The 72,089-nt window shown below is 32.8% G+C and overlaps 4 protein-coding genes across 4 annotated transcripts; 3 read left to right on the forward strand and 1 right to left on the reverse strand.

Moving 5' to 3' along the window:
* Positions 1 to 7,387: 7,387 nt before the first annotated feature.
* Positions 7,388 to 9,623, forward strand: LOC101252109 (ferritin-like catalase Nec2). The gene is made up of 3 exons (XM_004246287.5): positions 7,388 to 7,859; positions 8,493 to 8,718; positions 9,128 to 9,623. Exons 1-3 carry the CDS (start codon positions 7,531 to 7,533, stop codon positions 9,503 to 9,505), a joined length of 933 nt encoding a protein of 310 aa, XP_004246335.2. The 5' UTR covers positions 7,388 to 7,530; the 3' UTR covers positions 9,506 to 9,623.
* Positions 9,624 to 22,135: 12,512 nt separating this feature from the next.
* Positions 22,136 to 30,666, reverse strand: LOC101251806 (tRNA (cytidine(32)/guanosine(34)-2'-O)-methyltransferase). The gene is made up of 12 exons (XM_004246286.5): positions 30,513 to 30,666; positions 30,268 to 30,355; positions 30,105 to 30,198; positions 29,526 to 29,575; positions 28,664 to 28,713; positions 27,878 to 27,986; positions 24,497 to 24,557; positions 24,358 to 24,410; positions 23,716 to 23,808; positions 23,483 to 23,546; positions 22,956 to 23,063; positions 22,136 to 22,741 (listed from the first exon to the last, which is right to left on the reverse strand). The coding sequence occupies exons 2-12, from the start codon at positions 30,292 to 30,294 to the stop codon at positions 22,500 to 22,502; spliced, it is 951 nt and encodes a 316-aa protein (XP_004246334.1). The 5' UTR covers positions 30,295 to 30,355; positions 30,513 to 30,666; the 3' UTR covers positions 22,136 to 22,499.
* Positions 30,667 to 46,524: 15,858 nt separating this feature from the next.
* On the forward strand, positions 46,525 to 47,112 carry LOC138338275 (uncharacterized). Its single transcript, XM_069289064.1, has 2 exons — positions 46,525 to 46,563; positions 46,669 to 47,112. The coding sequence occupies exons 1-2, from the start codon at positions 46,525 to 46,527 to the stop codon at positions 47,110 to 47,112; spliced, it is 483 nt and encodes a 160-aa protein (XP_069145165.1).
* Positions 47,113 to 64,491: 17,379 nt separating this feature from the next.
* Positions 64,492 to 66,665, forward strand: LOC138338276 (uncharacterized). Its single transcript, XM_069289065.1, has 4 exons — positions 64,492 to 65,029; positions 65,382 to 65,770; positions 65,821 to 66,087; positions 66,192 to 66,665. Exons 1-4 carry the CDS (start codon positions 64,492 to 64,494, stop codon positions 66,663 to 66,665), a joined length of 1,668 nt encoding a protein of 555 aa, XP_069145166.1.
* The last annotated feature ends 5,424 nt before the right edge of the window (positions 66,666 to 72,089 follow it).

Raw genomic sequence — 72,089 nt, forward strand, 5'->3', positions numbered from 1 at the left:
TGTGAGGTGTTCACGGATCATCGTAGTCTCCAGTATATATTCAATCAGAGGGATCTAAATTTGAGGTAGAAGAGATGGTTGGAGTTGCTTAAAGACTATGATATGACTATTCTTTATCACCCAGGCAAAGCAAATGTTGTAGCAGATGCCTTGAGTCGGAAGGCGGTAAGTATGGGTAGCCTAGCCATGTTACCGGTTGGCAAGCGTCCCCTAGCTAGGGATGTTCAATCCCTGGCCAATAGCTTTGTGAGACTTGATATTTCAGAATCTGGTAAGGTATTGGCTTATATGGAGGCTAGGTCATCCTTGTTGGAGCGAATTCGAGCTCAACAGTTTGATGATGGTGATTTATGTAAGATTAGGGACAAGGTTTTAAAAGGAGAAGTCAGGGCTGCAATTCTTGATAGTGAGGGAGTTTTGAGGATTAAGGGTCGTATATGTGTTCCTCGTACAGGTGATTTGACCAGATTGATCATGGAGGAGGCTCATAGTTCGAGGTACTCTATTCATCCGGGAGCTACTAAGATGTATCGTGACTTGAAGCAACACTATTGGTGGTGTCGTATGAAGAGGGACATAGTAGATTTTGTATCCCAGTGTCTGAATTGTCAGCAAGTAAAGTATGAACACCAAAAGCCTGGAGGTGTGACACAGAGGATGCCTATACCTGAGTGGAAGTGGGAGCGTATTGCTATGGATTTTGTGGTAGGATTGCCGTGTACTTTGGGTAAGTTTGATGCTATATGGGTCATTGTGGATCGACTGACTAAGTCTGCACACTTTGTACCAGTTCAGACGACCTATAATTCAGAGAAGTTAGCCAAAATCTATATTCGAGAGATAGTTCGTTTGCATGGGGTTCCTATTTCTATTATTTCATATCGTGGCACTCAATTTACATCTCATTTCTGGTGGTCTATGCAGAAGGAGTTGGGCACTCGGGTGGATCTTAGTACAGCCTTCCACCCTCAGACTGATGGTCAATCTGAGCGGACTATTCAGGTTCTCGAGGATATGTTGCGGGCATGTGTGATTGACTTTGGTGGTCAGTGGGACCAGTTCTTGCCTCTAGCGGAGTTTGCTTACAATAATAGTTATCACTCGAGCATTGGGATGGCACCATTTGAGGCTCTGTATGGTAGGAGATGTCGATCTCTAATTGGCTGGTTTGATGCATTTGAGGTTAGACCATGGGGTACAGATTTGTTGAGGGAGTACTCCTTGGACAAGGTCAAGTTGATCCAAGATAGACTTCTCATGGCTCAGAGCAGGCAAAAGAGTTACGCAGATAGGAAGGTTCGTGATTTGGAGTTTATGGTTGGAGAGAGGGTTCTACTTAAGGTTTCACCCATGAAGGGTGTGATGAGATTTGGAAAGAAGGTCAAGTTGAGTCCAAGGTACATTGGTCCTTTCGAGGTTGTGGAGCGTATTGGTGAGGTGGCATATCAGTTGGCTTTGCCACCTGGGTTGTCAGGTGTCCATCCTGTATTTCATATTTCAATGCTTAAGAAGTATCATCAGGGTGGTGATCACGTGATTCAATGGGATTCAGTGTTACTTGATCAGAATTTGACTTTTGAGGAAGAGCTGATCACCATTTTGGATAGGCAAATTCGGAAGCTAAGGTCCAAAGAGATTGCTTCAGTAAAGGTTCAGTGGAAGCATCGTCCAGTGGAGGAGGCTACATGGGAGACAGAGGCAGACATGAGGAGTAAATATCCTCATCTTTTTGAGCGTCCAGGTTAGCTCTTTTCTTTTTCCGTTCGAGGACGAACATTTGTTTAAGTGGTAGGTGATGTAACGACCCGCTAGGTCGTTTTGAGAACTAGGACTAGTTTGACTCCTTTTGAAAATTTAAAGGGGTATTTTTAAACTATTAGATAACTATGAGTACCCAATTGATGAAACTTTTATTAAATAAATAATTAGAAAGTAGGTTAGTGGAGTTTCACGGTTAATAATTTCTTATTTAGAAGAAAAGGAAAACGAAAAATAGGGAGGCGAAACCTTACCACAGGCGACCAGCAAGAGGGAGAAAAATCATAGTCATTGTTCAGGTAAAGATATGAGATATTCGTTCTTTTCAATTATATATATATTAATATATTGTTGGAGTGCTTGGGATTGTGTTATTATTTTATGCTATATTGATAATGGGTGATAAGAAATAATGGGTAAGTTGGTGATGATTACTAAATTATATTATATTGTTAGCAATTGGGTTAGTATATATATATATATATATATATATATATATATATATATATATATATATATATATATATAATAGTTCAATGGCTACAGGTTAATGTTTTCTGATATTTTGTCAAAAGAATTTATCATATATATTGTTAGTTTCAGAATGGTAGGAATAAGATTGAGCCAATCATTGTCAATGATTGCCAATGATTGGAATTGGATAAATATTTTAGGAAATTGGCACTTGTTTAAAAATGGGTTTCTGCAAAAAAAAATGTATACAATGATAATAGATTTTTTAATTGGAAATTAATGGTGGAAGTTTTTTTTTTTTTTTATGTTTTTATGTTTGGATTATATAGTGGGGGTGATAAAAATGGATGCCAATCATTGGGCAACCATATGCCAATGATTGGCATAGGAGATGCTTGAATTAGCAGTACAGAACAAAGGGGGAAAAATGGAAAAAGGGGAGGGGCGTTCCACTTCTGCCAATGGGTGGAAATTTGGTTCATATTTTATTCATATATTAAAATGCTAGTTTTTAATATATTGGGATTGGTAATTAATTATTAGGTGTTATTTTATATGATCTAACATTGAATTTTAGTCCATTTGAAGAGGTTAGAGTTAAGTTCTTGGCTTGAAATTTAGCAAGTATGAAAAATTTGGCATGCCAATATATATCAAGATTTGGAGTTTGTTGAAAAAAAATGAGTGAGTGTTAGCGTCTATGATAGACATATAATAATTTGAATGTCTACAAAAATTGCTTACTTACGAATATTGCAAAATTGGTAGATTGGGAACGTTCCGAAACCTTGCGAAAAGGAAAGGAAAAATCTTAAAAGTTTCGTGGCACAAGCTCGGCATCTAAGGTATGTTAAGACTTGTTAGACTTGTTGAAGGACGTTTTCCTAATTAAAGATTAAAAATAAAAATAGACAAAGGGGTAAGGGGAAAATATGGTGGTCTCGTATCAATGGTGTGACGGGCATTGGTACGAGTACCGGTGTTATAAAACGGAAATTTTCTATTATAAAATGTGGATTGAAATTTGAGAATGCCAAAGCATATGAGCATTAGCTGATATATTATTGACTTGAATTCCTTGTGTGATTGTGTTTTATTTATTTCACCCGTATAGTTGAGATAATTGAGGTGGTTATGTATTATATTCATATTGATTGATTGAGATGCATCATCATCCCCTCTATTGAAACAATATTGTTCACATGCATAAAGATGAGACTGAGTATAAGTTGGGTATGTGGAGATCGTCCGTGCTGGGGATGGTGAGATGTTAAGATTGTAATTTGGGCACGTGGAGACCGTCCGTGCGAAAATTGTTTGATATTATGATAGTGCGTTGAGATCGTCCGCACAGACACGTGGAGATCGTCCGTGTCGGTGTATGGACCTCGTGAGTCCCCCATGGGTCATGAACTCTCAATGTATTTCCGAGGAGTATCATGTATATACGGTTGAGTGAGTACTGGGTATTCTGAGACATATCATTACATGGCATCATATTACATTGCATTTCATCCCATCATTCATTCTTGATGACTATATGTTTCGTTTGGTGTTTGGAAAATATTAAATGTTGATGTCCTTTATTGATGAAACTTAAATAGTAAAGTGTAATATATATATATATATATATATATATATATATATATATATATATATATATATATATACATATACTTGTACAATCTAAGAATTTATTTTCTTATATAACTCCCGTCACTACTTCTTCGTTGTCGGTCAATGAGACATACTGGGTACACGTGATTTCGTACTCATACTACGCTTGTTGCACTCTTTATGGTGCAGATTCGATTCCGAGTAGAAGCACATCTCGTGGAGCAATTTGAGTCCGAGCTTGGAGTTGTGGTGAGCTGCTTGGTTGTTCCGTGGCCCACACCTCCCTCTATCTTTTATTTATTCTGTTATTAGTATTCAAACAGGATATCCCTTATGTTAGGTTTGTCATTTAGTTTCAGACTTGCATCGAATTTTAGAAGCTCTTGTACTTAAGACACCAATTCTTGGGGTGATATATTTTATCTTCCGCATTTCGTACTTATAAGGAACTCAATGTTGGAGATTCTTGCTAAGCGTTGGTCTTTTTTTACTCATTTGTTGGTTTAGTTGGGTTAATATGTTGGGTTGGCTTACCTATTGGTTGGGAACATAGGTGCCATCATGACTTGCAAAATTTGGGTTGTGACACTTTCTCTCTTTCTCGCTTTATACAAACACAGATCATATAATTGATCTTTGTATATGTATACCGAGACATAAACAAATTATACAACTACTTTCTTTTGTATATGTATAGCAAAATATACATATTTATATTTGTTATTAAGTACAATTAGACAAACTATAACTATAACATACAAATATAATTTTCATATTCGCTACGTAAAAGTTGGTCTCTAAAAAATAATTATTGGTCTTATAGAACCAAACCCTCTCATGTGTTGTTTGCATTCTTTTTGGAATATATGTTCTGTATTTCTTTGAATGGAAGGGACAACCAAATTGTACTGTCTACCCCAAAAAGGTATAGTTGAATTTATACGTGCAACTAAAATATATTGATTGTAGTCAGAATGATAAATAAATATTAGTGAAACTTACATAAATATATCATAATAAAAAAATATTTACTATTTATAGTAATAATATTTTTTTCACATGATTATTTTAATTCATTTATAATACAAGTTTAATATTATAAAAAATAATTTCTTATTCACATATCATACAGGATTTAACGATGGATAATATATTTATCACATATTTTAATACACTTATAATACAATATGTCAAATTTTTATCAAACAAACATAATATATATCAAAAAGCAATTATAATTCATATATATTGCATACATAATTTACTTTTAATTCATATTACATATTTAACATAGTATTGCTATAAATAATAATAAATTAAAAGTATCGTTAAAATCAGTAATTATTTATTTAAAATATATTAATTTATGTAACTTTTCCTAAATATTATATGTTTAGGCCTAATTCTTCTGTGGATTTCTTTGGGCTTTTAGTCTATTTTGGCTCCTGTTTGGACTTCTGGCCCATAATATTAGCTTTCATTAGAAAAATTGACGATTGAGTTTTTTTCTCTATGGTATATGAAACTTATATTTCAAATAACGGTATCATAAATAAATGGAATAATTATATATAATAGTAAACTAATAATTTAAAATAAATGGAGTAGCTATGGTTTGATTTAATTGTACTCCATAACAAACGTTAGTCAAAGTTTGTCAGTCGTCTCTCTCCCAAAAATTTCGCTCGCCACTCTCCCTCTGCTCACCTCTCTCGCTTTATATACAGAAGTGTATAAATTGCGTTTCTATTTTGTATAAAGTGAGAGAAAATTATATATACACATGCAAAAACATATATCTTCGTGTTATACACTTAATTATACAATTTACAAACATTTTACTTCAATTCAATCGTAGACATATGCAAATGTTATACAAATATTGCATCGAAAAAGGCCAACGAATTATACAATTGCGAATTATACAATTGTGCATTATACAATTGCAGTGAAATAGGATAGCGAATTATACGTTGCAGCGAAATAGGCCAGCGAATTATACAATTTAGGTCAGCGAATTATACAATTATATATGTATAGCTAATTATACAGTTTTATGTTTGCTAAGGAGGGCAATTTTACAAACTTTGCTATAACATACAAATATAAATTTTTTTCGTTTACTATACGTGAAAGTTGCCCTAAATAAACAACATGCACTAAGGCACCTCTCTTTCAATATTTCACTTCGATACATCCATCGTCAAAGCAAATAAAAAGGGGCTAAAAAGTGCATCTCTAGTACAAGCCCATCACAAATGAAAAGTGACAAGACTCTCTTACTAGGTCTTAGCTCCACCATACATGTATTTAATTGTCTTAATACATACATGATTGAAACATCTCTAGGCTCCAAAGATCATCTAGAACCTCTTTCGAAACTTTGTCGTTAACTTTTTTTCTACTGTTTGACTTATTTCTTTATAAGAATGACTATCATAATCAATCGTCCAAACATGAAATCAAAATGATTCTCAAAAATAGACATTCTCATCTCCACCAACTTCTCCCAAACGTTCATAGTACGACTCATTAACTTGAAATGAAAGTATTTCCTATAGTTAAATTCAAGGGATTTGGTGGGTTAGTTGAACCAATTTCATAGCCTTATTTTTGCAAACTTTTCTTCCTCTTCTATAAATGGCCATGGGACAAATGCATCATCTTAATGGGAAAATGGGGTGTCTTTATTCATCTTCAAGATGAAATTAGGTGTTAAATCTTTTTTCTTTTACCATTTATCAATTTATCATTTTAAATATTTTATAATGTGATTAAGAACACACATATTGCAAAAATAGAGAGAGAAAAAACTCCTACAAAAAAGAGTAATTACTTCGAATTGGTCTAAAAGGCATGACACATGTTGGTACACTACAAAACATTAGTGCGGACTCACGGAATTTTTTAAGTCTGATTAACAAAAAAAATTACACTATAGATTAAAATTATTTTTTATTACGTGTAAAAAAAATTTCTTCATATTTTGTAACTTTTTAATAAAAATTCTGACTTCCCTTTAAAATCCCCCCAACCCCTCCCCCTCCTCCCTCTTTTTTTTTTTTAACCCAAACTTGAGCCTCAAAAAATAATAGGACTGAACGAGAGTAGTAACATTTAAGTTTATGAGTTCTGAATTTGCTATTAAAATTATAGCTGATTTTAGTTATTAAATTCTTAGTTAAATATTTATACATATTCAATAAAATTTCTAATACATACATATATAAAGTCTAAATAAAAGTTGATGGATTCGTAAATGAATTTTCTACCCCCTTTACGTTTTGGATAGTAGTGATTATATTAAATTCCTTATATACCCAAAAAGGGAAAGGAAACCTAATTTCCAACTTGTAATTTGAAAAAAGTGTACAACTATGAGACCACAAAATTAGTGAAATACAATCTTTTTTAATTGGAATCAATTGAACAGTTAATATTATATATGCGTGTTACGTAATAAATTTGACCTGTAAAAATAATAAGCTTTCTAATAGATTTTTTCAATTATTTTAATGTTCAGATCAGTTTTTCACACGTCTTGACTAATTTTACAAAAAAATCTATCACTTTTTATCTGTAACACGTATCAAGTAACTCTTTCCACCGACCCTAAGAAAAAAGGCTTTTATAAATACTTTGTGGAATCAAAATTGGAGTATCTTATCAATACTCAAAGAAATGGCTTTTATTTCAACCTTTGTCATTTCCATGTTATTTAGTCAACTAGTTTTTGTGTGTCATTGCAATCCAACTTGTAAATTAGAATATCCAATAGGTGAAATCCCAGTGTACAAAGAAGATAGATACTATGTGCATTTTGCACAAAATTTGGAGTTTTTGGAAGCAGAATTTTTTCTATGGTCTTCCTATGGATATGGTCTTGATGTAATGGAACCATGGTTAACTAAGGGAGGAGCCCCTCCAATTGGTGCCCAAAAGGCAAATCTTGATCCATTCACACTTAATATTATCAAGGAATTTGGCAATGAAGAAATTGGTCACCTAAGGTACTCCTTCAATTTTAAAAATAATATATTTTCAATCGAAAAAGGAGAATTTTGTGTTCCAATAGAAGTAAAAGTGACGTGAATTATTCATGAATCAAAATTCCTATGCTTTAAGAAAAAGAAGATATCAATGAACTTCTATGAAATCATTTCACTAGATTGAACCAATTGTTTCGATAGTGGAAAATGAGTCAATCATATACAGTAATTTATTTGGATGGTTAACTGAATTTTCACTTTGTTGTGGAGGGTTTACTTTTTTCCTTTATTTTTCCTTCATCTATTTTTTTTTTAAGAAAAGAAAAATTCATATTTTTGCGAATTTTGTAAATCATTTATCCATTGTTTAGTTTACCTATCTAAACTATCACTCTCTTTGTATTAAAACACATCTCAAAATTGATTTAGCTTACACATGCTTGTTATAGACTGCGAATAAATATTTGACCAACTACACACCGCGAGGTGTGTTTTAAAACAAAATGAGTGATAATTAGTTAGGTAAAATAAAGTTTTGACTTAAAATAATTTTTATATAATTTCTACCGATATACAATAATATATATATATAATTTTCATAGTGTGGATGTTATTAACATTTTTCCTATACTAATTTGTTTTGTTTGTTTTTAGGGCAATTGACTCAGTAATGGGCAGCATTACTAGACCTTTACTAAATCTTACCTCTGAAAACTTTGAACAAGTATTTGATGAAGCATTTGGATACAAATTGGAGCCCCCATTTGATCCTTATAGGGATAGCTTGCATTACATGCTATCTTCTTATATTATACCATATATTGGAATGAATGGCTATGTTGGTATGAATCCCATCCTCAAAGGCTATGCCTCAAAACGTGTAAGTAAACGAAATCAAGATTTTAAGTTTATGTATATTGAATTTTCATAAAGATAGCTCATGTTTTTTTAAACCTGAACTAGTCGAGAGAGTGATGAATTTGCACCACTTTTTTTTCAATTGAAACCCTCAACTATTTCAAAATTTAAACAACTCAATTGAAAGCTCGTGACTGATTCAAGGAAAGGTTGATCAAAATAACAATGATATATTTTCATGTATATTTAGTAGTTATAATAATTTAACTTCAAACTTTCAATTTTACCCTTAGTGAAAATTTCTACTGACATAATTTAGTTCATAAGTTTCAAATATTTTTTTCTCTCTCTTACCTCCTTTTTCCATAAAAAATTTCAACATTCACATAAATTGAGACGGAATAACTTTTTTTATTTTTTAAAAATCACAGCTTGTGGCAGGACTATTGGGAACAGAAGGACAACAAGATGCAATTATTCGTATGTACCTTTATGAGAGAGCTAATGAAGTAGTATATCCTTATGGATATACTGTGGCTGATTTTACGTCTCGAATCTCAAATTTAAGAAATAAATTAGGAATGTGCGGTATCAAAGATGAAGGTATTATAGTTCCACGTGAACTCGGAGCTGAAAATCGAACGGAAACTAACGTAATATCTGCTAATTATTATTCCCTTGCGTACTCCAGAACTCCACCACAAATTCTCAGGATCGTGTATACAACAGGCGATGAACATATACCTGGTGGATTCTATCCCAATGGGGCTAATGGGAAAATTGCAAGAGATTTCCTCAGAAAAATATAATAATTAATTTCTTGAATATATATCGACTCATATATATTGTATATGGTTTGTAAGATAATATCAATATTATTAAATAAAAAGATTTGAGTAAAGAATTTACATATATTATAAGAATAAATAAGTTTCTCTAACGTGCTCAATGTTGAATGTCATATGTCGATTAATACTTTATATAAATATCACAAAGGACTTTTAGCGACTATGAATATAATAACATTAACTCAATTCCCGCTTAAAAGTATTTTTACGTTGATATAAAATTAAGACTAAAATTAAAAATCTATTGCTATAAGTCTTTTACCACAGCTTGCTCAACATATATATTGATGTTGTCTTTAGTGAAGTCATTTTGTGAATAGGTCTGTTGGTTGTTTAGTAGTCTTCACGTACATGATGTGTCTGAATAATGCCTTGTTGTACCATTTTCCTTACAAAATGACAAGTTAATACATATATGCTTTGTGTGTTCATGATAATAGGATTAGCAATTATTTGAATAGTTCTTTTTCTTTAATTTTTTTCATATATATATATATATATATATATATATATATATATATATATATATATATATATATATATATATATATATATATGAGACCACTTATTGACATACTCTTTCCGTCTAATTTACGTGATACATTTCGAATTTTGAGATTTAAACAAGTTTATTTTCGAAGGTAAATTTTTCATATATCTTTTAAATATTTTGAATTATCAATTATTCTGACTAATAATAATTTTTACATAGTTTACAAATATATGAATTTCATTTTAAAAATTTGAAGCTTGCATGAGCAAATTCTTGGTCAAACATAAACGTTTTGACTCTCGAAAAATAAAATATATCACATAAATTAGAACAGATGGAGTATATTAGTATAAGAATTCTTAGTTATCAACAAGGGTTGTAGTGGAATAGTAACGAGTAAGTACTCTTTTATCCTTAACGAGATCTCAAGTTCAAATTTAATTTCCTTGAGTACAGAATCACATTTATCAGGAAGCATTTTACTCCTCAATGTAAAAGCCAATCCAAATTTAATTGAAACATCGAGTCACATACTACGAAAGAAGTTTAAGTACAAGATATAAGCAAGCAGAAAATGGGCCAAAAAGCCCATAAGAATTTGCTGAAATGGACTCAAAGTCCAAAAGTCTCAAATTGTAGACGGTGAAAATTAGGAATATTACAGTAGTATTCTCAAGCTATAGCATTAGAGTTTGACTTTCAATATATAACATTTAATATCTCAAGTTAGAAAATATTATTAGAAGATAAAGGTTGATTTTAATAATTGAAAATATTTCTTTTTTTAAAAAAAGAAAAAAGAAAAAAAATGTTTCTGCATTTAATTGAAAGGTAGCACGATTTATGGTATTTAAATTAATTTCAATTAATAATAGATAATTAACAAATTTATCATATATTAAGGAACTCAAAAAAAATTAAGATTATTCAGTTTCCTTAAAACGATCAAATAGGTTGAAATCAAATTAAATTCTAATTTTATTCCTTTTTTTTCTCTATCACGTTTCACTCTCTTCAATTGTTTGCAGAAAGTAATCTCATTTTTTTTTTGAGTGATTGAAGTTATTTTACTTTGAAAAAATCGTGATTTGTTGTGATGGACAACAACGTATCCATATTAATTAAACATGGTGGAAGATGAGATCCATCAGGTTGGTATTTATTATAGTTTACTGATTTGTTTTTGGTAATTTTGTTCATAATACAGTTTGTGTTGTTTTAGTTTCATAACACGTTTTGGTAGGTACCATACTTGCAATAATATGGTACATTATAGACGTTTCAGTTTTATTAAAAGTGAAAACTTGAGTAATATTTGTTTTCTGAAAAAATAAAATAAATGAATAATGTTGAGTTAATTTACTAGTAAATAAAGCCAACGAAATTGAATTACAATATCTTAAATAAGGTGCAAGAAAAAATTATTTATAATTTTGGCGAATTGTATGAAATTTTTTTTAAGATTGTATGATACTTGTTTTTTTGTTTGATAATATAAATTTTGCTATTTGTAAATATGTGTGATAGTAATAGACTTTTTGGTAAATGAAAAAATAGAATGAAGTTGGTAAACTTGATGATTGATGTATGAATTGCGTATTAATAGGATATGAAATATAAAATGTTATTTTGTTGTGTGAATTATAATTTGAAAAGCACTGTTTGTAATGTCTTTGAAATTTGTTGTATAAAATGTGTATTCATTGGTTATGAAATATGCAATAATTGGGTATGAAATGTCACATATCATTTTGTTTGTATGAAATTCTGATTTGTGTTAATTGTTTTGTATATTTGTTGGTCATATAATTACAGTTCTTAGATGCAGGAAATTGCATGAAGCAGATTTTTGTTCTGCTTTTTATAGCCTGAAGAATTTCAAAGATGCATGTCATCCGTGTTAAATCTATCACTGCGAGAGTACATGAGATATACCAAGTTATATTTCAGAGACTAAATTGATGCCACCGGATCCAAAGAGATCAGTGGGAAGACCACTTGAACGCTAGAAGGGTTTTGCTGATGTGAAATTCAAAAGGTCAAAAATTACTTGTAGTAGATGTCGTCAAGTTGGACATAACCAGAAGACATGTTCAAATTATCCTATGCAAAAAAAAAAGATTTCTTGTTTTTTACTTTTTGCTACACAATTTTTATGTTGTTTTGTCTGTTAGACACATGTTTTGTTTTATGGAGTGCATTTGGTATCATTAATATTGAGTAATTGTGATTTCTTAATATTGTCCAATAATAATAACACTTGAAACACACTTTATACCAATTTTATTTAAGTTTTATTCCATACTAATTTTATCTATGTCAACTATTTTCATACAAGTATTAATCAAAATCCTTATATAGTTCATACAAAAATCATAGATAGTTCATACATATGGATCCATTATTTTTAACATATCAATGATATAATGAATCCCTAGTTAAAATTTGTTAAAAATAGTGAATTCATATGGTATGAACTATGTATATTGAAAGTATCCTGAAAACAAAATAATCAACAACTGAAAATGCATATTCATACATATATTTTCAAAAAAAGTATAAATTGAATGTATGATATTTTTCATACTAAAAAGATAATAAATAAAAAATGTGATGTCATGTTGATACAAGTAGTAATCAGACTTCATACATATTTCATCCAAATAAGGGTACATTGACAAACCATTGATATATAGTATCATAAAACTAAAATAATCAATAATTGAAGAAAGATTCATACATATTTTAATCATATTTGATACATATTTATCCATTAAATGGTGCATTTTGAAATGAAAGTGCTACTTTGAACTATTGAATGCAGATGGTATGATTTATCTATATATTACTAGTATCCAAAAATTTTATAAACCAATCTGTAATTCATATGAAGATGGAATAACTGGAAAAATACATATGATATTAAAAAATAATGAAATACTTAAACATAAACAAATAGTTTAAAAGTTATAAAAAACATGTAGTCCAAAAAAAGGTAGAAGGTGCAATAAACTATTTCTATTTTTTTCCCTTGATCTTAGTGTAGGATAATTGGTTGTGTCCGGAACATGTTCTTTTGGTGTGCGAGGTCTACCATATTTGCTAGAAACCTTACCAGTAACTTCACTATCACTTATTGCGCCCTCTTCATTCTTTGATTTTTCATAATGTCACAATATTGTGACATACCTTTATCGATGGTATATTGCATCTATATCAACAACAGACATATCAAAAACACCATTACTGATGTATTCAACAAAAAGAGATGTGTACATGCCACAATCAATGTAAAAAATTTAAAAGAAGAAATATTTTAATAACTAAATAATGTTGTCATTTTTGATGAAATCATTAGAGTATAGAAAACACATACTTGGAACTATCTTCTTGTTGAGGAACATCCATCATATGCTTGACATCAAATGGTTTGGATTGAGACTTGTGTTGATATTCAGGGAGATTGTTGGCATATAGATCAAGCCCTTTTACCATAAAATCATGTGCTCGTCAAAAGTAATGGTATCATTGTTGCAAGTTTATCAACAACTTCATTCACTTTCGAGAAAGATTGAAGTGGGATGGTGTAAGGCGTGAGAAGAGTGTGTAACCTCTGATTGGCTTGTGAGGGGGTGGGCTGTGATTGTGGTATGAGTGATTGGGTAACGGTAAACAAGGAACATGATAAATTTAAATTCGTAAAAATATGTAAACTGAATATTTAGTTTTAAAAAGATATTTGTAATATATCATTAATAAAGTAAAAATTTAAAGAGGTGGTTTTTAAAAAGGTAACTGTAATAATAAAATTAAAAAGTTAAACAAATTAATTAGTATTTAAATTAGATTATAATTGATTTTTAATTAAATTTAATTTTAATTGATATGATATAACTCGAAAATAATCTGCTATAAGTAAGAATTTTTTAAAAGTATGTTTATAAACTTGATATATATAGCCTTAAATATGCATGTGGTGTTATTTTTATTTAGAGTTATGGTTCGCCCAACACTATTTTCCGTAGGTATTCTTCCGTTATGCAACTTGTTATTGTTTTATATTTTTCTCAACGAAATAATATCAAAGTTAATGATTTGATTAGACGAGTGAAGATGGTTGAGTAATGGTGTGGGGGTGTGGCTGTAAAGGCCTTTGCCCGTCTCCGACATCTTTTGGGTTGGTGTAGTACTTTATCCGTAGATTGGAAGGATAACGCGGGTAACACATAATTAATCTCCAAACGAGCCCATAAATAGTACTTGTTCTGTCCCAATTTATGTGACTCTTTTCATTTTCTAATTGTCAAGCAATTTAAGTTTAACTGGGAATTTGCGCGTGAAATCTTCATTCTTTTCGAAATAAATTTTATATATTTTTAAACTACGTAAAAAGTACTATAAAACATAATAATTGATAATTCAAAATATTCACAAGATCTATAAAAATATTTAATGTCAGATAAATTTATTTAAATTTCGAAATTCAAAAAATATCACATAAAGAAAGAGATTATTGAGTTTATAAACTAATTTCTACCATTTGTTTGACATCATTTTCAACAATGAATAACAAGAGATGGACTTTGTAACACTTTCAATGGCGGCATTAACTATTTGTTTGAAGTATCATTTTCTTCTCCTAAGCATCGTAGGTTAACCATATTGTCTATTTAATTTGGACCATATAATAACTCTCTCCGCATAATTCATTGGGATAATTATATATATTAGCAAATTAATAATCTAAAATAAATGGAGTAGCTACTGTTTGATTTAATTGTGCTCCATAGCAAACGTTTGCCAAAGTTTGTTAGTCGTCTCTCTCCCAAAACTCTCGCTCGCCACTCTCCCATTCTCGCTCGTCACTCTCCCTCTACTCGCCTCTCCCGCTTTATACAACAGAAGTGTATAAATTGTGTTTCTGTTTTGTATAAAGTGAGAGAAAATTGTATATACTAATGCAAAAACGTATGTCTTCGTTCTATACACTTAATTATACAATTTGCAATCATTTTACTTCGATTGAATACAAATGCAAATTTTGTACAAATATTGCAGCGAATGGAATACAAATGCAAATTTTGTACAAATATTGCAGCGAAAAAGGCCAGCGAATTATACAATTGCAGTGAAATTTAATTTTCTCTCGTTTTTATACAACAGAAGTGTTAAATTGTGTCTTTGTTTTTGTATAAAGCGAGAGAAAAACATATATTTTCTTCCTATACACTTATAATTATACAATATACAAACATTTTACTTCGATTCAATTGTATGCAAAGCAAATTTTATACCCATATTGCAGCGAAATAGGCCAGTGACTTATACAATTGCAGCGAAATAGGGCAGCGAATTATACAATTTAGGCCAGCGAATCATATAATTGTATATGTATAGTGAGGCCTGCGAATTATACAATTTAGATCAGTGAATTATACAGTTGTATATGTATAGCGAATTGTACAGTTATATGTTTGTTATGGAGAGCAATTATGCAAACTTTGCTATAGCATACAAATATGAATTTTTTGTTTGCTATATGTGAAAGTTACCCTAATTCATTTGATATGTTTACATCCAACTAAAGTAACTATAACATTTATCTCCATAGCATTTGTAGCAAGATATAGCTAGCGTAATTAAAAGTTAACTATAAACCCACCCTAAATTGAGGGACATTCCTTCGCTAAAAAATTATATTTTATATATAAATCAAATTTTGATTTACTAAATATATATATATAAACAGAATAGACACCTCTTTTATCTTATCAATTTATGTTGGCCTCATAAATTTTTTAATTTTTTTACTTAGAAATTAGAAGTTAGAACCATTGACATCCTTTCGTGAGAATCATGAGTCCCATACTACAAACTTTACATAGTCGGTGGCTAAGAACTACTGTCTATTGCTTTATTCTTTTGCCACAATAAAGAGGATTTGTAGCTATCCTCATAGATTTAGCCACCAAAACATTGTATTGTAGCACAATATTTTATTTACTTGCCATGCAAACTTAAATTTCATAGCTATTTCTATAGCTTTGTGTTGTGGTAATTGTATTCATATTTAGTTCCAAATAATAAAATTTATGGTAACTAATATGTACATAGTTTTATTCCATCTTTATGAAGTATAGACACTATATTAGCAACCCTTCTTCTTTATTCAGATTTGAGATCGATAACATAAACAAGCTTGCTACGACGAAGTTGATTAAGTCAAAGATCAATCTAGTCTATTTGATATGATGAAGTTCCCCATTTTATCTTATCAAAATACCAAAAAAATCTTTAATAGTGTGGTCTTTTTATTGGACATAAAAGAAGAGATGACCAAAGTTTTGTTTAATGCAAGATATAAGAATAAGACTATTCTTTTTAGTCAAAGAAGGTAAGAAGAAAGGGGTAAAGAGTGATTCCCAAATATCCACGCCATGCCCCCACCACCACATTTCAAAACTCAAAATTCTTTAAATTTGTCTCTCTCTATTTCACACATTCGATTCAAAGAGGGCCATCCTTTATGATACCTCAAACAATGAAAAACATGAGAGGACTTAATCTATTTTATTTTTTTGATCTTACATAATTAATCTACTCTATATTTATAATTATTTGTACAATAACATATTCGGTATTTCTATCTTGTAAAGGTAAAAATATTGTTTTCCATATAAATTCTTAGTTCAAGTAAGTATATCAAAAATTAAATACACCAATAACATACCCAGTGTAATCTAATCAGTGAGATATATATGAGGAGGATAGAGTGTACGCAGTACGCCACCCATATCCTTACCTTGAAGAGGTAGAGAAGTTGTTTCTAAAAAAAAATCTGGCTCAAATACAACATATCAAAATTAAATATGAAAATAAAAAATAATATTGAAGAAGTCATACCGGAAATAATGAAGAAGAGATCGAGCAGTTTTAACAACGTCAAATAATATGATAATTAAAGCAACAGAAACAACATGTGATAATTGAATCGATAAATAAAATAGTAGGAGCATAATAATCACAGACAAATTAGACAATGCTCAATTACCTACAAATCTTCTACCCAATTTTCATTCTTCGTATCCTTCTATTCAAAATTATGTTCTTAATAAGCTATAAATACTCATATTTTGTCTAATCACTTTTTCTCAATATTTGTTCGACTTAACTATGTAACAATAAAAAAGGGAATGGAGAATCAAAGTGGCAAACAAAAGAGAGAAGGGAGTCATTGGGCAAGTCCAAACATTGGATTGAGAACACCTATTAAAGTTAAAGCTTAGGAGGGTATCACAATTTTTTTTTCCTACACCCCTTTACGTTTTTGGATAATAATGATCTTATTAATTTCCTTAAATTCCCAAAAAAGGAAAGGAAAAATATTATCCAACTTGTAATCCAATAACTACTTATCACAATGAGAAGGAAGAGAGCAACCATTAATGAACCATTTACATAATATTGAATTATTGATTATAAATTTTAGTTTTTAATTTTGAGCCGATGATTTATTTAAAATAATATTTTTTCACCTTCCAAGATATATAGAAATCTGTGTATACACTATTTTTCTCAGATCTCACTTATAAGTTTGTTATCGATCTTCTAATTTATGAGGAGACGATATCAAAAGTATTTTAATGTTGGAGTAATGATAAGAAGCCTTGAATTGATATTTAAATGAGGATTTCATCATGATCTTATATTTTGGTAAGTTACACAGTTTACTAATCGAATTGAGTGATAAAACCATGAATAGATCACTCATTCAGAATAAATACACAGAACGATAACTCCAAACATCATAAATACTATATAAGTGACATCATCACACTAATAAAACAATAACCTTTACTAATCAAATATACAACAACAACCAAAAAAAAAATGTAACAAATTTATGTTTGTAAATTTTTTTGAAAATTGTAAAAGTTATAAATCCCTTTTCATGACCTCTTCTTCATCCCCAAATGTTACATTTATTTTACTTTATACCATTCCCAGTAGGGGCCCAAAATCCCCCACTACACTTTCTTCTCCTTTTTTGACCATATTTTTATCTTTTCTCGATTCACTAAATCTCTAATATATAATAATTAACATTCATAAAGTTCTCCAAGTTTAGCTTATTAATTAATCTCTCCGTCCATGATTGTTTGACAGATATATTAAAAATAGATGTTTAAGATTAATTGTCAATTTAAATAATCAAGAGACAATTAGTCTTTTTCAAATTTACCCTTAATGATAATGTAGTTCAATTAGAAAGTTGGATAGACTTTTGATATTCGTGATAAAATTATATTAATCTAATTACACATTATATTAAATTTTTCTTAAGGGATTTGCATGACATTAACATAACAAACAATTATGGACGGAAAAGTATTACTAATTATCTAGAAACAAAGATTTCAGCAGCCAAATTCTAAAATCATTAAAAAAAAATAATTAGAGGTTCTTGATTGCAATATCCAAGATTAATTATTTGAAAATGATATTTCTTCAACTTTTGTTAAAAGTAAGTAGTTGTGTGGATATATATCCTATACTAACTCCATGATTGCCCTCCATGCACGTTTTATCAATCTTTGAGTAAATCAAAGTCATCATATCCTATATATATATTTATATATATTTGGTTTCTTGTACTACATGTTTCCTTTTGCATCTTTTAGTTTAACTTGGCTAAGCTTCCTTTCTATATTTTGTTAAACTAAACTTATACAAGGATAGAGATCTTGGTTTATTCGATATTAGGCCTTTGTATTATATTGTTCATGCTCTATATATTCAATTCTGTCATGCGAAGGGTGGGTGTAATCTTATATTAGTGTGGAATGATATTTTTTCTTCTTATATGACATTGGATAATAATCTCCACGTCATGATCAGTTTTTTAGATTGAGTGATATCCAGAAATATTTATTTATTTTACATGATACGAGAGAAATCAAAAGATACATGACATTTATTTGTATATAGATCTTTCTGACTTAAATAATATTGGGTCTAATTTCTCACCCTCCCCGTTATGATTAGATGTATTTATTATTTTAAAAATGAATCTTTACTTTTAACATATTAATAGATTATTTTTTTTAGGAAAAATGCACAAGTACCCTCTCAACCTATGCCCAAAATTTCAGAGACAACTTATTCTTTACTAAGGTCCTATTACCCTCCTGAACTTATTTTATAAATAATTTTCTACCCCTTTTCGACATACGTGACACTAACTTGAAAAAATAATCAACCAGCATTGGGCCCACAAGATAGTGCCAAGTAAGCCGAAAAGGGGTATAAAACTATTAATAAAATAACTTGAGGGGGATAATAGGACCTTAATAAAGTATAAATGTGTCTCTAAAATTTCAAGCATAATTAATGGATAATTATGCATTATCTCTTTTTTTTTAATTCTCAACATTAATTATTTATACCATCTGCAAGTTCTAAAACCATATACCAATTGATACAGAATAGATATTATGATAAAACATTTATATAAGTTATTATTTTTTAAATACGAAATATACATAAATGGAATTTTGAAATGAATAAATGAAACACTAGTTTGGTCAATAGTCAAACAATAATATGAATATGGGCCATGAAATTTTGCAGGATATCAGTCAAAGTTTGTCTCTTCTCTAGTCTTATTACAATAATAAATAAATTAAATAGGTCTTGTTATAGGTTTGAATCTTCCCCTTTTCTTTATTACGTACTACAATTAAAACTGAAAAATGAATGGCCATGGAGTGTTTACTATTCCGTATCAATTTATATGATATTTTTAAAATTTTTAAAATGAACTTTTTAATATTTTTAAAAATATTTTAAATAATTAATTTTGTGACTTATAATATTTCTTACATTTAAAATATATCAATTACTAGAGAGAAAAAACTTTAAAATCCTATCTGAATTTATAATTGATTGATTATTTAAATTTTTACATTCTTAATTAGGATTTAATTTCCCGCTTTGTACATGATTAAAAAAAATGAAGATCTTTTGAAATTTATGATCTATAACAATTCTTAGATTGTTGTATGACTGCAAATCATTTCGTTTAAAGTAAAATGAAGTATTTTAGGAATTGACTAAAAAAAATAAAGATACTATATAAAATGAAAGATATAATTCGTAAAATTTGAACTGTGGGAGTATCCTTTTCTCTCTCTTCATCAACTATCAATAAATACCTCACATCATTTTTTACAACTGCCTCTCTTCTTCATATCACACAACAAACTCTCCCAAGAAATTTTAAAAAAAAAAGAATGAGTAGAAGAGTAAATTTTAGCCCTGATAATTTCCATGAGCAAAACAATAATCCTTCAATTTTTTACTTTAAAAAGAAGCCATTATGTTCATCTAATTGGAATTCTAGGCTTCAAAAGAGTTATTCTTCTTCATCCTATGTGGCTAGTTTTGTAAAGAATATTGGAATAAAAGTGGCTAGTGCACTAAACTTCCTTTCAAATACAAGTAGAAAAAAAAGGTCATCATGTAAAGTATCATCATCATCAACAACAACAAGTTTAACAAGGTCAAGTTCTTATGCACAAACATCAATTTATGATTCACAAAGAGCTCAAGCTATTGAAGATTGTATTGAATTCTTAAATTCTTCTTCTTCTTCTTTACCTAGATCTAGTTCTGTTTCTAGCACTACTTGCTATTAGTTTTTTTTCTAATGTTATTGTAATTATGTAGATGAAAAAGGAAATTTATAGACATTTTAGTTGTTTATTTATGTAACACATGGCACATCATTACACAAAGCATCAAGAAGTGTGAGGTAGACTGTCTATTATTTTTACGGTTTGAGTTTATGACTTGTGAAATTATATGAAGATTATAATTTTATTGTTGTGTCGAGACTCGTTTTCATAAGAATTAAGTTGCACACAAGAAAAGATTTTAGTTACGTTTGGAATTAGCTATTTTTAGCACTAGAGTAGCATAGATGTAGAAAAAAAAAATCTCATATTGTAAGCCTTTTTTTTCCTTCAAGAAGTTTTTTTTAAAAAAATTACTATTGTTATATTAAAAAAAAATTGTTAACTCCTTTTTCCTGTTGTACTTTATTTACTAGGTAAATAAATGTTGATTGATGATACTCTATCATCTATACGTCTATGTAATAAATTTTCAAAAGTTAATTTAATTAATTTTTATAATTAAATTAATTGTGTTTTTTAGATTTATAATATAATGTTTAATAATTATACGAGAAATATTATAAATCATTACTTTTATATTAATTTGATGAAAAAAATATATTTAAAATAATAATCAAAATTTATATAATTTGACTCTTGAAAAATGAAATAAAATAAATATTTTAAAACAGGGAGTTTCTCATTAGTTAGTGGCAGACAGACAAAATTTATGAATTTTTATTTGTCTAAAAAGATAAAAACTTCTTAAAAGTTTCAGAAAAATGTTACCTTACCCCTCCAAGTTATGGGGATCTTTAAAATTTTAATTTGAGTTGTACATTGTATAGAATAAATAAAAAAAAATATAGTGGAGATAAAAGTTAAAAGAGTTAATAATTTGATATAAAACAGTAAGTGAAATTAATTTAATGGATTTTTGAAATATATAGTAAGTCAACATATCTTATTATTTTCTTCCTTTCATACCCAACTTGTGTTTCCCTTAATTTGATGAAGAGACATGTCGTGGGGTTCCAAGTTGTAGCGTCAAATCGAGGATATATCGAAAATAACTGTTATATTTTCAATTCTACTTTTGGATTACAATATCAAGTTTGATGCGGAAAATTAAACGTGGTAGTTCAAAGATAATATAATATGACCATCTTTACACAATATGTGCACCTAACATAAATTCATTTTAAATTTATCTTCAAATATAACAAATGACCTAATTTAAATTTTTATATAAATACTATTAAAGAGATAACACTACAACCTCAGATAAGATATAACTAATTTTATGAATGAGTTTATTCTATGTTTGATAAAATCATAAGATAACTAGTTATACGATTACGATATCATTATTTTAAGTCATCATTAGCAGAAATTAACATCATAAATCATGACCGTTGATCATTGTCAGTTAATTCAAGATTTAAATACCCAAGAATAAAATAAAAATTTGCTACTACACAAACATGTCACTGTCATCTTTCTTTGATGACCAAAAAATCAGTTGTTTTCAACTTTGAAACTTGGTAACAATGGGCTCGCTCATCTACCCTTCTCCACTTAAATAGTTTACGGGCAAGACTCGTACAGTGCATCCCGCAGTGGGGACACAAGTATGTGTCTTTCATTTGGTTCTTAAGTAAAAAGTCTACTAAAAAACATTCAATTTATCAAATTGCAAGAGCAGCTAACAAGGTGCCCTTACATTTGGTGACATATACCTGCAACTCGTGAGACGTCGCAGAAGAGAACTGTTCTTGCTCAATGCTCAGGGGTCAAGAGAAAGTTTGTCTAGATTATGAATTCCTTGACTTGAAGCTTTTTTCATTTCAAGAGCTCGTTTATACGGTGGTGCAATCGGAGGTTGTACAGGATCTAAACATTGATAGGTTCCATCTGCAGATTTAGGAAGCGGATATGAACGATCTGAATCATATCCACTCAGGTCTCCGCAAGCCAGAAATGGGATATACACCTTGTTACGACCTTCAAGCCATCCACTACTGCAATCTGTCATGTCACAGATGTTCGGAAGATAATGTATAAGTACAACTATATAGTCGGAATTGCATCTAGTCTAGCATTCGGAAAATGGAAGCCATGCTACTTCTAGCATAAAAAACAGCAGCTAGAAATCGTAACTCCAATGATACGAGGAAGTATTCAGAGTTTAGAGTGAAGTACAATGCAATTTAGAGAACAAGCATCTGCACATCGAAGTTACCTAAGTCCTCAGCGCCTGATGGACTTCCAACTTGTTCAAGAAGGCGATAAAGGTCTTTCTCATTGAATCCTTCAGGTGGAGAGTAGTTTTCACAAACTGCAAATGCCTCTGCACAGCGGAAAGATTGAATTAGATTTATGTTATATAGCCATTCTAGACTTGCTTTAATGAATCTTTCTCGACCAGAACTACACAAGTTTATTCCGATTTGCATTTGACATGCCTCATTGACTCTTAATTCATAGAAATATTTTTATGGCAATAGAAAGCCGTAAATATTTTAAATTTTTTCTGTGGAAACTGGGGAACCTTTTTTCAAGATTGCAAGGACATAAAGCAAAGACTGAAATCCTTGAAGTATTACAAAATCAACCTTTGACGAAAATATCACAACTGACAACATTAAGTTTTGACTAAATATGACAATTGACAAACATTAATAACATTTTCAAGAGCCATCAAATGAATGGGTTGCATTCACAGGAAAATTTGCTGCATAAACAAGGTAGAAAACATTATATACTCACCTATGCTAGAATTGCGACTACTTTTTGGCTTAGCAAAAGTCACTTCCGTGAAAAATAGTTTTAGCTGCAGTATGAAAGTAAAAAATCAGCAAATTCACCAATCAAACAAATGCAAGAATGTAGAACATCTGACAGAAGAAAACATTAAATTGAGGTCTCCTCTGAAGATTAAACAAGATTTTGACCTACTTAAGAAACTAAATCCAGAAATAATGAGTAGACGTGCAACTAACTTGACAGTAAAGGAGACTTGTGTCTTTTCCTCGAAAAATTTTTGCTATGAACTTTCCACCTTCTTTTAGTATGTGAGTGACTATGGTTAGGCCCTGCAAGTTCAACCGCACATGTGACAACAGAGATATCTCCAAACAGAAACTGTAACAACTTGGTAGATTTATTAGAGAAAATCTCTTTAAGCACATGTAACTGATCGTTCAAGGAAAAACTAAAAAATATAAGCAGGATACCCAAATAGAAAAAAAAACAAGCAAGATGACAAGAAACAATTATTTTCTTCTTACGGTAATCCATATATCCAACATATTAGGAATAGAGAAATAACATCACCAGATAGAAGAATACTTCGTTTTTTTTCTCCAAAGAAAAGCGGGTTTCACGGTGGAGATCACCATAAAGGCATTTCTTCCAGAAATACAGCCATTAACTCCTAAATGAGCTTTCAAGTATTCCTAGACAACACTTTGCATCATCTAAATTTGGCACGACACTGATATTTTAACAGATGCAGGCATGCAACACGGCATGAAAACTACAGATCAATGAGTGTGCCTTCCCATGTTATTACGACATCACTACATACATATACATATAGGTGAATACTCAATCAATTCCAACCATTTCTTTAAGAAACTAACCGCCAATATCAGTTGGGATTGAACAAATTCATCCATGTCATGAAGTCCCGTTACTGCAACATAAGAACACAAGCACGGATTAGTTTCATCAAATACAGCTAATACCAACGTAATGTATCAGGGTAGTTGAGTTTCTCACCATCAGGTGCACCATCACAGACAACAAGGTCAGCTTTGCATCCATCAAAATGTCTAATAACCTGTTAAATTTTTGACAATGATGTTGAAAAACTGTTAACCACAATTATGAGAGGAAATAACATCGTACCAGTATCTTCTTGTATACTCCTTGAAATATGAGAAGAATAAATAAGTGAACATGTACAAAGAAAGATAATAGAACAAACTAGCACATTAAGATATCTTACAGCATATTGAGTAGCATTATGAGGTTTTTTTGAGCATATTGCAGAAACCATCCTTTCATTAGCTATAAGCCATGGCTCATGCCTTGTGTTATAATAGAAAAATTGAACTAAATGTTTTCATTTGCTACAAGTCATGGTTCATGCCTTGTGTTATAATAGTAATTTGTCTACGGGTCCAGCCAATACCAAAACAGATCAAGGCGCAAGGAGATGTTGGACCTGCTGTAACTAAGATCTATAAAATGTAGGAAGAAGGGTGAAAATAAGTTAGAGCGAGTAATTTTTCTTGCTGTAATTAATTATTGCTATGTAATGTATTTTTAGCAGTTACATAGAAGTTAAGATGGTTATTAGAGGAAGACAGGCAGTTTATTTGTAAATTGTTCTATTTGTTGGTGGAAATATATAACAGTGTAGTGTGGTGTTATCTTAGTGTCTGTCCGGATATTTACAGCATAAGGTTGTAGAGTTTTTGGGTTCTTAACGGCAGACAAAACCAAGTAGAATTTCACATCCAATTCTAAATCACACGAGAATTATCAATGATATAGTTGGACACCATAGCCACATTCTTTCCAAATTTTAACCTCAGTTTTCTCTGAGCATTGTGTCTAATAGTAAAATGGAAACGGACAATGTCCTCAAAATTGCAGATATAAAGTGCAAGATGCTTTCACTCACTCTATTAATCATGTCCTGAAACATCAACCAGAGTTCATAACTCATCTCATCTGTGCTGAAATCGGGAATTTAGATTTCATTAAACCCACTTATCCTGATTTACAAGAAAAAATACTCGCTCTAACTTCTGAAACACCAAAGGTAACAAATACCCTTTCCACCGTGCCAAAAACTCATGCACCACCTGATGGAAGGGTGTCCAGACCTCAATTTGCGCATCCGAGGCAAACGATGTCCCGATCCCACAGGAATTCTGATGGTAACCCATGAATATATTTCACCCAAAAGCAAATATATGCAGGCAGTAGCAGGTTCCCAAATTGACCTTGAACGCAAAAGATAATCAGCGAAGGCTGAAACCACAAAGGCATGCCGGCAATCATACTCGAAGTGGAGGACTACTATGGTATAATTGTTAGGTAGTGGAGCCTGATTAATATATATAACTGTTTACGCGGTTTAACCTCCGCGGTGAGGTTGCTAGGGGGTTATGGGGGGCGGGAGCCCCCCATTTGAAGGCGGGGTTCGGGGCAGCGCCCTGACCTAAATTTTAGGCTTTCCTATTTATTCTCTATTTATTCTCTGTAACCAAAAATACTCGGATTTATTAATATAAATATACCTCACCGCCGTGGAAGTTTACTCACGGGGTGTTACCACGAAATATTGGGTTTTCTCTTTCTCTCTCTATCTCTCATCTCTTTTCTCTTGAAAGTTCTTGTGTTCTTCATTCATCTAGTGTGTGTGCGTGAATTCGATCCTAACAATTATGGCCAGTGCAAATATACTATCAATGGAAGATTTCGAAACATGCAACCCCAAATTCAGACGATTTGAGCTTCTGTCAAAGAAGCTATTCCTATTAAGGGATCGATCAAAAATAGGGGTCTACAGAAACAAAAATATGTTTATTGATGTCTATAATGAAGAGATTTCAGAGTGGTATACTTCAAACATGTTATTAAGATTAAAGGTACGCCTACGTGGCTAAGCTGATGGACGCCGGATTTCACTCTAGAGGAAGACAGTCTTCTAACTACGGTATGGGTACTCTTACTAAAACTCCCCTTTCATCTCCATACATGGCACTTTCTTAAACAAATAACGAGTCCAGTTCGAGTATCTATGGATACGGATGTGGCCACTAAAACAAGAACAAGGCCAAGCATGGAGAAAGTGCAGGTTGAAATCAATTCGACATAGCCAAGACTTTCTCATGTTTTTGTTGGACAGAAATTCTACCAATCACTGCAAGGTTTTGAAGAAAAAGTTGAGTAGAAGGAGTCCCCAAATATTGTTCTTATTGTAGATTACAAGGATAATCTGTCAACCAGCGTAGGAGCTGTGGGGACAACGAAGAAGCAACTGAGGGAACACAAATAAGGCATGGAAACTCATAATTAGACAAATGTTACTAAGCAACACAAAGCTCCAAAAGAAATCAGATCGTGACTGCACCATAGGAAGAAGGATAAGCATCCTGTGCAAGAGCTGAATCAGAAGAGAAATTCAACACAACAAGAACACAAAAAATTGTTTCAAAAAGGGGGGAAAGGGGCCCCTGCTAAACAGGCTTACAAACCGATGGACAATTTTTGGTATTGATAAATCATTGCCTGATAATGTTGTGAAAAAGCCAGTACACCAAAGCTACAAACAATGGTGAACAAAGCATACAACAGGTGAAGGCTAATACAGGGGAGTAAAACAGGACTCTGACCACCAATATTGCTTTTAGCAGCACAAAACATTAATATGCCTGACAACTCCAACCAAAGAACCTTGAATCCAAATGATAGCAGAACTGTAATATCAATAGAGGACCCCAAAGCTCTTCAGATTTTTCTTTTCCAGGATGAGGAAAAAAAATGAAGATGGCAGGCAATGGGTGACAATAAAAAAAAGAAAAAAGCAACTCCTAAGCAGGCATGAATGACATAAAAAAAACACTATTAAGGAGACCAAAGTCCAAAACGCCTTTGAAGCTCTCAGAAAGGAAGATGACTATAATGACAGAGAACACATTGATGACACTCACAACACCAAAGAACCCCCTAATGAATGGGCAGATCAGCTAGCCCAGAAGAAAAGGAAACACCACGGGGTTTTACAGAGGAAGAGTCCACAAATGAAGAGACTGAGAACTAATGTCAAGCATTTGGGGGTATAAGAATAGATAATGACACAAATCAGGAGCACAATGAGGCTACTGTCATTAAAAAGGATTTACCAATCAGGAAGCAAGCAAAATATCAAAAATGCAGGAAGAATAAGAGAATCTCCTACAACTAGGGCCAAAAGAAAAACTCACAAATGCACATTGGGATGTTTTTGCTCACACTCAGACTCTGGAGGAGAAAGTGAATCAATATAAAGCTAATTATATTCCAATGTGCATTTGTGAGTTACACACCAACCATCGCAATCGAAATTTCTATAATAAAGAAATGGAATAGCATACGAATCCATACCACTTCAGCTGTTTTAGCATTTGTTATATCACCCTGTACTTGAATAACACCTTCAATTGGAGCCATAGGCTGTAAGTCAATAGCCACGATAAGTGGTAGATCATCATCCCTGAAAATCGCATGAATAAGAAAGATGTGACATGGCTAGGAAAACAGAAATGATAAACGTGGAAGCAATTGGACTTATACAATTTTAGTGTTGATTGACCAGTGTTCTTAAAACTTCATCTGCCACAAACATATTATAGCTACAGAAGCAACCCTCTAAGGTAGGAAACTTTGCAACAACTTAGTTCAACCACCATCAGAAAAAAAGTTTGATAACATGGAGAGATGAAAAAAAAATCCATTCAATGTGAGGCAAGGTCTATGTGATTGATGCAGCAAGCTAAAGCTTTGGTTCATGACTAACTGTTCTTTTATATTATTACCTATTGAATATGGTGGCATGATAACTTATAGCATTGCACATCGTCCGCAATGATGCAGACTGGTGTGGTATTAAAAAATGGATGCAGCTTTTTGGTTCTTTATTTATTATCGTTACTACTTAAGATGAATAATGTTGCCCACTCTCATTCCAAGAGATCAAAAGATAAAATTAGAACGAAATAAGACAAAGGGAAAACAATTCACAAAGGCATCAACTACAGAAGAAGGCCTCAATCACTAGATCAGAAATAAAACTTTAGAATATCATTATAATGGGCCTCTTTCACTTTCTTGTAGCTAGAAAACACAAGAGTTACAAGCAATTGCCATACTACAAAAGGAAAGTACACATACTTGGTACCCGGTGACAGCTTTGCTGGGAGATATAACTTCCGGCTTAAAACCTATAAAGAAGAAAACCATCAAGGGACTTCGAAATGGAGATCACAACAAGGAGAAAGACATTTAGAGCATTAATAATATTTCTTTGCTTTTTCATGTATTTCTTTTTGAAAAGTAATGGATAGTAATGGTTCTATCAGAAACAAGCCAATCGGTGGTGCATCCCAAAACATCATGCCAAATCTAACAGCACATGCATCCTTCTTAAATGAGTGCCGCTAAATATCAGAAAATGGAAAGTCTTTCCTATTATTTCCCTAGTAAGGTTCAAGATCACACTCTAAGACACAGTACTTTCTGGGCTAAATTTAGACTGCCTCACTCTTTTTATTGCTTAAGATACTTCCCGTTCTTATGTTCTGTGTAGGTCTGATCCAATAGAGCTAAACGTAAGCACAAGGGAAAAACTACCAACTTTAGAAGCTAAATCATACAACAAAAAATCAAAAGAAATAGTTCTTTGAAATAGGATGGGCATAATAGTGATAACATTATTTAAAGAGAGAGAGAGAGAGAGAAACCTCACTATGACAACACATCCAATGGCATCACAAGTATAAATATGTAGATGTGCAGAACTATGGTGAGAATCCTATCCTACCTCCAAAATTTGTATCACACTCTCATAATGAGTATAAACTATAGCAATCCTTTCAAATAATCATGAGTAAGCACAAGACTAAAAATATCAGCATGTTATTCTGAGATAATTCAATAAAATCAGAAAGCCAAATCTTTATAGCGAGTGTTTATTTTGGTTAGAAAGCTATATAAGACATGGAAACAACAATAGTCTAGATCCAATTGTAAGCACCTGACTCCAGCTGCCTGGAGCAGCACATAAATCCACAACGCGCTTCGCACCTACATATGGAAAGGGTTATCAATAAAAACAAGCAATTCTGACCAAAAAAGCAATGAAAAATGGAATTTGTGAACTCCTAATGTGCAGCACTTTGCTGAAAGAGAGTTCATAGCATATATATACTCATTCAACTTACAATTATTTCAAGCTCTAACCAAACATATTTCAACTTGATATCTTGTTCTCTGTAGTCCAAACAACATATTGTTTCAGCATTCAGGGATGTAGTTTGTCCACAACTTTGTTAATTTCCATTAAGAGACTAAACCCTACATCAGGAACTGCACTGTAATGAACTAATGAAGAGCTACCACTTTTCCAGACCTTCAAAGAGACCTTAACAGTAAAACATCCCTTTGATAGCAAAGCCATTTTTTTTTCTTGGTAAAGATAAAATGCAGCAATTTTTATAAGATGCTTTCTGTGGAGACATTACGGGCTATACATGTTTATAATATTAATCTCTTTCCATACGTAGGGAATCCAAAAACTAGGAAATTTCTAGCTAGATATTAAGAAAGAGAGAACCTTCAAAGATATTAAACTCCTCATCTATCTGAAGGAGCTTGAAGGCACTTCGGGCACGCCACCCTTCTTCCTTTGCTTTCCGGTAGTAAATATCCTACAAAAGATTGAAACTTTATTAAAGGAAGAAGCACTTGGTTATACAAAAACTGCATAAAGTACATACCCTCTTATCCCTAGATGCTTTTCCCATCAGATTAAGTCCAAATTCCTTCAATATGAATGGAATAATTGAATGGGGTTGCAAATTATGCCTGCAGAATACCAACTTTGAATTAAAATTAAGTCATTTGTAACCTTTAAGAACATTAATGTGATACTGTCAAGTTCTTGAGGTCATTATCAACCAACAATACTCTTTTTCCTGATACCCATAACTCTAAATATATGAAATATGAGTGATTTTAATACCTGAAGGTCTCTTAGGAATTTCGTCGAACAGTTTATGTGCAAACGCTGGGTTAAGTCAAGAAATAAATCACATTCTTTCGCTCAAACAGAAGAAGACAAAGGCTGTGAGAAGCCTAGGGCAGTGAGGACATTTACGTAATTTTCTTTGGCGGCTAATACTCCCATCTTTTTTGTCAATTTTTTGTATCCCATCTTTGTTATTCCTATTGTCTGCGGTTATCGAAAATTAATTTAATTAAATTTTTAAAAGTAAATTAGATTACATAATTTTGAGTTTTGACATTTTAAATAAAAAAATTAAATATTTTAAAATTATATAAAAGGTATTATAAATCACAATCTTTTTGCATATTAATATGATGAAAAAATACATCTTAAAATGTTAGTCAAATTTTTTAAATTTCAACTCTAAAAATAAAAACTATGACAAATAATACTGAATGGAGAAAGTATATTAGAATTGCTATTCTTTGTCTATAGAATTAAAATAAAGGACAATTTAGTAATTGTACCTATACAATAATGTATAAGCTAAAGCTACGCTTACATTCCACTGTTCGAAGGAAGCTATCTGTTTTGTCTCTTTTCTTTCCTTCTTTGATAAATTAGTTGTTTTCTTGTGATGTTCTCATTCTAGACAAATTCTGTTTGTAACAGTGATCATATTTTATTAAAATTTAAATTCGAAAATATTATACACTATATAACTGCTTTTAGATTCACTAACTTTTTTCTTTTTTCAATTCTCTACTTATCATAATAATTATTTAATGGTATGATAATGTAATGATATGAATATTATTGCATTGTCGTAAGAGCACTAAGCTCATATAGTATAAATGTGAAATTGGACCATAAGTTCATTAAGATGTAGCTGTTAGGATCGAATCCACGCACATACACTAGATGAATGAAGAACACAAGAACTTTCAAGAGAAAGAGATGAGAGATCTAGAGAGAGAAAGAGAAAACCCAATATTTCGTGGTAAAACCCCGTGAGTAAACTTTCACGGCGGTGAGGTATATTTATATTAATAAATCAGAATATTTTTGGTTACAGAGAGTAAATAGGAAAACCTAAAATAGAGAATAAATAGGAAAGCCTAAAATAGAGAATAAATAGAAAAACCTAAAATTTATCAGGCTCCACTACATAACAATTCTCCCACTTGGAGACTAACTCAGTCATCCAAAAAATACATTCTCAAAAAAAAATCTCTTCATCATCAACATCTTTACCACACCGCAACATCTGTAGCAACAACTACAGAAGACCAACCGAGGTTTTACATAACCTCAGTTTCCCAACATCAACACATTTTGTCAACATGTCTTCCGGGTTCTTTGCATCCTCTATCTTTTCCAAGCACATATCACCATCCTCCACTGCCCTGCGAGTGAAATGGTATCGCCTTCTGATGTGCTTTGTCTTCGAATGATAGACTGGATTTTTCACCAACTGTATGGCACTCTGGCTATCTGAGTAAAGAATCTTCTCGCTCTGCTTCTTGCCCAATTCCTCAAGATAATCTGCCAGTCATATCATCTCTTTCCCAGCTTCAGCTATTGCCACATACTCAGCTTCAGTAGATGAAAGAGAAACACACTTTTGAAGCCTGGACATCCAACTCACTGCTGTTCCACCTATGGTGTAAATGTACCCGGATGTACTCTTGCTCAAGTCAACATCCCCACCAAGATCGGCATCCACAAAACCTTGTAAAGTCACCTTGCCTTTGCCAAAACAAAGTGAAGTACTGGATGTACCTCTCAGATATCTCAGAAGCCACTTCACAGCTTCCCAATGCTCTTTCCGTTCGCCATGTACCTACTAACTACTCCCACTGCATGTGCTATATCAGGTCTAGTGCAGACCATAGCATACATCAAACTACCAACTGCTGAAGCATATGGAACAAGTGCCATGTGATCACGCTCCTCGGCAGTCTTGGGTGACTGCTCCTTTGACAATTTAAAGTGATTTGCCAATGGAGTAGTCCTGAGTTTAGCATCATTAACCCTGAATCTGCTCAGCACCTTCTCAATGTACAACTCCTGAGATAGATTTAAAGTGCCAGCAGATCTATCCCAAGAAATCTTCATCCCCAAAATTTGCTTTGTTGGACCCAAATCTTTCATCTCAAACGCTGCAGACAACCTTGTCTTCAGATTGTTAATCTCTCTTATACTAGATCCTGCAATCAACATATCATCCACATACAAGAGTAGAAAGACATATGAATCAGTGTATTTCTTGAAGTAACAACAAGGATCCTTTTCAGCTTTGCAGAATCCACTCTTGGTCATGAAGGAGTCAAACTTCTTGTACCACTGCCTTGGTGCTTGCTTTAGTCCATACAAGCTCCTGGTGAGCTTGCACACCATGTGTTCCTTGCCTGGAACCACAAATCCTTCCGGTTGCTGCATATAGATCTCTTTGTCCAGATCTCCATGTAAAAACGATGTTTTTACATCCATTTGCTTTAGATGCAAATTTTCCGATGCAACAATACTCAACAGAATTCGAATAGAGGTTAACTTCACAACAGGAGAGAATATTTCAGCATAATCGATGCCTTTCCTTTGTGAATATCCTTTAACCACTAAACGAGCCTTGAACCTTCTTTTGTCATCTAGTTTAGTCTTGATTCTGAACACCCACTTGTTCAGCAAAGCTCTCTTCCCTGCAGGTAACTCAGTCAACACCCATGTGTCATTCTTCTCAAGTGACCTCATCTCATCATCCATGGCTTGCTTCCACTTGATCGAATCCTCCACCTTTAAGGCCTCATCAAAAGACTCTGGTTCCCCCTCATCAGTCAGCAATAGATAGTGTAATGAAGGTGAATACCTATTTGGTGCCCTGATGGATCTGGATGATCTCCTTAACACCTGCTCAGGTGTAACTTGCTCAACTTCAGATTCTTCAGTAGGAGTTGGTTGAGTATCTGCTTCGACATCTCTGGGGTTACTCTTCTCCAACTCAACCTCAACTCCCACTTGCTTTGTAATCTCTAGAACCTTCTGCTCTCTATCCTTGTACATGACAGACTCATCAAATGTCACGTCACAATGTCTCAGGATCGTTCTGTTCTTGTCATCCCAAAACTTGTAACCAAACAAATTAGAACCATATCCTATGAAGTAACACTTCACAGCCTTGGCATCAAGCTTGTCTCTCTTTTCTGGATCAACATGAACATAAGCAGCGCAACCAAAAGTCCTTAAGTGTGAGTACTTGAGTTCTTTTCCTGTCCACACCTCCTCTGGAATCTTGAACCCTAAAGGAACTGCTGGTCCCTTGTTGATCAAGTATGCAGTTGTGCTTATAGCATCTGCCCAATGCCCAAAGTTTTTTGGGCAGCCCACAATGTATCCTCATACTCCTTGCACGCTCATTCAATGTTCTGTTCATCCTCTCAGCAATTCCATTTTGCCTTGCCTTACCAGGAACTGTTCTCATCAATCTGATTTCCTCAGCTGCACAGAATGTCTTGAACTCTGATTTGTCATACTCTTCTCCATTGTCAGACCTTAGGCATTTGACTTTCAAATCGGTCTGATTCTCAACTTCAGCTTTCCACTTCTTGAAAGTTTCAAACACATCTGACTTATGCTTCAAGAAGTAAACCCATACCTTCCTGCTGAAATCATCAATGAAGGTAACATAGAATCTTGATCCTCCAAGTGATAATACTGGAGATGGTCCTCAAACATCTGTATGGACCATTTCCAACCGCACTTTCTTTGGCTCTCTAGGAGTCTTTGTGAAGCTTACTCTTTTCTGTGCCCATAACACATCTCTCGCAAAGACCCATATCAACAGACTTCAGACCCTCTAATGCTCCTTTTACAACCAGCATCTTCATTCCTTTAGTACTCATGTGTCCAAGTCTGTTGTGCCACAGACATGAACCGGATGCACCTTCAGCAACAACGACCATGTTTATACACCCTGCAGTGGTGTACAAGGTTCCAGATTTGGTGCCACGAGCTACTACCATAGCACCTTTCACGATCTTTCACAAACCTTTCCCAAACTCTGCTGTATATCCTGTGCTATCCAACTGACCAACAGAGATCAAATTTTTCTTGATCCCAGGAATATATCTGACATCCTCCAATGTCCACTGGTTTCCCAAGGTGGTCTTTATGCAAACATCCCCCTTTCCTTCAATCTCTAAGGCTTTATTGTCAGCAAGATATACTTTTCCAAAATTTCCAGATTTAAAATTTTGGAACAACTCCTTGCTTGGAGACGAATGGAAAGATGAACCAGAATCCAAAATCCATGATTCAATCGGGCTGTTCACACTAAGGATTAGAGCATCCCCAATGTCCTCTGCTGAATTTACAGATTCATTGTCATCTCCAAATTTCTGATTCTGTTTCTTCTTTGGCTTTGTACAATTCGTCCGAAAGTGTCCTTTTTCTCCATAGTTCCAACAAGTAACGTTTGATCTGTTCAGTGATTTTCCTCGATTCTTTGATTTTGATCGACCATATTGATTTTGGCTTTTCGTATTACTTCTCCCCCTTCGATCAATGCTGAGAGCACTGCCCGATGAATCTCCCACTTCTCGTTTGCGAATACTTTCGCTAAGAACAACATCACGAATTTTTATCAAACTTCAGTTTCTCAGATCCATGGGAACTGCTAATCACAGCAACAACAGTATCGCAAGACTCGGGCAGAGATGACATCAAAATCACCGCCTTAATTTCATCTTCGAAATTAATATCCACTGAATTGAGTTGACTCACAATCATATTGAACTCGTTTATATGATCAAAAACAGATCCATTCTCAGACATCTGTAAATTGAACAATCTATGCATTAAATATACCTTGTTCATAGCCGATGGTTTTTCATACATGTTTGACAGTGCCTTCAACAGACCTGACGTAGTCTTCTCCTTCACGATGTTGAACACCACGTTTCTTGACAAAGTCAACCGGATCAACCCTAGATCCTGGCGATCCTTGAGTTTCTACTTCTCCTCCGTCATGGATTCCGGCTTCACCCCGGTCAACGGTTCGTGAAGATCTTTCAAGTATAGATAATCTTCAATCTGCATCTTCCAGAAACTGAAATCGGATCCATCAAACTTCTCGATTCCAAGCTTCGAACTATCCATCTTCTGTGATCGTATTGAATCTCCTTAGCTCTGATACTAGTTGATAGGATCGAATCCACGCACACACATTAGATGAATGAAGAACACAAGAACTTTCAAGAGAAAGAGATGAGAGATCTAGAGAGAGAAAGAGAAAACCTAATATTTCGTGGTAAAATCCCGTGAGTAAACTTCCACGGCGGTGAGGTATATTTATATTAATAAATCAGAGTATTTTTTGTTACAGAGAATAAATAGGAAAACCTAAAATAGAGAATAAATAAGAAAACCTAAAATAGAGAATAAATAAGAAAACCTAAAATTAATCAGGCTCCACTACCTAACATTAACACCCTCTTGTATCTGGAGTTTCTAGGTATCATTTCCTCACAATATTCATCGTATCGCGAGTTTAATTTTGTGTCTCTCTAAAACTTTGAATTGATTTGTAACTCTAGGTTCCGAATGATTTGTATAGCTGAAAACTTACAAGTACAATGGAGGTCCATGATATGAATATGTGACTCTTTCACTCACACGGTCAAGTGAAAATGTTATGAGAATATGTATTATGTTGTAAACAAAACTCAAAATATAAGAAGAAAAAGACAAGAAGTATAAGATAGAGGAGAGAATTTTTCTAATTCAAGTATATCTTCAAAATGGTGAGTGATTCTCTATTTATAGTATTGAGATATCACTCCAAAAGTCATCTAATTAATAGATACATAGTTATCTTGGAAGTTCTTATCACCTTGGAAGCACCTATACATGAACTTATTGAATAGTGGATAAATCTAATGCATAATTCACATATAATATACAATGAATTTACAACACTCCCCCTTGGATATCCATAGATTATGTGCCTCGTTAAAACCTTACTAGAAAAAACACAATGCGAAAAAGCCTAGTGAAGGAAAAAAAGTACACATATCTCATAATACGCTTTAAATGTTGCCTCGTTAAAAATCTTACCAGGAAAACCCAACTTGGGAAAACACCATAGTTAAGGAAAAGAGTACAACACTTATTTCACTCCCCCTAATGAAAACTTTACTTGATATCTCGAAAACGATGCATCCCAATCATGTATCTCAACTTCTCAAACGTTGATGTTGGCAATGCCTTAGTGAATAAATCAGCAAGATTATCACTTGAACGAATTTGTTGAACTTCTATCTCACCATTTTGTTGAAGATCATGCGTGAAAAAGAACTTTGGTGAAATATGCTTTGTCCGGTCTCCTTTGATGTATCCTCCTTTCAATTGAGCTATACATGCAGCATTATCTTCGTACATTGTGGTTGGTATATTCTTCTTCAAAGAAAAACCACACATTTCCTGAATATGATGGGTCATTGATCTCAACCAGACGCACTCTCGACTTGCTTTATGGATGACTATTATTTCTGCATGATTTGAAGAAGTGGCTACCAACGTTTGCTTCATTGATCGCCAAGATATTGTCGTGTCTCCATATGTAAACAAATAACCTATTTTTTATCGAGCTTTATGCAGATCAGATAAATACCCTGCATCTGCATAACCAATCAGTTCTGACTTAGATTCATTGAAATAGAATAAACCCACGTCCATGGTCCCCCAAAGACATCGATGTGAAAACCTAATTTTTTACATGTTTATTTTAATCCTATAATATTTTAGTAATTTTTTTAATTTATATTTTGGGTGTTTATTTTTATTATTTTATTGGCTCAGATGATCCAATTTTATTTAAATTGGGCTGATTTAGATCAATTCTGATGGCCCAATTGATTTTGACCCGGTTAATAGAAATGTTCAAGATTGAATCTCAATCATTCATGATATTTGACCCAATGGCTATTATTGGACCAAAATAAAAATACAAAACTCCCAAAAAATAGCTTTTTTTTTTATTTTAGATTTTCTTTTAATATTTTTCTTCTTCCCCTTAGTACCATGCCGTTGATCCGCCATCACCGCCCGGTGGCCACCACCTTTTTGGCCGAAAAAATCTTTAAAATTTTATCATCGCTTCCTTTTACCCTCCTCTACCTAAATCTACAAACCTTTCATTCATATCTATAGCCAAACTCCGTAGATCTAAGGAAAACCAAATATGAATTTTTACTTTTTTTAGATTTATAAAGTTCCGGTCATTCCCATCTCAAACCCTTTACATATATATGTAGAGCTCTTCAAGGGCTATCATTTGATATAAATTTTAAGTTTAAAATCCGTCAAAAAAATTTTGGCAAAGTTTTCCAGCGACCTTCATTTACCCGGAAGTTATGTCAATCTTTCTCCCCTCTCAATCTTTATTCAAATTCATCATTATTTTTTTTCGTTTAACCATATAAGTCGTTTGATGTCGGATTTGTGTTATTAATGTTCTTTAAGTTTATCATGTTGATGATTTGCTTGAATTATTATTATTATTATTATTATTATTATTATTATTATTATTATTTCTGAGCTATTTTATTGTGTTTGATCTTTGAAATTGTTTAGATGTTTAGATTTTGTGTTAGTGGGTCAATTTGTTTGGGTTTTGATGAAATGGATCAACATTTGGGCCTATTTTAGATTTTTTTCAGATGGCCAATTAGCTATTATTATTCAAGAAAAAATTAGTAAACTAGTCAAAATAAATAACATATCTAGTAAAAATATCCATACTTTATAAATATTAGCAATAATGTCAAAAATGTCATTATTTTAAAAAATTTATGTGTCCCAATTTTCTTCCTATTTTATCTCTCTTTTTCAATTAATTCTATATATCCTTTTTTTTTAAAAAAAATGTCATTCTCTCTCATATTTATCTTTTTAAATTGTTAATTGTCTCTCCCATTTTATTTTTTTTCTCTCTCATGGTTATCTATTCTGATTTTCCTCCAACATTCAAGTTGGAAATATTTTTTTGCCATATATTTTGGTTGTTTTTTTAATCCAAAATTGAATCAACAAGAATCCCTTTGATTAAGGTATCTCTAATCTTTATCCTATTTTCAGATTTCTTTTCTAATTTTATTTTTGTATAAATCTTTAAAAAATGTTGTTTGTATTTTTCAATTTCCGTTATGATTTACTCTCCAATGGCTGAATCCAAGAGGCTTACTAGAGGTATTCATCTTAATCAACCAATTTCTGGTGATTTTTCATCCTTTAATTTATTTATTACTTAACAAATAGTGTATAATGTATGATCCGCTGCTAAAATGAGGGAAGAAAGAGGGTAAGAACATTTACAAGACTCATTAGTGTGCAAAACTGTCACGACCCAAATCGGGCCGCGACTGACACCCACACTTACCCTCCTATGTGAGCGAACCAACCAATCTAAACCTTAACATTTCAATATAATATCAACAGAAAGTAATGTGAAAGACTTAAACTCATTAATAAAAACCAATTCAATAACTTCTAAAAACTCAACAACTATTATTATCCCCAAAATCTGGAAGTCATCATCACAAGAACATCTACTTCAAATTACTAAAGCTAAGAGTATCTAGAAGCTAAAATACATAAAAAGCTAGTCCATGCCGGAACTTCAAGGCATCAAGACATGAAGAGGAAGATCCAGTCCAAGCTAGAAGCATTAGCTCACCCTGAAATCCGGAGTAATGAAGACTGGCTAGAGTTGCGGTTGCGTTGGAGACGATGGCACGTTTGCTGCACTCCACAAATAACAAAGAAGAAAACATAAAAGTAGGGGGTCAGTACAAAACACAGGTACTGAGTAGATATCATCGGCCAACTCAAAATAGAAAACAGTATATATCAGATAACATTATAAAATCAACTACAATACTCAACATGCGGCATTTACAATTACCATAACCCTTGGTCATAACACCAAGCTCATCAACGAGGACTCACGCCTCCTCATCATACTCATTTGGGAATTAGGTTCATTAGATTGAGTATATTAACATCTTTCAAGATTCATTATCTTTATTCCTCTCGTGTCGGTACGTGACACTCCGCTCCTCATATACTATCCTGGTGTCGGAACGTGACACTCCGATCCTCATATACTATCCTGGTACCGGAACGTGGCACCCGATCCATATTCTATCCTGGTATCGGAACGTGACACTCTGATCCTCATTCTATTCTGGTACCGGAACGTGGCACCTGATCCATATTCTATCCTAGTGTCGGAACGTGACACTCCGATCCTCATTCTATCCTGGTACCGGAACGTGGCACCCGATCCATATTCTATCCTGGTGTCGAAACGTGACACTCCGATCCTCATTGTATCCTGGTATCGGAACGTGGCACCCGATCCCCTAATCTCACTACTTTCGTTCATCAAGCCTTCTTTTACACTAAGGCATCATCATTAACAAAGTAGATTAGAGTTTCTTTTTCAAGATTACAGATTTAATGGCTTCATCATGCTTATTTCATCACAATTATATAATCACAACATGCAAACACACAATTAAGCATATAGAAGGGTTTACAACACTACCCAATACATATCATTCGCTATTAAGAGTTTACTACGAATAGTGTAACAACCATAACCTACCTCCACCGAAGAATGTTGATCAAGCAAGCAATTTCCCAAGCCTTTTTCATTTTCTCGTTTCTCTTCTTTCTCGTTCGATCCCCTTTCTCTCTTTCTGTTCTTTTCTTTTTCTTATTCAAACCCTCTTTCTTTTACCCTAATTAGCATATAATTAAGTATAAAAGATGGCAATAATAACCCACTAATTAACTCAAGGTTACCTCTTTTAACCCCCAAGTAGTTAGACTTATTAACATTAACCCACTAACTTTATAATTAAAGCAGGAATAGTCCAAAACGTCCCTTAAAACATTAAAGAAATCCGACTCCGCCTGGGATTACGCAGCCTGTGACGAGCCGTCGTGCCTGCGACGGTCCGTCCTGCTGCTCCGTCACAGAGTTCAGAGACTCAATTCTCTGAAGAGTCTGTGACGGTCCGTCCTGCTATTCCGTTACGAAGTTCAGAGAGTCGATTTCAGTACCCATTTTTCAGAATTTCTAAGTGTTTTGAAATGAGACCCCTCGACGGTCCGTCGTGCTCATGACGGTCCGTCGTGGGTTCCGTCGTCTCAGCCTATTTTTCCAGAAATAAAATCTGCTGCTCAAAACGACTAAACAGGTCGTTACAAAAACCTTCCTCAAATTTAGAACGCAAATGTAGAATCTTTGTCTACTCGTGAGGATCTTGAAAAAGACGACGAAGATCGGATAGTTGTCGAACAATTTTCTATTAGTTTGTTTTGTATTTATAGTTCTTTTTTAGAATTTGGCATGCTTTCTTAATTTGTATTCAAATCACTATGTATACTATCAATAATTGTATTTATTAAAAATTTCATGTTGCATGGTTTATGAATCTTGTATTTGTCCCTAATTTGTATTCATCCAAATGTATGTCAACTAGTTATGTATTTTATTTATAAGAAGAACAACTTTCTATTAGTTTATTTGTATTCGAATACAAATACAAATAATAGACATATTGAAATGAATACGACTTAGAACAGGAAACAAGATTTTGAAAAGAAAAATAAATACACAGTAAAAAATATATACGATCACAAATGTATTTTTTAAAATAGCTACATTCTATTTGACATACATATTGGAATGAATACAAACTAATAAAGGTATGTCAACTGAATTTGACATTTTTTTCTAATTTGTATTTATTCTAAAGGTATGTCAACTAGTTATGTATTTTATTTAAGAATGAGTATACCAAATATTCAATTATTTCTTTTCAATTTTATATTTCATTCACTTTTTCATCATTCTAATTTTTGTATTTTATATATTGTTATACAAAATTCTAAATAAAAACTAGAATAAATAGAAATACAAATAAAATACATATTGAAATGAATACATACAAGATTTTTGAAGAAAAAAATAACTATATAGGGAAAAAATATATGAAAATACAAATATATTTCTTAAATGACTATATAGATAAATTCGGCATACCTATTGGAATGAATACAAACTAATAAAAAACTATAATAAATATAAATAGAATATATTGTTGAATGAATATAATTTTAAAAAGGTAAAATTCTGGAGAAAAAAAAACAAAATTTAAATTTTATTTGAAAATGTAACTGATGAGAAAATTAAGGATGCTTGCCTTTTTTTGAAATATTCCCCCCCTTAATTTTCTCCTTTTTGTTATTAAATAATTATATTCTTCAAATAAAAATAAATAATAAAAACATAAATAAGATATATAACAAACTAAAATGACATTTTTACTAAATATTGAAATTGTTGCTAATGAGTTCCCTTAAATGCTAAAATATTGACATTTTGAAAAAATTTCCCATTATTCAAACAATGAATAAAAGAGGGGAAATTTTTTAAAATGCCATCATTTTAGTATTTATTAGGGTATAGTGTCAACACTTTCAATATTTAGTGATAATGTCAAAATGTTACATTATTATGTATTTTAAATATATTTTAATTATTTTGTTTAATTAAAAAGAATACCTAATTTATATAACAAACTAGAGCTATTTAGGGGAGAGAAAAATTATAAAAAGTAACAGATGCTTAAAACTCTCTACATCAGTTACAATTTTTTCAAATCTTGATGATATATGTAGCCATTATTCACGATGTTCATCCTGAAAAAAAAATATTTCGATTTTATTGTTTTGTCATATAAATTGGGTAAACGATTCCATGAAAATAAACAAAAACGAAAAGTCGGAATTCAGGTATGTTTTAGTTAATTAATCGTTATATGTTTTGTATTTGATTGTGATTTGTTGCGTTTTTTTTATATAATAGTATTCTGATTTGATGTTGTTTTTTCAACTTTAGTATACGAAACCGTATATCCAACAGTATACTTATATGATGCATCAATTGTTTAGACAAATAATAATGTTCAAATCTTTTATTTGAATTACGATTGTAACTTTATTGTTTTGTATTCTTTATACAAGTTAATGATAGTGTCATTATTTTGGTATTTAGTACTGACTTTTTTTTTTAACTATAAAGCATATATGGGGAGCATTGCTTTTATAATAAAGCCTTCTGGACATTGGACTGAAGATAATTGTTATGTTGATTACACAACTGGGGCAATTATGATTAAAAAGTATGCATCGTATAAAGATTTAGTTGATGAAGTTGCTAATCAGATTGGCGTAGATTTGAGGTATAACAGATTGAAACTTAAGTATAAAATAGAAGGTAGCATTGCACCTTTGGAGATATACAACGATATGGGAATGAGGGTATATGTCTCATTGAAGAAAGAAGTTTGAGAATTCGCAAAGTATCCAATTTGTGTAACTGTATTTGTGAATGATCGTGACATAAATTGTAGAAATCATTATAAAGTAGATATTGGCTTGTGTATGATAAATGGAAGAAGTACAACTGATAACCAAGCAATAGTTATTAGTGCACCATTAATCAGTGATGAGTTAAGTAATTCTATTATCTGCAATATGAATCATAAAGAAGTCATTGAGGATCAATTTTATAAGAATAAACGTACTTTGAAAGCTGTGATGATGAAATATGACATTGATAATAGATTTCAGTGGAAGACAAAAAGATCAAGTTTAGTAAGGTGTAACGACCTGTTTAGTCATTTTGAGCAGCAGATTTTATTTCTGGAAAAACAGGCTGAGGCGACGGACCCCACGACGGACCGTCATGGGCACGACGGACCTTCGCAGGGTCTCGTTTCAAAACACTTAGAAAAACTAAAAATTGGGTATTGAAATCGACTCTCTGAACTTCGTAACGGAATGGCAGGACGGACCGTCACAGATTCTTCAGAGAAATTGAGTCTCTGAACTCTGTGACGGGCAGCAGGACGGACCATCGCAGGCGCGACGGGCCGTCACAGACTGCGAAATCCCAGTCTGGGTCGTATTTCTTGATACGTTTTAAGGGATGTTTTTGACTATTCTTGCCTTAATTATAAAGTTAGTGGGTTAATGTTAATAAGTCTAATTACTTGGGGGTTAAAAGAGGTAACCTTAAGTTAATTAGTGGGGCATTATTGCCATATTTTATTCTTAATTATATGTTAATTAGGGTAAAAGAAAGAGGGTTTGAATAAGAAAAATAGAAAGAACAAAGAGAAACAGAAAAAGAAAGAGAACGAGTAGAGAGAGAGAGAAACGAAGAGGATAGCAAGGATTTTGAGAAGATAGCTTGTTGATCGCAATTCTTCGGTGGAGGTAGGTTATGGTTTTCATGCTTTCATAGTAAACTCTTAATAGAGAATGATATGTATTGGTAGTATTGTAAACCCTGCTATGTGCTTAATTGTATGCATGCATGAACGTGATTATATAATTGTGATTATATTAAGCATGATGAAGTTATTGAATCTCAAATCTCGATAAAAACCTAATCTCCTTTTAATGATGATGCCTTGGTAAGGGAGAAGGCTTGATGAACTAAAGTAATGAGATTGATGATGCCTTGGTAAGGGAGAAGGCTTGATGAATTGATGGAAGGAGATTAGGGGATCGGGTGTCACGAATCGACACGTAGAATTAGGGGATCGGGTGTCACGAACCGACACGTAGTATTAGGAGATTGGGTGTCACGAACCGACACGTAGAATTAGGGGATCGGGTGTCACGAACCGACACGTAGAATTAGGGGATCGGGTGTCACGAACCGACACGTAGTATTAGGGGATCGGGTGTCACGAACCGACACGTAGATTTAGGGGATCGGGTGTCACGAACCGACACATAGATTTAGGGGATCGGGTGTCACGAACTGACACATAGATTTAGGGGATCGGAGTGTCACGTACCGACACAAGAGGATTAATGAATATTGAGGGAGCGGAGTGTCACGTACCGACACAAGAGAAATAAAGATAATGAATCTTGAAAGATGTTAATATACTCAATCTAATGAACATGATTCCCAAATGAGTATGGTATCGAGGCTTGAGTCCTCATGTGTGAACTTGACGGTAATTGTTAATGATATAGTATTTGTTGTTGCTACATGTTGAGTATCATAGTTGATTTTATGATATTACTTGGTATATATTGATTTCTATTTTGAGTTGGCCGATGATATCTACTCAGTACCCGTGTTTTGTACTGACCCCTACTTTTATGTTTTCTTCTTGTTTATTTGTGGAGTGTAGCAAACGTGCCATCGTCTTCAACTCAACAGTAATTCAAGCCAGTCTTACTACATCAGAAATTCAGGGTGAGCTAATGTTTCTAGCTTGGACTGGATCTTCTTCTTCAAGTCTTGATGCCTTGAACTTCCGGCATGGACTAGCTTCTTATGTATTTTTAGCTTTTAGAATACTCTTAGTTTAGTCATTTGATCGTAGATGTTCTTGTGATGATGACTTCCAGATTTTGGGGAATAATAAATGTTGAATTTTAGAAGTTAATGAATTGGTCTTTATTTAATGAGTTTAAGTCTTCCGCATTACTTTCTGTTGATATTATATTGAAATGTTAAGGTTAGATTGGTTGGTTCGCTCACATAGGAGGGTAAGTGTGGGTGCCAGTCGCAACCCGTTTTGGGTCGTGACATAAGGTATTTTGTATTTAAATATATTTTAGCTTTTGTTGTTATATTAATTATTCCATATAATATCATGTCTTAATTTATTTTGTTTATTTTCTTTTGTAATTCGAGCAATTATACACTTGTTTGTGTATCTGAAAATTGTGGATGAAAAATGAAGGCTTCCAACATCAATAAATCGCGAATGTTTAGAATTAGAAAGTTTGTAGATGAGCATACATGTTCATTAAAAGATAAGGTGTATAGTCAGAGACAAGCAACAAGCAGTCTTGTTGGAGTTATAATAAAGCCCAAGCTAGTTGATCATAAAAGAAAGTTGACACCGAAAGACATACAAGTTGATGTTAGACTCGAACTTGGTGTAGACGTATCTTACTCTGTGGCATGGAATTCTAGGGAAAAGGCAATAAATACATTAAGGGGGACACCATCTGATTCATATAGTAAATTACCCAGTTATTTATACATATTGGACACCACTTATCTTGGATCGCATATAAGATTGAAGAAGACGGAAGAAAATGAATTTCTATGTCTTTATAGCTTTGTTTCCTTTCGCAAAAGGTTTTGAAAGTTGCCAATAGTTGTAGTAGACGGCAGCCATCTCAGAGGGACTTATAATGACACATTTGTGTCTGCAAGCACATTGGATGGAGCAGGTAACTATTATATATTTATATTTTTTTTAAAGAATTATGCACAGTATTATATTCTTTAAACGTGTATTTGTTGTATTTGACGATATGTATACTAAGGTTTGCATTGTATATGTTCAGAAAATATATTGCCCCTAGCATACGGTGTTATTGATTCGGAAAATGATGCATCTTAGACTTGATTTTTTGAACAGTTTAGAGAAACTCATTGTTTTAAGGATAAAATGTTTGTTGTATCCTACAGAAACGAGAGTATTATAAAAGCAGTTTCGAGGATATACAATATACCACATTATGCTTGCACGTTTCATATTTGGAAGAACGTGAAAACACTTTACAAAAAGTCACATGACAGTCTTTCAGAAGTGTTTTATGCAATGACAAAGGCATACAAACTTTCTGAATTTAATGAACTGATGAAAAAAGTAGAACATGTTGATATTAGGGTGAAGAATTATTTGGAATTGGCTGGTTATGACAAATGGGCAAGAGTGTATGCACCAGTTGATCGAGGCACTGTGATGACATCAAACACAGCTGAATGCATAAATGCATGCCTTGTGGAAGCAAGATAATTACCTATATATGATTTTCTTGAGGAAATTAGACAAATGTTTGGTCGATGGAATTTCAAAAATCATACATCTGCTTCTAATACATTACGACACTATGTGGTAAAGCACAAGAAATGCTTGCTGAAAATGAAGAACTTTCACTGCGTATGACGGTATGTTTATGCTTCCTTAAAATTGTTGTATTTTGTATTTAATTCAGTAAAAAATAAAGATTATATAACTGGTATGATTTAACTTCCTTTTACTTTGTGTAATAGGTAGTTGCAACAAGTAATTATGTGCACAGTGTTCGTCATGAAGGGGAAACATTTATTGTTTGTCTTGAAAAGAAAACTTGCACATGTAGGAGATTTCAAGTGGATGAAATACCATGTTCGCACGCTTGGGCTGTTTTGAAGAAGAAATTTCTTGATCCTGAACCGTATTGTTTTGACCTTTACAAGCCAAATACATTACTTGTTACATATGCTAATCCAATAAATCCATTACCTGATCGAAAAGATTGGAATGTGCCTGCATATGTAGAGAATGAAATAGTTAAGCCTCTAAAGTTCAAAAAACTACCTGGTAGGCCTCCAAAAAAGCTTTGTGGTAAGACGTACAGTGAGCTATATGGAAAAAAGAACAAGAATTCTTGTAGTACTTGTGATCAAAAGGGACATAATAGGCGATCATGCAGGAATGGATCACGATTTGAATAGTTAGATATGTTTGAATTTGTTTTGAAAAATAAATTTACATGTGTTCGTACAAATTGTTTATTCTTGTAATTGATGTTTTCATAATTTTCAATGAATAATATTTTATCAAAATATGTTTGTTTGCGCGTATTTACTTGTATACTAACAAAAATCGTTTGTTATCTCACTCCATATTAGTTCCTATCACACTGTATATTAATAAGCTGAGTTCTTCAAATGTATATGTATATGCAATAAGACTAAAAAATATGACTTGAGAAACTCTGTTTTAATGTTCATAAACAAATATATTTGACACTATATAATACAACTAGTGTGACCACATTTAAAAATAAATTATATTTTAATACAAAACATACAACTACAAGTAATATGACTTAATGAATAATGTAATACAACAATTTTACAATTATGAATACAACATACAAAATATAATAACCAGTTCTTCAATATGTATATGTATATGCAATAAGACTAAAAAAATGACTTGAGAAACTGTGATTTAATGTTCATAAACAAATATATTTGACACTATATAATACAACTAATGTGAGCACATTTGAAATAAATTATATTTTAATATAAACATGTCACGACCCAAATCGGGCCGCGACTGGCACCCACATTTATCCTCCTATGTGAGCGAACCAACCAATCCAAACCCCAACATTTTAAACATAATAAATAGAAAACAATGCGGAAGACTTAAACTCATTCATGAAATCAATTAACAACTTCTAAAATTTATCAATTAATATCCCCAAAATCTGGAAGTCATCATCACAAGAACATCTATCCTCTACTTACTAAGACTAAGAGTATCTAAGCAGTTAAAATACATAAAAAGCTAGTCCATGCCGGAACTTCAAGGCATCAAGACATGAAGAGAAAGATCCAGTCCAAGCTAGAAGCATTAGCTCACCCTGAAATCCGGAGTAATGAAGACTGGCTAGAGTTGCGGTTGAGTTGAAGATGACGGTATGTTTGTTGACACTCCACATATAACAAAAAAAGAAACATACAAGTAGGGGTCAGTACAAAACACGGGTACTGAGTAGGTATCATCAGCCAACTCAAAATAGAAAACAATATATATCAAGTAATAATATAAAATCAACTACATTACTTAACATGTGGAAACAACAAATACCATGATCGTTAATAAGTACCGCCAAGTTCACACATGAGGAATCAAGCCTCAATACCGTACTCATTTGGGAATTAGGTTCATTAGATTGAGTATATTAACATCTTTTCAAGATTCATCACCTTTATTCTTGTGTCGGTACGTGACACTCCGCTCCCTTACTACTATGTGTCGGAACGTGACACTCCGATCCCCTAGTTCTACGTGTCGGTTCGTGACACCCGATCCCCTAATTCTACGTGTCGGTTCGTGACATCCGATCCCCTAATTCTACGTGTCGGTTCATGACATCCGATCCCCTAATTCTACGTGTCGGCTCGTGACACCCGATTCCCTAATTCTACGTGTCGGTTCGTGACACCCGATCCACTAATCTCATTCTATTAATTCATCAAGTCTTCTTTTATACCAAGACATCATCAATCTCATTACTTTAGTTCATCAAGCCTTCTTTTATACCAAGGCATCATCAATCTCATTACTTTAGTTCATCAAGCCTTCTTTTATACCAAGGCATCATCATTAACAAGGGGTTTTCAAGATTTGGGATTCAATAGCTTCATCATGCTTATTTCATCACAATTATATAATCACATTCATGCAAGCATACAATTAAGCATATAGAAGACTTTACAATACAACCCAATACATATCATTCGCTATTAAGAGTTAACTACGAATAGTATAGAAACCATAACCTACCTCCACCGAAGAATTTTGATCAAGCAAGCAATTTCCCAAAGCTTTGTTCTCTTCTTTCTCTTGATTGTACGTTTCTCCCTCTCTCTGTTCTTTCTCTTTTTCTTATTCCAACCCTCTTTCTTTTACCCTAATTAGCATATAATTAAGTATAAAAGATGAGGACTTAACCCACTAATTAACTCAAGGTTACCTCTTTTAATCCCCAAGTAATTGAGTTATTAATATTAAACCACTAACTTTATAATTATTAGCCGGAATAGTCCAAAACGCCCTTTAAAATAATTACAGAAATTCGACCCAGCATGGGATTACACAGCCTGTGACGGGCCGTTATGCCTGCGACGGTCCGTCCTGCTGCTCCATCACAGAGTTCAGAGACTCTATTCCATTAAAGGGTCTGTGGTGGCCCGTCACACCTATGACGGTCCGTCCTGCTATTCCGTCACGAAGTTCAGAGAGTCGATTTCAGTACCCAAATTTCAGAATTCTAAGTGTTTTGGAACGAGACCCCCTCGAAGTTCAAAGAGTCGATTTCAGTACCCAAATTTCAGAATTCTAAGTGTTTTGGAACGAGACCCCCTCGACGGTCCGTCATGCCCATGACGGTTCGTCGTGAGGTCCGTCGTCTCAGCCAGTTTTTCCAGAAATAAAATCTGTTTCTCAAAACGACTAAATAGGTCATTACAAAATAATACAACTACAAGTAAGTGACTTAATTAATGATGTAATACAACAACGATGAATACAACATACAAAAATGCAACACATGGAATCAACTAATGTAATATATATACGTAAATTCAAAATGAAAAGTATGCAGAATAAACTGCTAAACAAAATATAATCAAAATGATAAGTATGTAGAATTATCTGCTACATAAAAGTTAATCAAAATGATAAGTATGCAAATTATAAAGCAACACAAAAGTTTAAGAAACATAAATTAACCAGTTTTAAAACACAAAGAAGTATCTTCAACAAACGCACAACTACTGTATTTCAATTGGAGCAGACTCAACACGAACAGATTGAGGCATTGCATGCCTAGGGGGTGCCTCAGATTCACTAATGGCTCCGTTGTCTTGCTTTTGCTTAGCATAATTCCAAAGAAGTGTTGCATATCTTGCCCTTAAAAACATTACGTCAAATGTACCACTTGAATTTCCTTGACCATAAGACAGCCACTCGGCAAAAAGCAAGAATATAGATACCACAATCCCTGAATAACACATGAGAATACAAAATTAAAATTTAAATACAAAATAAAGTTAAAATTAACAGAATTAATACAACTTACAAGCTGCCATCGGTCTGTTGAGGTATGTTGTCTATGAAAACTATCTCAAATAACTCATTCTATTCTTGACTAACAGATCTATCTAAGCCTCTGTTCTTGTAATAATCATACATAGTCAACTTAAACGGAATGAGTTGAGCCAACTTGGTAACCTCGTTCCTGATTGTTGCATCATGACTTGCCGCTCTGTAAGAATCATACACGTATACACGTCTATCATTAAGAGAGAGTACCGCCAATACCCAATGAAATTTTTCCTTTACATTTACAGGGATAAATACGTGATCCACCAAATGCCACGGAATGCCAGCATGAACTTTATACCCTCTAATGTAATCACCTATAAAATGCTCTTCATCACGCAGCAGACATCACTATCTAAATCTGCATACTTCTTCCAAATTGATGAAATTTTGAACGTAAACACACAATCCACAGTTGTTTATTTATACCTGCTGTCCACATCATACTTTGCTTTCTTTCTCAAATAATAAAATATAACATTGATATGCTGAACAATAAAAAATAAATAATCACTAGATAACAATAAAATAACGAAGAATAACTAAATAACTACAGTTTTTACTTATCGAATAATTCAACAATTGTCCTTTTGAGTACAAATTGTAGAACCAATTTTTATTGTCTACAATATCAACACCAAAGTCAAATGGGACAGGAATGCATGCTTTACCCTTCTTGTATCGATCCTGATCATGACGTCTAAAGAAATACACAAAAATAAAAGGTATACAATATGTACACAGTAGTTATACGACGTCTAAAGAAATATACAAAAAATAAAAAGTTACACAAATAATAAAAGGTATATATAGAAACATAGAAATTATATAGGTATCTAATGTATTTGTGAAAATATGCACCAGAATTTAGAGTAACATACATAACAACAAATAAAGATTTATATTGTTATTACAATACATAATTTTAAAAGTATTAACGAAAAATATGTGAGTTGTATCAATCAATTTATAAAACAACATACATTAAAATTCAATAATTTGATTAATTGAAAATACACTAACATGTTTATAATACATTAAAAAAAACGAATCAGATTAAAAACTGATTATGCAAAATAGCCTCAAAAATAATAATCATGAATACAAAAAAAATATCATATACTAAAAAAATTTAGAATACATAATACAGGATACCATTTTTTTAAAATTATTATGCGTATTACATACTTACTTGTTCTTATGTTTTGCAAAAAGACCTTCGCGAATCCATGACCAGTGTGCATCCCACATAATGATATCACGATGGCCAGAAATAAGATCAAAGATGAATGGGTGTTTCAGTTCAAAAATAATTGGTTGCACCGATGAAGTACCTGATGTAAATGTTAAATTAAAAAATAACATACCATATACAAAAATTAGAATAAAACATATATAAATCAGATTTAAAATACATTAAAAAATTTTATGTCTTTATACCTACAGATGAGCCGAACGATGTCATATATGGGGATGTATTGAAAGGTCCTGGACGTCTAATCCTATGCACAGGTAATGGTGTGTGAGAATATTTGAGTTGTCATTGTTTGTGGTTTGAATGTTCATGATAATGCTCTGTTCTGCATTAATGGTATTGTCAGTAGCACAAATACTTTTTATATCACTGAGACTTGGCATTAGAGAATCATCCAACTCAAACTGTGATTGTGGTGACCCTTCCAAGGGAATAATAGATTGAATAGGGGTAGGAAATATGAATTTTTCCTCTTCATCATTGTCATCTTGATCTGTAAAGTCATGTTGACTTTCAAAAACAAGTGGCCTTATTTTTTTGGATTTGTCAAATACAAATGTTGACTGAGGTATCTGTAGTTAATAAAAAAATTTATTCAAATGCAAATTATACTAATAAGAACAAAAGTAATTAGTTTAAATAAGTAGAAAAACATACACTTGGGATTATTGATTTAGACAAACTAAAACCAGCATCTACATTGATCAGATTACGCACAGGGGAATTGTCACAATCAACCTTTAAAAATATAAAAATGTTAATTATAAACAATATTCTCAAATGCACTATATAAATATGTAGAGTTAACCAACATATGTTTATCAGCACCCCCAACCATATCAGGTATGTCTCCCAGATTTGAATTTTCAAAAATTGAATAATCCTTTAAAAAAAGGAGATTGGATAAAAAAATATCGTTAAACCATCTAAAAATACAAAATTTATAATGAACATACTTGAAAAACTTCCTCGCTGCCATCATTTGAGCTATCATCACCCTCCGACTTCTCATCATCAAAAAGACCATTCAATCCATGTAGATACAAAAGTAGTCAACATATATATATATATATATATATATATATTGAAATACAATATTAACGACATGTAAAATACAAATTAATATTAAACATAAACGTAGTAAGAAAAACAGAATATAAAAATACTAATCTTTATTTTAAAAATAAGATGTCTCTACCTGATTTTGATTTTCTGATGCAACTGGTTTTGTAAAATATTGTCGTCCTTGAACAGCATTGTGATTGTTTGTGTTGTCCTGAAAATATATTTGATATAAAAACAATCAACATACATTTAATCACTATGGATAAAGAAATAAAGTACTTACAAATATAGGGAAAAAATTAATATTAGACATATATATTACAGTATACACAATACAGAATACAAACAGAATAAACTATTAGTATCAAAATGAGTTGTGTGTACCTGATTTTGATTTTCTGATAAAATTGGACTTGTAAAAGGTTGTGATCCTTGACCAGCACTGTCATTGTTTTTTTTTGTCCTGTAAATATTAAATTACAACATAGAATTCAAAAAAATAAAAGATTTAAAAAAAAATTAAACATAAAAATTTAGCATATTGTATAACCTTCAAAGTAGACATAATGATATTAAAATTATCATTTATCAACTTCCGTATGTGTTTAAACTCTTCTCTTACCTGAAACAGTTACAATATCATTAAATTCTACAGATTGCAATAATTTGAATAAATATATTGAAAAAAACATAAGTATAAACAATATATACCTTCTTTCGTAACTCAGAGAGTTCATTCCTCATTAATTGTTCATGAGACACACTTACAGATGGTATTTGGGAATCCTTTGTTGGCACACAAGTGCGAGTGGTTTTCTTCTTAAAACACAATTTTTTTTCTTCCGCACAACTTTTCTAATTGCAGCTTTTTCCACATTTTGGTTTGCTATTGGATCGATCTGTTCATTCCGTTCCATTTGATCTGTGATATTTGATTCCTTTTTCCGTACCTTTTTAGCAGGTGATACTGATTGCCCTTTTTTCTTTTACCTGTAACCTTCATTGAAGGTGGAGGTAGGTTGACGAAATCATCATCTAAATTCTGTCTAGAAAGTACTTGTTCATCAATATCACGATGTGGCTCTATTTGAACACCTTCAGTTGATTTTTCAAGACCTTCAGGAGGCAATTGTAGAACAACGATTTCCATCAGATAAGGGACAACATTCTTCCATTTAATCTGAAAACAATAGTAAACATAATAATTAACATAATAAAATATATACATCGAATTAATACAATTACAAAGGTACAAATTCATGAATTACATATAATACCTCTCTATTACCATCATTGAATGTGTCTTTCATCAAGGTTTTGAATCGGGGTACTGCTCCTACTGTTTGCCAGTTTAGAATACGGGGGATACGATCATTGATTTTCTGTGCAAAATTCGTCTGTCGCTTACCCATGCACTCGTATATCCATATTTGAAGGACAACAGACATTCCACATATTTTATAATATTGACCATCAGTAGTCAAAACCTTGTTGATACTCTGTAGCAACCACTCAAATGCTTTTCTACCCCAAGGATAATGCATATACCGACCACTTTCAACCAAATCAAAATGAATTCTAGGAATTCGCAATGATCTTTTCTCGCCAGAATACACAAACATATGAATGAAATATAATATTGCAAACTTAATGGCATCATAATCATTGTCAACCCAAACTTTACCATTGAACCTATCGAACAAATCAGATCTACGTTCTCATTACCACCAAAGTACTGAACAATAAGTCGGTTAGGTTCTTCTGTGTTAAACTTGAAATCCTCTACAACACAACACAGTTTAATCCAATAATAAGCGCAAACGTCCTAATTTTGAACTTTAAAATAACTCCATTTACTTTGATTAAAAGAGCTTGCTTACTACTAGCTTCTACTTCTAGTGACATACAACACCTATGAATTTGACCTTGCCCAACACATTTTCTGATTTTCATATACTGACCGAAACACGTACTCTCACAAAAATAATTATGCTGCTCCGGTGTAAGCTTGTCAGTCAGCTTGAATTTAATGTCATGATTTACTATACAGTGAATGTGGGGTGCATTTTTTGGTAGCTTTTTGCAAGCATAAGAAGTCACCTGGCATATTGAATTCCAAAAAATGAAATAATAATAAAATAACAGAACAAAAAAACATGATAATAAATAAAAAATCAACACAGTTACAACAACATACAAAAAAAACACATATGGTTACAAATATGTGGTACATTGACATAACTAACACAAAAAAAAAATCAGAATACAAAATGAATTTATGGGTATATACAGATGGAATACAAAATACAATATACAATTTCCATTCTATGTATACCAAAAATACAATAAAATTATGAACTACAAAAATACATACTTGACTAAAACATCGACAGAACTCAATATAATAGTAAATACACAATCAAACTTATAAAATTTGTTACATTGACCAAAAAAAATACAGTTAACATATTAAATACAGAAATACATGCCAACTATAATAGTGAATACAAAAAACATTAAAACTATGGAAAAATAAAACTATAACAAGATGAAAATTCCGAACACACTTACAAATGTATACGATATTACATTGACAACTAATACAAAAAAGATGAACAGAATACAAAATACAATACATAAATAGTCAAAAATATTTCCAATACAAAAATACCTAGAGACTATAACAGACTAAACATTTCAAATACACTTTCAAATTCATTGTAAAATGTATTTTTTTCAATCTTAAAAATTACTAAACAAAATAAACTAAACATGCAATACACAACACATGCAAAAAAAAAAATTACCTCTTCTCCAAAAAATTGTTCTTCTTCAACTTCATGAATTTCTATGGGATGTTGCACCTCTTCAGCCATTTTTTCACACTCCTTAGACTTAGAAGATGAACCTACATTGTTGTTTATTTATTGAGTGAAAAAAAATTAAACTATGAAACTTGGAATAACTGTGATTTTTTTTTACAATACCTCTAGTCACTCTTTTGAATGCATCCATTGAATAGTGAATTTGGTATTATGAAACCCTAAAAAATAATTTAAGAACAACAACAAAATATTCAAAATTAAAAAATAAAATAAAATAAGTAAGTAACTAAAAAGTAATATGAAGAACATAATAACCAACACAATGTGAATCTCCAAATCAAACTTTCAAACGGAATTACATGAGAATGATGTAAAATTGAAAAATTCGGGTTTGAAGAAATTGAAACGTGAATCTGGGGATTCGATGATATATGTATATATTGATTTTGAAGATGTTGTGTCTGTTGAAGAATGTTAGAGAGATAACCTGCAATTCAAACAAAAATCATGGAAGATTAAGAGTTGAAAATTAAAAAAGATATTCTGAATAATTAGTTTTGGAAAAGGGGTTTTAGAAAGAGAGAAAATATTTTATTAATAAAATTGAAAATAATGCATTGGAAGTTAATGAATTATCTATTAAAGATGGTTAAGATATATGACGTGACAACATAATTAAAAATCTGGAAAGAGAGTGTAAGAGAGATAATGTGACAATCCCAACTAAAAAGATATTCTGAAGAATTAGAAGCGTTTAGAGAGAGAAAAAAGATTTTATTATTAAAAGTGAATATAATCAATTGGAAGTTGTTGAATTATCTATTAAAGTGGGTTAAGATATAGGAAAACGTGATAACACAATCCCATTAAAAATCTGGAAAGAGAGTGTAAGAGATATAACGTTAAAATCCAACTAAAATCTAGGAATGTGATAAATTTAATATTAATAAATATAAAAGGAAAATTCGGGAATCAAAGCATATAATATAAGAGAGAGAAATTTTAAAATATAATTAGTATATATCTAATTACTTTAATATAGGAATATATATATAATTTCTGAGAGAGAGAAAATGGTGTAAATAAAGAGAGAGAAAATATTAATAATATAATAATAATTATAAATTTTTTAAAATAATGACATTTTTGACATGTTTACTAATATTATTAAAGTATGGACATTATCACTAAATAAGTTGATTTTTTTGACTAGTTAGCTGAATTTTTGGGAAATTTTTTAAAATGTCATTATTTTAGTATTTAATACGGTATAGTGTCAACACTTTCAATATTTAGTGATAATGTCAAAATGTTACATTATTATGTATTTTAAATATATTTTAATTATTTTATTTAATTAAAAAGAATACCTAATTTATATAACAAACTAGAGCTATTTAGGGGAGAGAAAAATTATAAAAAGTAACAGATGCTTAAAACTCTCTACATCAGTTACAACTTTTTCAAATCTTGATGATATATGTAGCCATTATTCACGATGTTCATCCGAAAAAAAAATTATTTCGATTTTATTGTTTTGTCATATAAACTGGGTAAACGATTCCATGAAAATAAACAAAAACGAAAAGTCGAAATTCAGGTATGTTTTAGTTAATTAATCGTTATATATTTTGTATTTGATTGTGATTTGTTGCGTTTTTTTTATATAATAGTATTCTGATTTGATGTTGTTTTTTCAACTTTAGTATACGAAACCGTATATCCAACAGAATACTTATATGATGCATCAATTGTTTAGACAAATAATAATAATATATGACGTGACAACATAATTAAAAATCTGGAAAGAGAGTGTAAGAGAGATAATGTGACAATCCCAACTAAAAAGATATTCTGAAGAATTAGAAGCATTTAGAGAGAGAAAAAAGATTTTATTATTAAAAGTGAATATAATGAATTGGAAGTTGTTGAATTTTTCTATTAAAGTGGGTTAAGATATAGAAAAACGTGACAACACAATCCCATTAAAAATCTGGAAAGAGAGTGTAAGAGATATAACGTTAAAATCCCAACTAAAATCTGGGAATGTGATAAATTTATTATTAATAAATATAAAAGGAAAATTCTGGAATCAATGCATATAATATAAGAGAGAGAAATTTTAAAATATAATTAGTATATATCTAATTACTTAAATATAGGAATATATATATAATTTCTGAGAGAGAAAAAATGGTCTAAATAAAGAGAGAGAAAATATTAATAATATAATAATAATTATAATTTTTTAAAATAATGACATTTTTGACATGTTTACTAATATTATTAAAGTATGGACATTATCACTAAATAAGTTGATTTTTTTGACTAGTTAGCTAAATTTTCCGTAAAGAAGAAGGGTGAATTTCACATATAGCAAATAAAAAATTCATAGTTGTATGCTATAACAAAGTTTGCACAATTGCGCTCCATAGTAAATATAGAAACTGTATAATTCGCTATACATATACAGTTGAATCAAATTGTATAAAACAAAGTGTATAAAACAAGAAAGAGAAAGACACTTGAGGCAGAGAACTGTATAAAAACAAAGTGTATAAAATGAATTGTATTATTATATGTGTATAGAATGATTATATACAATTTGAATTTGTATAAAATGAGAAAGAAAGAAAGACAAAAGAGACTTGACGAGGAATATACACTTGAATCGAATTGTATAAGACAAGAAAGAAAGAAATTAGATACAGTTTGAAAATTGTATAAAATGAGAAAGAGAGAAAGGCAAAAGATACTGGGTAGGGAGTATTTTTATTGTATAATTATAAGTTATAAGACAAAAATATCTGTACTTGCATATGTATATACAATTTTCTCATACTTTATACAAACAGAAACACAATTTATACATTTCGTTTCTGTTTGTATAAGTGAGAAAGGCGAGGGTGACGAGCTAGATTTGGGAGAGTGGCGAGCGAGATGTGGAAGAGGGGAACAAAAATATATGCATTTATACAATTTTCTCTGCTTTATACAATTAGGAACAATTTTTATACACTTATGTTTGTATAAAAAGTGAGGAAGCGAGCGAGAGATTGGAGGAGAGTGGCGAGCGAGATATTTCGGGAGAGAGGCGCCTGACAATTTTTTTTGGAGCACAATTAAATCAAACCCTAGCTACTCCATTTAATTTAGGTTATTAGTTTGCTATTATATACAATTTTTCCCTAAGAAATTGGTCATCTACATGACATTTGGGCCTTTTATTTTCAAATGACCCATTAACGTGTACAAATAATGAATAAAAGAAATGGGTCATCTAAATGATATTTGGGCCTATTATTTTCTGATGACCCATATAACTATATTCAATTAATGAATAAAGTAAATGAGTCATCTAAAAGGTCAAATGAATCATTCAATTAATCTAATTTTTCTTAAGACAAAAAAATTAAATAAAAAATTCATTGGCCATCTTGGGTGGCACCTTGGGAAAACAAAGAGTCCAATGCATGCATTGACTCTTAAGTTTTCAAGAAAAGTGGGAGGCTTAATGTTGAACACCTATTTAAACCCCCTTCTTTTTTCAAAAGAAAAAAGGAGGAAAAAAAGAGAAAAAGATGGAAAGAAAATTGCAAGAAAAAAAAAACTTTTAAAAAAATTTCTTCATCTTTAAAAAAAAAAGATATTTTTCTTGGGTTGTCTTGGAAATTCAATTGAATTTGCTTCTATTATTTGCTTGTTATCAACTCTAGATATTTTTTTTTACATTTCAATATAATCTTGAATTAATGTTTATGTTCTTTTTATGTTTTTTTTTCTAAAAAAAATGTTGATTTTTTTGGTTAAGTTTATTATGATTCTCGTATGATTATGTTTATCCTTATGTTATTTAGTTTATATATTTTTATTAGTTTATTCTATTGTGTTTCTCATATGATTGTATTTATTATGATGTACATACTTATTATTAATCATATTTAGTTTAAATGTTAGCTTTAGTAAGTTAAAAAAAAAGGGTAAAAATAAAATAAAATAAAATATGACAATCGCAATTTTTTAGGTTTTTGGTAACTTCTTTTTGAAAAACGAACTTAAGAAAAATAAAAAAATGTAAAACTAGTCATTTTTGCAAAAGGATTTAATCTGGTCATTTTTGCAATAAAAGAAAAATGTAAATCTGTTTAATTTTGCAAATAAATAAATAAATATAAACATGATCTTTTAAAAAAAAAAATTCTCTTAAATAAATATTTGAATTGACTATCAAAGTGAAAATATAAATTTGATTAATTTGACTTAATTATCTAACAACTAGAAAATTTGCTATTTGCAATTTTCTATCAAATAAGTCAAGGTAGTCATTTTATATAAAAAAAATTACCAAATTGGTCATTTCTTAAATTTTTATCAATATTAAAAAAATAATTAAAACTAATATATCTTTAGTTTAAAGAGTGTTTAATTGTAATTTTTAAAAGATTTTTTTTGATTTTTTTCTTCTTTTTTTGTCATTGTCTAGTAGTAAAACTTGTTTATTTTTTTTTCTTTTGGTAAAACAATAAATATAAATGCTAGAAATTTTTTAATAATAATAAATAAATAAATACTAATAATTATTTGGTCTATATGTTGCACCATTTTTTTTCATGCATTGTTATCATTATTTTAAAAATAAATAAATTTAGTAATTAATTATTGTGTTTTTTTTTCTTTAAAAAATAAATAAAACTTCAAATACCATCATGTGTTCGGTTACGATTCTTGGTGTGTATTCTTTTCTAAAAAGAAGGGTCTTATGTGCGGTTACGCTATTAGGCCAATCATTTTTTAAAATAGTAATTAATACAATTTTCCCCTTTTATCCAAAATAAATAAATAAATAATTTTAGCCAAATATAAGTTAATAAAGCGACCGTGCTAGAACCACGAGACTCGTGTAGTACCTCATACTTTTCCTCCGGTCAATAGAATTCCTTACCCAATCTCTGTTTTTCGTAGACCAAAACAAAAAAAAAGAATTTTTTTGATATTTTAAACTAAGAACTATCTAGTGACTTGGAAAACCTAAAAAACTCAATTCCAAATGGCGACACTACAAAAAAAAATATTTTTTAAAACCCGTCATATCCTCAATAATTGTAAAAAATAAAGTGTGACAGATTTGGCGACTCCGTTGGGGACCACTTCTTTTAGAATTCAAGCTTTGTACATTATTTTTTTTGGGTATTTTGTTTATTTTGATAAATTTTATGTGTGGATTCTTATTGTGTTACTTCAGCAATTCATTGTTTTGATATTATATTGTATATAAAGTATTTCTCTCACACACCGTCTGAGTCTCTGTAATTTTATTATACACTGCGTGTGCGATTACGCTCCACAGGACTTCTGTCTAGAATGAGTCAGTGTGCGGTTACGCTACTGATTCTAGGTTGTCACATATGTTGGGTGGGGTTGGACAACCAGTTAAGCCGGAATAGCTCTGCTACCGGTACGCTGACCCTCCCCGACTCGAGTTGTTCGCTTGAGTAAGCTAGTCTATACACCTTCATAAATGTTAAACCTAGATAAAATGTCTCAGGTATGTTGATTTTTTCTTTCATGATGTACATTTGACCTAGCGCAATTTAAGATATGTATCAATGCTAGACCAAATTGTTCATTTTATATGCTATGTAAAAATAGTTGGTTCAGAAGGCCTTGACATTGTTGACCATCTTCAAAATAGCTATGTGAGTTTAATTTTTTTTTTTTTTAAAAAGGTCAAATAAAAGGGGTAGTATTCCCAAGAGAAGTTTTTCTTTTATGAACTACGCACACCCGATTCTCACTAAAAAGAGATACGTAGGCATCCCTTCTCGGGTACAGTGTTTGTAAAAATTGGTGTTTTATTTTATTTTATTTTTAATTTTTTTTACTTTTCTTTCTTCACTCTATTAGAGTTTGTCATAAAAACCTTTATTGTATTCTATTTAAAGGTACAAATGGCACCATCGACAAATAACAAGGTTCAAAAAGGCCTTGAAGCGAAGGAATACTATACCAAAAGATTTATGGCAATGTTGGACAGATATGGAAAGTCATGAGAAAAAAAGAGTAAAGGAACACTTGGGGCATTTAGTGCATCTTATGGAGATTGACCCTAGAAGGGATGTGGTCGAGGCATTGATTCCTTTTTGGATCCCAAAAATAATGTATTTTGTTTTTCTAACTATGAGATTACATCAACTTTGGAAGAAATTGTCGGCTTCATGAGGAAGGGGTCTACAGTTCGAGGTGCTGATCTACGCAATAAAAGACCCATAATTTCGAAACATGTTGATGCCAAAAAATTTCTGAAACTGCTCAAAATTAATCAAATAGAGAAAGAGAGTTTGAAAAATGGGTGGGTCTCATTGGACTTTCTATACCAGAGATACGACCAAAGGGATGGATTCAAGAACTATCGAAACCAGTTGAGTAATCAAAGGGGTGAAGAGGCTTGGAAGACAAATGGATGTTTTGCTTTTATGGTCGCATTTTTAGGGCTCATTATTTTCCCCAAAAGGGACAAGCATATTGACAATCGTCTGGCTGGTGTGGTGAAGGCGTTGACCACAATGGAAAGTCCAACTATTATTCCTATGATCATGGCAGATATGTTTCATGCATTGACTTAATGTTTAAGTGGGGAAATGTACTTTGAAGGCTGTAATATTTTGCTCCAAATATGATTTCTGGAACACCTTTATCACCATAATCGTGCGCCTAGGATTACTCCAGATTGATGCAACTATGTTTCCTCTCATAAGGAAAGGAAGCCAAAGTTTATTTTCCAAAAGGAATAATAGCATGTGAAGAAAAACTTTCAGTGATCACATCTGATGAAATAGTATGGAATTATTACTGGTTCCCAGCTAAGGATATCATTTGCATGTCTAGTGGTATGTCATTTCTTGTGTTGATTGGTCTTAGAGGTGTTCAACCATATGCCCCACTTTGGGTTGTGCGTCAAGAATCCCACCCAATGATGATATGAGTAGGTTTGCATATGACACTCCACCAGGTTTTGCTTTTAATAGCGAAGAGATTATGAAGATTTGGTATGGGAGTATTATTTTTTAGCTAAGTGAAATGGTTGTGGAGAAATATAAAGCAAAGGTGGTTCCCTGGTACCTATCGTGATTTCGTGATCCAATGACATTTGGTGACACTCCCTAAGGATCCAGCAGAAAAAGAAGAGATCAACATATTATAAGACATTTGAAAAAAGAGTTGGAAAAGTCCAAAGCAACCATTGCACGACAAGATGTAAAGGTCCAAAGAGAAAAAATCACAAGTTAGAGTTGTAAGATATGGAAGGAGAATTGAAGCATGTAGAGGGAAGATTAGCCCGATTAGAGGAAGAATTGCATAGTAGAATTCACTTGCCACGATAGATAAAAAAGGAGCAGAGTTATGAGATCTCTCGATTGAAGAGGGACTTAGTGGCATCTGAAGAGGTCGTGCACTATCAAAAGGGACAACTTAAGCACCATAAGAAAAAATTCGACAAAGAAAGATCGTGTTGGATGCATTAGTTAGAAGAATGTAAGAAAAAAATCAGTCATTATATTGATATCGAAGAGGGTCAAAGACAACTGGTCATCGAGAGAGCAACACTTTGCCATCAATTTGAACTAGCAGAAGGGCGAGATTCCCTCTTGAGGAATAATCTGGGTGATCATCAGACTTTGTTAAACGACTGTCATCAAAACATCGAAAGGGCTAGACTTCAAGTTCATCAACTGGCAGAGCAAACCTCCTATGTTATTAAAAATCAGCGGCGTATGAATGATCAAGAAGTGGCTGAGCAAGCACGGACCATTGTTCCCCATCTTCAGAAGGTGTTGCTGAATTTGTATGAAACCTTGGGAGGAAAAAGAAAGCCCCAAGAAAGTGATGAAGATTGAAGAGAAGTTTTAGTTGTTCATTTCATTTTGTTTGTTGAAAGACTTGGTTTTCAGTTTAAAATTTGGTGTTTAAGGATATTATGTTGATCCGAGTTGTGTTTAAACCTTTTGATTTTGTTGTTTTCTTGATGTTTTGGCGAATGAATTCCAAATTAATCTTTTTCAGTTGTCTAAATCTTTGAACTACGTAATGATCTGATTCATGCAGTAACATGATACGTAGGCAACCTCCAAAGGGTCCGATCAGAATTTCTTTTTCAAATTTTTTTCTGATTCCAAAAAAAAGGACAATAAGCAAAGCAAAGATGGGATGAAACAATGGCCTTCTGAACCCATGTTACTATGTGATTAATAAGTGTGTGATTGATTTATAAAATTGTCTAACCCCTAACAAGTTTGTTCATGTCACATCAACTCTAGTTAGCTTTCGGTGGTTGATTTGTGGTAAACTGGCAGAGCACCCGTACTTTACTAGGTCTAAGACAACCAATACGAAACTATGGTGAATCTAGCAGATACTCGAATTGATTCAACAACAAGAGAGAAAGTCACTGCTGAAGAAAATCGAACATTGAGACATATTATGGCACAATTGTGGCAATCCTGGGCCATTGGACAAGAACCACCAACGTCTAACAATAGTATTCGATCTTCATCTTCTCAGGTCCCAATATCAGAACCTTTATTCCCTCCAGGGTATGGTCCATTTGATAATTATGGGGCCGGGCCATCAACAACACGTCCTCAAGGCATGCCATTTAGGAATACTCCCATTGTCACAACAACTGTACCGATCTATACACTCCCACAACCGACTGTGATGCAAAGAGCAACTCAAGAGGGACAGTTCACCACTCATCCGGAGCAGTACTATACTCTTGGGATAGCATTTGGGGACCCTAACTCTGTTCAATCGGCTCCCCCATTGATGTTGAGAGGCCCACTCTAGGCTCAGAGCAAGAAGAAATGTTGAAAAAAATGAAAAGCATCGAGAAACACATGAAGAGCATGCAAGGGTTAGGAGGGCACAAAAGTGTCGCATTCAAAGACTTGTGTATGTTTCCAAATGTCCACCTGCCACCTGGGTTCAAACCCCTAAGTTTGATAATTATGGACACGGTGATCCTATAGCCCCACCTTAAGAGATACTGTAATCAACTTCAAGGTGCAATGGGTAAAGAAGAATTCCTCATGGCTTATTTTGGTGAGAGCCTGACTAGTGTTGCCTCAAAGTGGTTTATAGACCAAAAGATTTTCCACTGGCACATATGGGATGATATGGATCAAGATTTTGTTAGACAATTTCAGTACAATATCGACATTATTCCAGACCGTAATACACTCTCTAATAGAAGAAAAAAACCAATTGAAAGCTTCAGAGAATATACTATCAAGTGGAGGGAACAAGCAGCCCGAGCCAAGCCCCCATTAAATGAGCAAGAATTGGTTGATATCTTCATAGAGGCTCAAGATCCTGACTACTTCCACCACCTCACAGCCGCAATGGGAATACCGTGTCACACAACAATCAAAATTTGGGAAATGATCGAAAGTGGTCTCAAAACAGGAAGGATCGTGAGCCAGGCAACAATCAAAGCTACCACACAGGCCATTGAAGGTGGTTCAACAAGTTTTGGAAATCGTAAAAGAAACGAGGAAGTTATTTCACTGGCATCAGGGTCAAGAGAAGCTCAGAGAAAATCTAATTGTCCTTACACATCAGTTGAGGGACAAACTTAGCTATCCTCGGCATTACTACCCTTATACCCCTCAATATCCAGTACCTCCATCTCCGTACACGGTCTTAAATGCTCAGTCATATGTGCATCCTCCCAATCGCCCACATTTTTGGGCCCCAACTCAAGGAAACTTTCGCCCGCAACGGCCACCGTATCAAATCCCTTACAACTCTCCTCTTATGCAGAATTATGCTCAAGATCAAGCACATAAAAATAAATTCACTCCATTGGGAGAGTCGTACTCCAGGTTTTTTTAAAAGCTAAGAAAGATAAGAGCGATTGAGTGTATCCCACCACATCGTCTGAATCCAAATGCTCCAGGTTTCCAAGCCAAAGAAAGATGTGAATACCGTTCAGGAGCCCCAAGACACATCACTGATAATTGTTGGACCTTGAAGGGAGCAATAGAGAAGCTGATCGAGCATGGAGTTGTTGTTGTGATAGATGATCAAAACACTCCCAATGTGACCAATAACCCACTTCCAGCTCATAACAACTTAGTGGGTATGGTTTGTGATGATCAAGAGTACAAACTCCTCAGCAAAATGGGAAAGTTGTTTAGCAAGATCGGAGAAGAAGACAAGTCAATGAAGAGTTTAGAACCAGTTGCATCTCTGAGTGTGGAAGGTGCCAATCTTGACACCAAAGTCTTGTGCCTTCCGGGGGTTTCAAATGGGATTGAAGTTCGAGCAGCTATGCCAAAGTTGTATGTATCAAAAGGCTTTTCATTAACACAACATGACCAAAGTTGCTTGACAAGTTGAAAGAGCCTATTTCTGTTAAGCCCGTTCAACAACTTCTAGTAATTGATTCAAATGTTGTCCCTTGGAACTATAACAATACTGCAGTTGTTTATCGAGGAAAGGAGATTGTCGAAGAAGTTGATGAAGCGGGGGGTTTGACACGTTCTGGAAGATGTTATTCTCCAGAAGAATTAAGAAAAGGGAAGATGTCTGAAAATATTCAAGTACCACTAAAGAAAGCAGTTACTGAGGAAGAAAATGTAGAATTTCTAAAAAAGCTTAAGGTTCTAGATTACTCTGTCGTGGAACAATTGAAGAAGACGCCTGCACAGATTTCACTGTTATCTACATTTTTCACTCAGAAGAACATCGTCTTGTGTTGAATAAGGTTTTGAATGAAGCACATGTGCCAAAAGAGACCACAGTAAATCAGTTGGAGAATATGAACAAGTGCGTCTTCGAGTCAAATGCCATCATTTTCACTAATGATGAGTTGCCCAAGGAGGGAACTGGACACAACAAAGCTTTGCATCTTTTAGCGACATGTGAAGGTTACAATGTAAAGAGGGTTATGATAGTTGGAGGGTCAGGGGTAGATATATATCCTCTTTCTACGCTGCAAAGCTTGAAAGATAACACTGACAAAATTCTCCCCAGTAATGTATTTGTGCGAGCTTATGACAGCTCAAGGAGAAATACCATTAGCGAAATCAAGTTAAACATGACAATTGTGCCAGTAGTCTTTATGATTGTGTTCAAAGTAATGGATATGGAAACATCTTATAATTTTCTACTAGGGAGGCCATGGATCCTACATGGCTCAAGCCGTCCCATCAACTCTACATCATGTTGTCAAGTTTGAATACAACAATAAGAATAATAATAAACGAAATTAAAAAAAAAAAATAATACTTCAAGCAAATCATCGACATGATAAACTTAAAGAACATTAATAACACAAATCCGACATCAAACGACTTATATGGTTAAACGAAAAAAGATAATGATGAATTTGAATAAACATTGAGGGGGGGGGGAGGGAGATTGACATAACTTCTGGGTAAATGAAGGTCGCCAGAAAACTTTGATGGAAATTTTTTTGACGGATTTTGAACTTAAAATTTATATCAAATGATAGCCGTTGAAGAGCTCTACACATTTATGTAAAGGGGTTGGGATGAGAATGACCGGAACTTTATAAATCTAAAAAAAGTAAAAATTCATATTTGGTTTTCCTTAGATCTACGGAGTTTGGCTATAGATATGGATGAAAGGTTTGTAGATTTTGGTAGATTTACCATCTTTTCCTTTCACCCTCCTCTACCTAAATCTACAAACCTTTCATCAATATCTATACCTTAACTCCGTAGTTCTAAGGAAAACCAAATATGAATTTTTACTTTTTTTAGATTTATAAAGTTCCGGTCATTACCATCCCAAACCCTTTACATAAATGTGTAGAGATCTTCAAGGGCTATCATTTGATATAAATTTTATGTTCAAAATCCATCAAAAAAATTTCCGTCAAAGTTTTTCGGCAACCTTCATTTACCCGGAAGTTATGTCAATCTTCCCCCTCTCTCAATCTTTATTCAAATTCATCATTATCTTTTTTCTTTGACCATATAAGTCGTTTGAAGTCGGATTTGTGTTATTAATGTTCTTTAAGTTTATCATGTCGATGATTTGCTTGAAGTATTATTTTTTTTTTTTAATTTCGTTTATTATTATTCTTATTGTTGTATTCAAACTTGACAACATGATGTAGAGTTGATGGGACGGCTTGAGCCATGTAGGATCCATGGCCTCCCTAGTAGAAAATTATAAGATGTTTCCATATCCATTACTTTGAACACAATCATAAAGACTACTGGCACAATTGTCATGTTTAACTTGATTTCGCTAATGGTATTTCTCCTTGAGCTGTCATAAGCTCGCACAAATACATTACTGGGGAGAATTTTGTCAGTGTTATCTTTCAAGCTTTGCAGCGTAGAAAGAGGATATATATCTACCCCTGACCCTCCAACTATCATAACCCTCTTTACATTGTAACCTTCACATGTCGCTAAAAGATGCAAAGCTTTGTTGTGTCCAGTTCCCTCCTTGGGCAACTCATCATTAGTGAAAATGATGGCATTTGACTCGAAGACGCACTTGTTCATATTCTCCAACTGATTTACTGTGGTCTCTTTTGGCACATGTGCTTCATTCAAAACCTTATTCAACACAAGACGATGTTCTTCTGAGTGAAAAATGTAGATAACAGTGAAATCTGTGCAGGCGTCTTCTTCAATTGTTCCACGACAGAGTAATCTAGAACCTTAAGCTTTTTTAGAAATTCTACATTTTCTTCCTCAGTAACTGCTTTCTTTAGTGGTACTTGAATATTTTCAGACATCTTCCCTTTTCTTAATTCTTCTGGAGAATAACATCTTCCAGAACGTGTCAAACCCCCCGCTTCATCAACTTCTTCGACAATCTCCTTTCCTCGATAAACAACTGCAGTATTGTTATAGTTCCAAGGGACAACATTTGAATCAATTACTAGAAGTTGTTGAACGGGCTTAACAGAAATAGGCTCTTTCAACTTGTCAAGCAACTTTGGTCATGTTGTGTTAATGAAAAGCCTTTTGATACATACAACTTTGGCATAGCTGCTCGAACTTCAATCCCATTTGAAACCCCCGGAAGGCACAAGACTTTGGTGTCAAGATTGGCACCTTCCACACTCAGAGATGCAACTGGTTCTAAACTCTTCATTGACTTGTCTTCTTCTCCGATCTTCTGAAACAACTATCCTATTTTGCTGAGGAGTTTGTACTCTTGATCATCACTAACCATACCCACTAATGTTTTGAGCTGGAAGTGGGTTATTGGTCACACAGGGAGTGCTTTGATCATCTATCACAACAACAATTCTATGCTCGATCAGCTTCTCTATTGCTCCCTTCAAGGTCCAACAATTATCAGTGCTATGTCCTGGGGCTCCTGAATGGTATTCACATCTTTCTTTTGCTTGGAAACCTAGAGCATTTGGATTCAGACGATGTGGTGGGATACACTCAATCGCTCCTATGTTTCTTAACTTTTGAAACAACCTGGAGTACGACTCTCCCAATGGAGTGAATTTCTTTTTTTGTGCTTGATCTTGAGCATAATTCTACGTAAGAGGAGAGTTGTAAGGGACCTGATATGGTGGCCGTTGCGGGCGAAAGTTTCCTTGAGATGGGGCCCAAAAATGTGGGCGATTGGGAGGATGCACATATGACTGATCATTTAAGACCGTGTACGGAGATGGAGATACTAGATATTGAGGGGCATAAGGGTAGTAATGCTGAGGATAGCTAAGTTGTCCCTCAACTGATGTGTAAGGACAATTAGACTTTCTCTGAGCTCCCCTTGACCCTCATGCCAGTGAAATAACTTCTTCTTTTCTTTTACGATTTCCAAAACTTGTTGAATCACCTTGAATGGCCTGTGTGGTAGCTTTGATTGCTGCCTGGCTTACGATCCTTCCTGTTTTGAGACCACTTTCGACCATTTCCCCAATTTTGATTGTTGTGTGAAACGGTCTTCCCATTGCGATTGTGAGGTAGTGGACTTGACTCGGGCTGCTTGTTCCCTTCATTTGATAGCATAATCTCTAAAACTTTCACTTGTTTTTTTTCTTGTATTGGAGAGTGTATTACAATCTGGCATAATGTCGACATTATACTAAAATTGTCTAACAAAATCTTGAGCCATATCATCCCATATGTGCCAGTTGGAGATCTCTTGGTCTATAAACCATTCTGAGGCAACACTATCACTTACAACTTATTTTATGTTGAGTTTTGAATTATATCTCTCGTAACAAAATAATTGGGTCAACATAATATATACTTTTGAGTTTTCAATCATAATATTTTCCAAGTTACTAATAGAGTAAAAATTAAATTAACTCAATGCTGTAAATATACATTGATTTAATTGTACCATATAACAAACTATTGTTATTCTCGTCACTATCCCTGGTGGAATCTCGCTCGCCACTCTCCGTTGGTGGCAGTTTCACTTGCCTCTCTCGCTTTTTATACAAACACAAATGTATAAAATGTGTTTGTGTTTGTATAAAGCGAGAAGAAATTGTATAAATACATATATTTTCGTTCCCCTCTCCCGAATCTCGCTCACCACTCTCCCAAATCTCGCTCGCCACCCTCGCCTCTCTCACTTCTGTTTATATAAAGCGAGAGAAAATTGTATATACACATGCAAATACATATATTTCTGTCCTATAAACTTATAGTTATAAATACAATATTCCCTTAGTCAGTTTTCTTTAGTCTTTCTCTCTCTCGTTTTGTATATACACAAATTATACAATTGATCTTTTGTATACAACTGCTTTCTGTTGTATATGTGTAGCGAATTATACAGCTGCTTGCTTTTGTATATGTATAACAAATTATACAACTGTTTTTTTGTATATGCATATCGAGTTATACATACATATGTTTGATATGGAGCACAATTATATAAGTTTTGCTATAACATACAAATATGATTCTTTTTGTTTGTTATATGTCACGACCCAAATCCGGGCCGCGACTGGCACCCACACTTACCCTCCTATGTGAGCGAACCAACCAATCTAAACCTTAACATTTCAAGGTAATATCAACATAAAGTAATGCGGAAGGCTTAAATTCATTAATAAAAACCAATTCAATAACTATCAATATTCAACATCTATTATTCCCAAAACCTGGAAGTCATCATCACAAGAACATCTATAATCAAATTACTAAACTAAGAATATTCTAAGAAGCTAAAAATACATAAGAAGCTAGTCCATGCCGGAAGTTCAAGGCATCAAGACTTGGAGAAGAAGATCCAGTCCAAGCTAGAAGCATTAGCTCACCCTGAATTTCTGATGTAGTAAGACTGGCTTGAGTTACTGTTGAGTCGAAGATGACGGCACGTTTGCTGCACTCCACAAATAAACAAGAAGAAAACAATAAAAGTAGGGGTCAGTACAAAACACGGGTACTGAGTAGATATCATCGGCCAACTCAAAATAGAAAACAGTATGTATTAAGCAATATCATAAAATCAACTAATATCCTTAGCATGCAGCATTTACAGTTACCATAACCCTTGGTTACAACACCAAGCACATCAATGAGGACTCACACCTCCTCATCATACTCATTTGGGAATTTAGTTCATTAGATTGGATATATTAACATATTTCAAGATTCATTATCTTTATTCCCCTCGTGTCGATACGTGACACTCCGCTCCTCAATATACTATCCTGGTGTCGGAACGTGACACTCCGATCCTCATTCTATCCTGGTACCGGAACGTGGCACCCGATCCATATTCTACCCTGGTGTCGGAACGTGACACTCCGATCATCATATACTATCCTGGTACCGGAACGTGGCACCCGATCCATATTCTATCTTGGTGTCGGAACGTGACACCCGATCCTCATTCTATCCTGGTACCGGAACGTGGCACCCGATCCCCTAATCTCACCACTTTCGTTCATCAAGCCTTCTTTTATACCAAGGCATCATCATTAACAAAGTAAATTAGGGTTTTTTTCAAGATTTGGGATTCAATAGCTTCATCATGCTTATTTATTCACAATTACATAATCACATCATTCATGCAAGCATACAATTAAGCATATAGAAGGTTTACAATACTGCTAACACATATCATTCGCTATTAAGAGTTTACTACGAATAGCATGAAAACCATAACCTACCTCCACCGAAGAGTTGAATCAAGCAAGAATTTTCCCAAAGCTTTGTTTCTCCCTTCTCGTTCGATTCTCTCTCTCTCTCTTGTTCTTTCTATTTTCTTTATTCAAACCCTCTTTCTTTTACCCTAATTAGTATATAATTAAGAATAAAAGATGGCAATAATACCCACTAATTAACTTAGGGTTACCTCTTTTAACCCCTCAAAAATTTTAGTTATTAATATAACCCCACGAAATCTATAATTAAGGAAAGAATAGTCCAAAAACGTCCCTTAAAACTTCACCAGAAATCCGACTCTGCCTGGGATTTGCGCAACTTGTGACGGGCCGTCGTGCCTGCGACGGTCCGTCCTGCAGGTCGTCGCAAGGTTCAGAGAATGGATTTTCACTGAAGTCTCCGTGACGGTCCGTCACGCCTGTGACGGTCCGTCCTGCCATTCCGTCATGAAGTTCAGAGAGTCGATTTTCAGTACCCAATTTCAGATTTTCTAAGTGTTTTGAAACGAGACCCTGCGACGGTCCGTC

Source organism: Solanum lycopersicum, chromosome 9, assembly GCF_036512215.1.
Source record: "Solanum lycopersicum chromosome 9, SLM_r2.1".
NCBI lineage: Eukaryota > Viridiplantae > Streptophyta > Magnoliopsida > Solanales > Solanaceae > Solanum > Solanum lycopersicum.

Excerpts from the sequence above, each read along its gene's own strand:
- LOC101252109 (XM_004246287.5), top strand. The coding sequence starts at position 7,531 with ATGGCTTTTATTTCAACCTTTGTCATTTCCATGTTATTTAGTCAACTA. Across the intron at positions 7,860-8,492 it reads GAAGAAATTGGTCACCTAAG|GGCAATTGACTCAGTAATGG; the intron begins GTACTCCTTCAA and ends GTTTGTTTTTAG. Across the intron at positions 8,719-9,127 it reads AAGGCTATGCCTCAAAACGT|CTTGTGGCAGGACTATTGGG; the intron begins GTAAGTAAACGA and ends TAAAAATCACAG.
- LOC101251806 (XM_004246286.5), bottom strand. The coding sequence starts at position 30,294 with ATGGGAAAAGCATCTAGGGATAAGAGG. Across the intron at positions 24,411-24,496 it reads CTGTGATGGTGCACCTGATG|TAACGGGACTTCATGACATG; the intron begins GTGAGAAACTCA and ends CTTATGTTGCAG. Across the intron at positions 22,742-22,955 it reads ATCAGGCGCTGAGGACTTAG|ATTGCAGTAGTGGATGGCTT; the intron begins GTAACTTCGATG and ends GTGACATGACAG.
- LOC138338275 (XM_069289064.1), top strand. The coding sequence starts at position 46,525 with ATGCTTGCTGAAAATGAAGAACTTTCACTGCGTATGACG. Across the intron at positions 46,564-46,668 it reads AACTTTCACTGCGTATGACG|GTAGTTGCAACAAGTAATTA; the intron begins GTATGTTTATGC and ends TTTGTGTAATAG.
- LOC138338276 (XM_069289065.1), top strand. The coding sequence starts at position 64,492 with ATGGGTAAAGAAGAATTCCTCATGGCTTATTTTGGTGAGAGCCTGACT. Across the intron at positions 65,030-65,381 it reads AGCTCAGAGAAAATCTAATT|GTTTCCAAGCCAAAGAAAGA; the intron begins GTCCTTACACAT and ends CAAATGCTCCAG. Across the intron at positions 65,771-65,820 it reads CAGCTATGCCAAAGTTGTAT|TTGAAAGAGCCTATTTCTGT; the intron begins GTATCAAAAGGC and ends TTGCTTGACAAG.